The following is a 68,747-nucleotide window of genomic DNA, read 5'->3' on the forward strand; positions in this document are numbered from 1 at the left end:
GAATTTTCTTTTACTTTTAAATTCACCTTCAATTCAGTTTTAATCAATTTGTTCATTCCAATGACCTTCCAATTCATTTAAACATCATTTTTGTTAATTTTTTACCTTTTAATTACGTTTTGTGTGTACAATCAATCATTCAATCATTCAAAACCACTATTAAAATTGATTCCATGTTTACATGAGAGGCCATTTGATTACTATTCAATAACTGGATTAACTTAATCTCTCGCTCATCATTATTAACAAGTGGTTGCAAACTCAGTCTGTGGCTGTATTAGTGTTTCCGTTGTGTCCGTTTCCGTCCGATTTTTTTTAACTCAATTTTTTTCTTCGACTTTGATTCTCTTTAGTATCTTCCTTCGGAATTGTTCGAATTGCCGAATAATTTGTGCCAGTCAACAATTTCGTGCTCGAGATTGTAAAAATCTTCATCTCTTTTTACACTGTCTTACCAAACCAACAATTGAAGCCTGTGAAAGTATCTTAGTTGCCTGTTATTCATTTTTCTACTCACAACTTTCAGGTAAGATCAAGATTCTCATCATCTAAATACATACATGTATGATAACTACTTGTTGCTCTCCTTTAGATCAATTCAAATTAGCAGGATTGACGGTCTTCAACAATTCCTGGAGCCAAGTTTATGATTTCGGTGGAGATGAGGGTGTTGAGAGTTGGTCTCTCCTTGACCATGTAAGTAACGACCACCTGTTAGATAGTCCAGAGAGAAATTGATAATAATAATAAGATAACATATTCTTTTATGAAGGATGTCCAACCTGAGGATGTATTTGAATGTTTACTCAACATCAAGGAACCAGAGATTTCACTGGACACCGTGTTAAGTGTCGTACCTCGAACTTTGGGAGTTCGAACAGATCCTTCGATTGAAACTGGTTTGGTTATATTTTTCCCTGATGGTAATCGAGAGAAAAGAGCAAAAGCATTTATTCGTGAAATGGCAGAAAAATCGGTAAGTCGAAATCGTAAGATGATCGTAAGAAATAACGATCAACAAGTGGTTGATGTTGAAAAGAACGATGGATTTTAATTCTTAAAATAAATTCTTTGTTCATTTAAAGTGTTCGCTGGTTGCAACCAAAGAATTTATGATGAAAGAAGTCGAAGCATCTCAAGTATTTCGAACTGATTCTTATAATTCAGTCGTTGGTCGTGGTCCAGTTATAGCGATCCAACATTTTGGACCTGATTGTATAAGGAAATCTCACCAGGCCGCTAAAACAATCGCTCTCGAAACGGGATCAACTGGACTTGTCTACGTTTCATCTAATCCTGAATCAGCTTTTGAACAGATCAGCCTAATATTCAACTCGACTGATCTTCCACAGGAAAAGTTTACCACACCAACCAAAGCACCTGATGAACAATCAAGTTAAATCAATTATCGTCTCTGTTTAATCATATGAATCAATAAATCGTCAACGTTATAACATCAAAAAGTTATTAAATCTCAAAATCTTATGACGATAAAAACTAAATTTGACTTTTTGTCCTTTTTACCATCAATCGATTATTTGTCAAACGAATTACGTTAATTTGGTTAGTCTTTGAGGAGAAACTGAGATTTAATTAAGAAAAATTGACTGTTCTGATTATGTCAAGGACTTTATATCGAAAATATAATGAAATAATTACTATTAACGATTTATAATTAATAGAAATTGGATAATTAAGCTCAATTAATGAACGGAAAGGAATCACTGAAAGTTAATCATTTGCGTGGTTGTGAAACTCATCGATTTAAAATCAATATCGTTTCCAATTAAAACCAACAAAGAATTGATATCAAGTCATATTAAGACCAATTTAAGATATTCACCGAAATGGTTCAGATGAGATTATGAACATTGTATTATCAACAATTAAAAGTATTATTAATAAAATGTTACCAATAATCAAAATGATCTACGAAAATATTACGACGAAAAGATCACTTGTTAAAAAGTGTCAACCTCAAGATTTAATTGTCGCTTTTGAGAAACTTAAATCAATCGAAAGATCAAAGTTTATCATCAACAAATCGACGACTTCTAAATTTCAACGATTCATGTGCTACTTTATACTAATTATGAATAATATTTTTCTCTCTCGGTGGTTGATTCTAAGCCTGACGAACAATAAAACTTTACAATTTATTCTCGGCGATAATTACACTAACCTGAGAGAACGAGCATTCATCAATGTGATGATTTACATCGCGAGTTATCAAGGAATGATAATGAGTTTTTACGTCATTTGGCTCAACAATTTCGTCGACAAGCCTTTCATCAGCGTACTAAAAGACTATGTCGAAGGAGTTAAAAGTTCGAGAAAAGTTTTCCACCTTTCAGACGATCATGATTATCTCTTTCGCAAATGGTACACCAATGGAATCAGAATTTATCTCATCTATTCATATGGATTCATGTTCTACGATTGTTTCCTTGATATCATGATAATCGTGACAGAGCAGAAGGATTTTGCAGCCATGTTCGTTCAGATAATGTTATTGTGTATGATTACTTTTAGTATGCACTTCTCTTCATTCAGTAATAATTGGTTCATGTTTCATTGGTTGATAACTGTGCTATTTACTTATTGTCGGGTGGCTTCATTCACGACCGAGTTTACCAAGCGGTTGTTATGTTTACAAGATCAGAAAATATTCATTCTCGAACTGCAAAAGTTCAGCAATTGGTTGGATTCATTTAATCGGCAAATCAATCCACCGACTTTATTCAACTTCTCTTATACATCTTTTTTTACCGTTGTTATTGTTTATTATGGTTCGCAACACAATTTCTCAAATGCTGGAGTAAATATGATGTTTCGAGGAGCGAGTATTATATGTATAACATTTTTCTCGACCTTTTGTTTTTTAGCTTCGTTCATCCCTCGAAAAGTTTGTATCATTTTCATCATAATGACTCAATCAATGAATTATCTTCGTTTCATTTTCATTCACAGGGGAAAAGAATCCATATCATGACCTACAACCTGTGTAAATGTAAAACTAAAGACGTGCCATTCATGTTAAAGGTAAAAATCGTCATTAATTCTGATCTAAATTTCTATTTTTCTAATCAAAGACAATCTCAATTCAGAGACTTGAAATTCTGGATCGATTTTCATATCGAAACATTGGTTTATATTTAAACGAAGGTACCTTGATATGTAACCATTTCTCTATTATCGTGAGTATTATAATCGAGAGAAATGTTCAATTCTAAATTTTGATATTCTATTTTTCATTTCAGTTCTTAATGGAATGTGTTACTTTGTATCTACTAATGTATGCGAATTTAAATAGATGAACAATTAAAAGATTGTGTGTGACCTTTGGCCGTTAACTGTTGACGATTGTTCATCAATAATCATCAATAATGATGGAAAACACGATTATTATCAATTAACATTGATGATGAACATTGAAAGAACGAAGAATAAAAATTTCCATTTACGTTGTTTAAAAGATTAATTGATTAACATTAGTTAATTCTAATTTGTTGAATGTATATTTACAGTAACGTTACATGTTTTAACAATTCAGATCAAAAGAAGAGGAAAACAAAAAGATCCGCTTTGAATTAATCGTTATTCATTAGTTTTCTTGTCATTTATGGCAAAATCTTGGTTGTGGTGAGAAGGTTAGTTAATTAGACCGATTCTCCGTTTTTTTTGATTAATTGGGTTCATCATCTCTCTTGGATTTTGTTGCTTCATAATTGAGATCATGTCAAGTGTCAAAAATACTGTTATTTGTTTTAAATTATATTTCTAGAACCATATCAAACATCTAGAGGTAATAATTGAGTCCATACAATTATTAAGTAGTTATTGTTTGATTATCCAATTACTTGATGGTTTAATTGTTCAGGGAGATTTCAATTCAATCCATGACACTGATTAATCAATTATTCATCTTCTCGTATGAAATTAAGATTTTGCCTGTTGATCCTTCTATTGACTAGGAACACACACAAAATTAATCAAGTTTATCAGATGATTGGAATCAAACTGAATATTGAAATCAGCTGAGAACTGAATCATCGCAGCTCAGGTGGCAAAGAAAAATGGTGAAGATGATGAAGATGGATAATTAAAGGGCTTTCGGTCCATTTCTTGGTATTCAGATCAACAAATTCCATTTCAATCTATTGTATGAGATGATGAATCTTTTTTTATGGCAATTTTGGTTTCAATGTGTCTCGAAAAAAACAGCAAGACGGAAAAGGGAGAAGAGAAAAAGTAACAGAAATAAAATCGATCGAAAAGAATTGAAATTCAATCTCAATAAATGATCAGCTCTTAGTCTGAAAACCAAGAATTAAATTCAGACTTGAATGCCACGAATGGTAACAATTATGTTATCACCAGCAGCGGTTGGAGTTGATTGTTGCTTTTCAATGGGTTTCGTTGTATCAGGAGCAATAATTACATCACTAATTGTTCTTGAACCAGAAGTGGTTGATGAAGATTCAGTTGATTCTGTCAATGGACAATTGGCAAATGGTGTTGGAGGTTTAATCTTGGTTGCACTAATATCATAATAATGTGGAGTAATTGATTGTTCACTTTGATCATTTATATTTGGATTAAGAATTAAATTCTGTGTTCCATCATAGGGTAAATCAGGTAGAAAGCACAATGGTTCCTCATCCAATTCCAACTCTAGATCAGCAATATCTTGGGAGGTTGATGTATTACCCGAAGAGGGATGTTGATAACCAATTTTAGATCCATGTTGAGGTGTAACCTGGCAAGATGAGGATGTGCTTGACATTTCATGCGATGGACTAGTCATTGTCTTATATGGAACCACAACCGCTGCTGCATAACTTAAATTGGGTAGAGATTGGGTTTGCATATATTGAATTTCTTGAATCTCTTTCTCATCACAACCAACTGCTTTACCTTGATGACTACCTGTTTCTGGACAATTAGTTTCCTTATTGTTAAATGTTGACAATGAATTAGTTGTTGTTGTTGGTGATGATAAACATTTTGACGATTGATCATTATTACTGGAACTTGGTTGATTAGATAAATCGCCAGAATCATCATCATTATCTACATCATCATCGTTAATGGTAACCATATAGTTTTTTGTTATTGAATTTGACCTTCCGCTCCTACTAATTTCACCATTAGTGCCAACGGTATAAGAAGTTACTTTTGGGTTAACTTTACTATTATCGTTAACCTCAAGGTCAATGGTCTCATTTGTCCTATTATCGGCAATCATAGTTGTACGTTCGTAGGTCAGTTTGATATTTTCGTTCAAACTTTGATCAATTGGTTGACTGATTGACTGAGAATCATTTGATAATGATGAAGATGAATATAAATTATGTGAACCAGAACTTGATGATGTTGAGGATGTTAAATTACATGAAGTTGAATCAGTTGATGTTGATGATAAATCAACATTAGGAATAACAATTGATGAGGATATTGTTTTCATTACTTGGGGAACACAAATTAAATCAGTTGATTGTAAACAATCAGTAGGCGATCCTGTATCAAATAAATCTGTTCTTCCTGTTGATTTACAATCAATATTGGTTAACATTGTTTCATCAACTTTACCAAGATAATTTTCATTAATAACACAATTAAAATTATCGTTTTCATTTGATTCATTTTGTTGCTCATAGATAATTGTATCTATTGATCTTGTCAATTCTTGTTGATGTGATGAAAATTGCTTGTTAGATAAATTAATTGGTATACTTGAAAGTGATTTATATGATTGGTGATTTTGTTGATTGTTATGTTGATGATAAGATGTTAATTCATCTTCTTTAGTATTAAAGGTCATAGTCTTTGATTCTGAGGTGACATCATCATGGTTTAGGTGATGATCATCTTGAACATGGACTTCAACAATACATGAACTTTTGGAAGGAGTTGTAGCTCCAACTGGTCCACCAATGGTCAGTGTGATACCATCAGAGGAAAAAGCATTACAGAGCATTCGTCTCTCAGAAATTGGTGTTGATAATTTAGATGAATTGTCATAATTATCTGATCCACTGAGACCGTTTGAAACAGAATTAATTTGATTATTTCTACGATGACCACCATGATTACCACTGGAACCATTAACTCGATGGGAAGAGTTACTTTCAGAGTTATTTCCATGGCTACTGTTTCCATTATTTGACTCGTTGTTATTGGCGCCAATATTGTTTGGGTCATTGTTTTGTCCAGTTGCAAGGTTTTCCAATGATGATGGCTGTGAATAAGGTGGTGGTGGTCCCCAGGAAGCAAAAAGTGACTGTGGTGATCCCAAAAGTGGTGGACCATTGAAGAAAGGTGGAGGTGGAGGGTGTGCATATGCCATACTATGAAGATGGTGGAAAATGGCATCGTTTGAACGAGTTCGTCGGTTTAATCGAGCTAATGATCTATTCCTAATTACGGAACGATAAGAAGGATGTATTGGTACAAGTAGCGGAGAAAAGTGTCCCACTGGTAGGAGTGGATGATGTGGAGGTGGTAAAGTTGGTGACAATGGTGGAGGTGGAGGTGAGTGTGGTGGAGGTAAAGGTCCATAACGATTAGGTGATCGATGGTTGTAACGATTTTCGGTGACCATTGCACCGGTACAATCAGCAGAACCAATAGAATGACCATTACGATCTCTCGAAAGTAAACGCCGTGAAGTGTTTCGCTGTTGACGTCGAGGTCGACGATTACGATTGAATAACCAACTGAAAAGAGTCCTCTGAGAACTGGTTTCCGGACTAGTGGTACTTTCATTGTTACGTCCGGTGTCAGAAAATAAACCTGACCGATGACCAGTTATTGTTTCACCAAGTGGACCCACTTCACCTGGGGAACTTGAACATGGACCCGGTGCCGTTTGACTTTCATAACTGGGTGTACAATAGCTACGATAATCAATCAAATCCCAAGGAGGCGGTGGTGGTGGTGGCCATATCCAACCTCCTCCTCGTCCACTAGAACTACCGCCATTCATTACACCACCAGGATAGAAAATATCATCCATAAACGCTGAACATCCTTGAGCTGCAAGTGTGTGTGGCGGTGGATAAGAGAGGATGGGAAAAGGCGGAGGTGAAAGTGGATCGTGATTGCGACGATTGTTAAATGCATGTTGATGGAAACGCCGACGTGATTCCAATTGTTCAAGGTATTTCTTTTTCTTCTCATGGCTCATTAATTGATAGACTAGCATAGAAGTAAAAATTGAAATTAATATTCCAAAAACAGAGACACCAAAAAGTGCCCGAAGACAAGTATTCAGGGTTCCATGAACAGCATCACAATTTGGTATATTTTGAAAAGCATAATGACTTGAATGTCCAGTAACTGTAGGTGGTGGTCAAGGTAAAAGAAGAAGAAAAAGAAAAATTACAATCGAGTAAGTATTGATTAAGAATTAAATGATTGACATTGGATAAAGAAATTTTCATGATTCCATGTGTAAACTCAGTTGGAAATTGAATTGATCCATGAAATAAACAAACTCATAAAAAAAACAATATTATCAAATGGGAACAATTTCTTTGACTATTATTTACACAATTGAAATTAATTGTGTGATGATTAACTAACCTTGAACCGAGGGATCATTTGAACCTGTTATCCCTGAACCTGTCATGCAAATACAGGTAGATGAAGATGATGTATATTCACATCCTTGGAGGGTTTGTAATCGATTCAAATGGATTACGGTTGTTGTAACCGTGGTAACAACACATATAAGAGCACTGATCAGGCAAAAGGCTCCTGAAATTTTGATCTAATAAGGAAGAAAGAAATAAATTGTTATATAATCATAATTGTCAAAATTATTCGGGTCACATAATTAGTTAATTGTTCAAGAAGATTCAAAGTTAACAGGTAAAGGTAGTTTGTTATTAAATTGTCTTAACCTTTTTCTCCTCTTCTCTTGTGTGTATATAATTGAATATATAAATTTAATAAAGTTGTTGTTGGTTAATGATGATTATGATTATCGTCATGTTGATTGTGCTATTGTATTTTTCTTAAAATCAAGATGATAATCATCATGAGAGATGATGTTGTTAAGTGAAAATACTGTTACTTTGTGTGAGATGTTAACCTTTACAATTTGAATGGAGAAGATTTTTTTTCCAACTGATTGTTATTTAATTATCATCACAACTACTGTTGTAACAATTAACTTTTCCTAACCTAGACTCTTGGATTTGATTAACAATCAAAATGATTAATACATATTTCAAGTCGTAACTTGTGGTCAGCTGATGATGATGATGATGTTAATCAAACAATTAGATAATCATACAAGCCGATTGTGATGAATGCAAAAAAAGGGGGTTAATTGTTTAATTACAAATGACAATCAGCTTAATTGTCAGATAGTATTAATATTTGCAAAAAAAATGGTAGACAATTTGATAACAATTAGAAGGTGAAATGATTAGATTAAATATTTACCAGATTAAAGTATCTTAGATTACGTTTGGCTAAGATACAAACAATTATCCCATTTATGATGAGCTGTTAATGATAATTAACATGATTAATTAGCAAGTGATGAAAAATGATCAGTTGATTAACCAAATCCACCAATGAATATGTTGGAGAAAAATAAGATTAAAAAAGAGTTAGATTATAATTGTAAACAAAGATTAATAGGGTTAGTGTTGTAATGATTAAATTTTACAATTAAACAATTGTTATCTTCAAATTAATTACATTAACATCATTTATCTTGCAGTATATTAAACAGCGGATGATTAAATGTTAATCTAATAGCGATGATGATGGTGATAATTAAGAATTGGGTAAGTAATTATTATTAGTATTACAACAAATACTAATATAATTAACATGACAATTAACAATCTACATTCAGATATTAACTCTCATATATTGTTAATTTAATTGTCTCCACTAATCATAATCTAATTTTCTCAGGTATATTAACTGTTTGTTCACACAAACAAACATTTTCTGATTCCTGATTGTGTCCGGTAGTTATGATACTTATATTGTTAACGACAGAATCAAAGTGTTAATTGTAATACATTTACGATTAACTAAATTGTTTTAGTTTATTGTTTCCCTAAAACAGTTGAAAATTGTTTATATTTCTTGCTGCGGGAATATAATTGCAAAACAAAAATGAAAGTAATACAATCAGTACACAAAGTGAATCAACTAATTGTAAACAAATACAAAGACCCTAAGGGTAAAGTGTTAGCAACAAAAAAAAACAATGTCTGATTGTAAAATCTTAAAAGCTGAACGAGTAAGTTAATTAAGGTAATGTTGATGATTATGATAATTGAGGAAAACCTAATTAGTCACAGTTATTGGTTATTAGATTTTCGTATTATTAATGGAAAATGATACAATTCACAATCAGTGAGAGAACACAAACAATTAGATTTAATTGTTTTCCTCCATCTCATATTTTGGAATATACAAAACGATGTGAGTTTTAAAGGTGAGGTAGAAAAAGATGAGGATGATAATTACCGTAATTGCAGGTATATATGTAGGTATTGTTTCAAAATAATGAAGTGATGAAGTGTAGCTTGATAAGATGAGATAGATTACAATAAATGTGAGACCAAGAATGAGCAATGATCCACCACAAATTAAACACAATATCACATATTTATGGCTAAAGGCATCTTTCCAGGTAATCGGATTAACATTCATCTTTACAATTGTCCACTTAATCTGAGGATGTCAATTAAAGATGATGAAAAATGTTTCATTCACAAAAAAATATATAATCCAGAGAAACAGTTAATTTGATGTCGATAGAGTGAAGTTGGTGAAATGCGAGCCAATGTGTTCAACAGGACAAGTTAATCAAATTGTAATGATTAAAATCCGTTTGATTAAAAGGTTCCGGTGGAAGTTTTATCAACTCTCAAAGGATAATAATTGTTATTAACATGATGGTGATGATGATGATGGAAATACTGATGATAATGGTTAATCTTTCCAACCCAATTGTGATAAAATCGTTGATGTTATGATAAAATAGCAAATGATTCCTGAAGAGAAAAAGAAAAGAAAAAAATTGTTTTAATAAAATGATGATGATGATATAATGGAATTGATAAAATTGTCAAATTTGATTAGCCCATTTGATTAGCACAGAGGAAAAGATTAAATTGAAAAAGATAATCAATGAAAAGTAAATGAAATGATCATAAATGAGAGGAAAAAAAAATGTAAACAAAGTTGGTTGGCATACAGAAAATGATGAAGCCCTGTTGATGAACAATCATGAAAAAAGTAATCATGATGATAAATGATGATGAAAGTTACTCAATTCATTATCTCATCATCATGGTAGTGATGATAATGATAAGATTTTATCCTTTTAATTGGAGGCTTACGAAGTCTAATATAATCTGATGTCCATTCAAAAGCATAAGAATATGTTGAACATCATATGATTGGAAACATTTTTTCTTTTCCTCGAGATGATCAAACAATTCACTCTCTCATTGCCTCATTCGTACTGATCTCACATCATCATCAACATCATCATCATCCAAGAAAATATATTGTTGTTGATGGAGAGTGACAATGTTGAAGACACACAAACGCGCACAAGGAAAATGAAGTTGAATTTTTTACTTGGTTTCACCCAGTTTGTTGGTTGAATACTTGAACATGAAGAGACAACTGATTATGGTTGGTAAATCATCATCATCAACAATTCACTTTGATTAATAAACACACACACTAAAGTTTAACTTGTCACGCAGATCCATTATTCTTGTTGTTCAGTTGACAATTTCATTATTCCACCTCAATTCAGTTCTTGTTTCCTTCTATTATTTTTCTTATACTAATTCGTATTAGTATATATTCTTATGTACAACAAGATAAACAGTTGACTAGAATTGGGAAAAGCAAAAATCTCAATCTAAACAAGAGTAAAAATCACCAACAAATGAATTGAAATAAACACGCGGAAGTGACTGTTTATTTCACTTCTCTTCATCTTTCACTGGCGGCACAATTTTTACCCATCAGCATCGCAAGATTCTGATGGTTGTTGATAAAACTGATTCCTAATCAAAAGTGATCGAAAAGGAGAAGAATAAGAAAAAAAAAATAATCCAAATGATACACTTACAGTTGAAGTAAAGAAGAACAAAAATAAAAATAATAATCCAAGTGAAGGTGAAGAACCAGAATCACAAAATAGTAAAAAATAGTAACCGAAAAGAGAGAATCAACTTATTGGACCTTTGGAGATGAAACAAAATTCAATGTTACCTTAACTCTGACCTGAGGTCAACTGAGGAAAGATTTTTGTACGTGTTTACCAAAAAAAGAAAAAGAAAATTCCAACGAAAACAAAGTGAAAGAAGAAGAGAAGAAGAGAAAATAGACAGAGAAAAGAAAGAGAAAAATAAAAATACGGGTTAACTTATAGAAAGAAAAAAAAGAGAGAAGAACAAAAATAAAAGAGAATAGAAAAAAACGAAGAGCCCAGAAAATAGACTTTACTTTTCTATTGGAGGGAAAATGGAGACAAACAAATTTACAACGTTTTCTCTTTTTCTGGGTTTGGTGAGAGAGAATTTGTAAAAGCCCTGGAATGTTAAGTCATGAGAAAAGGCCTAAGGTCTTTTATCGATAGACAACAAACGACCCAAAGAGAGAGAGAGAGTAAAGAAAAGAGATGATGATGATAAGGAAGAAAATAGGTAAGTTCTTTTACTTAATTCTATGTGTATTTTTCTTTCAGGTTCTTACCTGTTGTGTTTATGTTTTTTTCTTCTTCTTCTAAATTATAAGTTGATTGTTAACTATTAACTTTCTTTCTCTTAATCGTTTATCAACAGATTCTCCGCATGGTTTTTGGCTTTAAAGATTAACCCGGTTAACCTTAGACTGACCATCACCACCATCATCATTATTTTCCATTGATTATGACCATTGATATGGATCTTTTTTCGTTTTCTCTCTCTCTCTCTCTCGTCATGTAATCTATGTAGATGTTTGACCGGTGGACTTGTTCATCTTTTCATTGTACAGGTAAAGTAATTTATAAGATAATTTTTTTATCCTTGTCACATTTTGTTTTATTGGTTTTTTATTTCTACTCAAATGTCCGTTCCTTTTGATTTTTATTTCAACTTCAAGGTGAATTAAAGGGTGAAGGTTGTGGAGAGAAAATTTTTGGCCATCATGGAGAAATTAAGGCGAACATAATTTGTTCTATTCTATTCCATAATTTTTGTCTTCCATCATAATCTTCATCCATGTAATTTCTTTGTTTTCCTTTTTCTCTTCTGGTCTTCCAAGGAGAAGATCTAGATCTTTCTATATTCTATCTTCTGGTTTTCTTGACACTTTCTCTTTCTTTCGTTTCCTTTGTCTGTTTTCTCTCTCATTTGTAATTAGATGATGTGCTTTTGTTCTAAGACTTGGATCATCTTTCATCTTCTACTACCACAGGACATTGAGAATACAAATTCTCGGTCACGGCCATTGGTCGAATTATAACTGTGTGGACTCTTCAAACAATTGGAATAGCAACAAAATCTACTTGAGTTTATTTCTTCGTCTTGGAGCCAAAATAAAACTTAATAGAAAAGAAGGAGAACAAAACGAACAACTTTATAGAGGAAAACAAGGAAACATGAAGGATTTTAAATTGATGGATACCGTTGAGTGATCAATAAGAGAAGAGAAGAGAAAATAGACAGAGAAAAGAAAGAGAAAAATAAAATACGGGTTAACTTATAGAAAGAAAAAAAGAGAGAAGAACAAAAATAAAAGAGAATAGAAAAAAACGAAGAGCCCAGAAAATAGACTTTACTTTTCTATTGGAGGGAAAATGGAGACAAACAAATTTACAACGTTTTCTCTTTTTCTGGGTTTGGTGAGAGAGAATTTGTAAAAGCCCTGGAATGTTAAGTCATGAGAAAAGGCCTAAGGTCTTTTATCGATAGACAACAAACGACCCAAAGAGAGAGAGAGTAAAGAAAAGAGATGATGATGATAAGGAAGAAAATAGGTAAGTTCTTTTACTTAATTCTATGTGTATTTTTCTTTCAGGTTCTTACCTGTTGTGTTTATGTTTTTTTCTTCTTCTTCTAAATTATAAGTTGATTGTTAACTATTAACTTTCTTTCTCTTAATCGTTTATCAACAGATTCTCCGCATGGTTTTTGGCTTTAAAGATTAACCCGGTTAACCTTAGACTGACCATCACCACCATCATCATTATTTTCCATTGATTATGACCATTGATATGGATCTTTTTTCGTTTTCTCTCTCTCTCTCTTCTCGTCATGTAATCTATGTAGATGTTTGACCGGTGGACTTGTTCATCTTTTCATTGTACAGGTAAAGTAATTTATAAGAGAATTTTTTTATCCTTGTCACATTTTGTTTTATTGGTTTTTTATTTCTACTCAAATAATCGTTCCTTTTGATTTTTATTTCAACTTCAAGGTGAATTAAAGGGTGAAGGTTGTGGAGAGAAAATTTTTGGCCATCATGGAGAAATTAAGGCGAACATAATTTGTTCTATTCTATTCCATAATTTTTGTCTTCCATCATAATCTTCATCCATGTAATTTCTTTGTTTTCCTTTTTCTCTTCTGGTCTTCCAAGGAGAAGATCTAGATCTTTCTATATTCTATCTTCTGGTTTTCTTGACACTTTCTCTTTCTTTCGTTTCCTTTGTCTGTTTTCTCTCTCATTTGTAATTAGATGATGTGCTTTTGTTCTAAGACTTGGATCATCTTTCATCTTCTACTACCACAGGACATTGAGAATACAAATTCTCGGTCACGGCCATTGGTCGAATTATAACTGTGTGGACTCTTCAAACAATTGGAATAGCAACTAAATCTACTTGAGTTTATTTCTTCGTCTTGGAGCCAAAATAAAACTTAATAGAAAAGAAGGAGAACAAAACGAACAACTTTATAGAGGAAAACAAGGAAACATGAAGGATTTTAAATTGATGGATACCGTTGAGTGATCAATAAGAGAAGAGAAGAGAACAAGAAAAAAAAATTCTATCATAAGTTGAAGGTGTTAAGGATCCTCTTCACAAGGATCAACATGAGTTTTTGTATTTTTTCTCTCTTTGTATTGGATACATGATGGAATCACTCATCACCAACCGTTGTGTTTGTCAATCAAACCAATTATTCAACATGTAAGGATTCTCATCTTGAAACCGATCAAAATTGATCAATCCAAGGGTTTGACTCAAATTAGAAGGAGATTACCGAGTAGACTAATTTTATCTTCGCAAGAACCAGAGATTTGAGTCTCTACCCTTGGATTAACCTTTCAAGAAATGAGATCAATCTCCACTTGAAAAGGATACAACAAAAAAAGGGAAAATAACAGTACATTTAGCTAATTTGTTCCATGTTAACAGAAATACGAATCAATATTAGTATTTCATATAATAAGTTCGAATGTTGATATGTAAACATTTCTTCCATTTTAACGATAAATACATGGAAATTGAAACATAACAAACTTATTAGATATTTCCCATGGTAGAGTTGATTTCATGTAATAGAAGAGAAAAACAAAACAAAAAACAGAAAACAAGATTAGATTCGATTAACAAAAGTAACTATTTTTTTCTATTCTTTTTTTTTGTTTAAAAAAGAAAAGAATGAAAATATTCTGTTCTCATTAACTATTCGAATGAATTGAAACAAATATACACACAGAGATGATGATAGAGATGATAAAGAATAAAATAAAATACAATTGATTCATTAATAGTTGATGAAATATAGAGAGCAGATTATTGATTCAATTGTTATTATGTAAACAAATGAATATGATGCCAAAAGAATGAGATTATCAGTTGAATTCATTAACACACTAACACCAAAGATTTACAATGAGATAGGAAATTGTTTCAAATTGTTTAATTGTTGAAATGTAAAAAATGGATAATTAAACAATTAATACAATTAAATATGAAAAAGAAAACAAAAAATGAAAAAAAAATGTAAACAAAGAGTTGAGGGTTCGTCTTTTAATTACCATTTGATTGATGTTCTTTAATTTTTTTTCTTTGTTTCTTGATTGACAATTAAATTGGATTATTTGTCGACAATTATGTTATCACTTTGATCATCATGTAAACAATTAAGATCAATAATTGTCGAGAAAAATTTTCGCTCCAGAAAAAAGAGACACAATCTAATTAATTGTGATTGTTTCGATCTCTGTTCCAACAATCATAATCATAATTAACTAACGATGATTATAATGATGATCGTTAAGAGACAGATTTAATTGTTACCAATACAATTATCAGTTAACTAACATAATTAACTAATTCATGGATTCATTGAGTTTTCTTAATTGCTGATCAGCTGGAAATTGTAACTAATATAACCAATTATTTTCCTTGGATAATTAATCATGATTAGTTAATCGTTAGATGATTTGATTTCATGATTATGTTTATATTGATAAATTATGTGAACAATTAAATTGTAAAATATTGAAAAGTTTCTGATTTAATTAATTAATGTTAATCACGATAGAGGATGAGCTGATTATTGATTATGTTGTTGCAGTTGATTGTTAACCTTTAAATTATTTAGCAATTTAAGTTTATATTAATTTTTGCAACAAGTTAATAGTTAATCATTTGAAGATGATTAAGATTATGGTTAAAGGAAATACAATCAGCACGCAATTAAATATTAAACATCAGAATATCGTTAGTTAGTGAAAGTGATCAAAGTTTTTATCCTCATCTTAATTTGTCCTCAATTGATAATGATCTTGATTTAATTGATTAACTTGATCATCATCATAATCTTAATCATGATTAAATCAATATCTACACGGAAGAAGGTATCATAATGTTAATTGATTAGGATAAGGATTAAATTGTTAACAATTAGCTATTGAAATATTTTATAACCAACGGGAAGCTTAATTGTGATTAGGTGAAGACAATTGTGATATTTGATTGTGGTTATCAACAACAATTAAGAAAACAAATTGACAATAATAATTATACATTATGTTCAAGGTGATTATCATTTAGATAGTTAAATGTCAAGGTGATCAACTGATTGTAGTAAATGGTCAACCTATTGGTCAGTAATTTATTAACTGTTACGAGACTGAAACAATCAATATGCTAATTGTTATATAATAAGTAAATTGTTGTAACTAAATTAAATATTATTACTGTAAATCCTAAATAAATATTCAAGGTAAAGTTTGTAAAGAAATTAAAAGTTAATTACAATTAACTAATTGGTGATGATAGGGAAAAGAAATGTTCACAATTGTCAAAGTTTTCTATTCACTATTGATTGCAATTAGAGTTAATTGTTGCTCCGTCGCATCTCACAATCAAAAAAGTGAATTAACAAATTGTTAACCTTGTTGTGATTCAATTTTTCCATACACTAAATCAGCTTAATTGTAATGATGATTAAAGTTAATTACCAAAAAACTTTTTTTTCCTTTTTTTCTTGTACAATTTAATCAACTGTTAGCCAATGACAAGGTCATTTGACCATCGCCGAGCCTATCAAACAATTAACAATCAAATCTAATAATAAAATTATAATTGTTGATGATTAAAAGTGATTAGATTGATGATTAAGATGAAGGTTGTATCGTGATTGTTTTACTGGTCAATTGGTATTGATAATGTTACTTTTGTTTTATGAGCGATATGTTTAATTGTTGTGATTAACTGTAAAGTTTTTTTTTCTCACTCCAATCGAAAACAAAATCAACGGAAATTTGATCACAATCAAGGTGAAAATGATGATTAACTTGATGATGATGATTCAATAAAGTTCTTGAAACAATTAACCAGCAAAAAAGTCCATTAATAGGAAGATGATGATGAGAAAAGTTTGTTAAAGTTTCTCAGCAATATAAGTTAACTATTTGGTTGATTGTTCAACGATTGATTGTTGAATCCATTTAATTGTTGTTAGTTTCAGGGTAACATTATTTAAGGGAATATATTTATTATCACTCCAGTAGTTTAATTATCTTGATCATCTTTAATTGTTCCATTATTTTGTATCTAGAATATTTTTCGAAAGGTGAAAAAAAAGTTCTAACTCGATAATTGATTGATCGAAATGTTCAATTCGTTGGCATTTGATTGTAAACAATTAGAATTGATTTTTATCAGTGATTTATTGATAATCATTGTTTTCACTTTCTACTATTTCCTCATCATTATTTTGATTAGATGATTAATAGTTATCTTAATTATCTTGCTTGAGATCGTAACATTAAAGCTCAATAATTAAATAGGTAAAGATGATTAAGATTGGTGAACAATTAGTTTAATTGTAAAATGAAAGTCTAATTGTTTACCATTTAGAGTTGACCAGGTTGATTGTTGAACTTTTAGAAAGATTCAAATTATTATTATTATTCATTATACTTTTCAGTTAATCATTGGCACAATTAAGTAATTGTTGATTTGTTAACAATAAGCGGTTAGTATATTGATCAATGGTTAATCATAATCTTAATCACTTTCTTAGGTTAATTAAATTTTGAATTTATGAGAGTTAAACCAATGATAATCAATCAATTCACAAAAAGCGCAATAAAAATTCATCAATTAAATGAAACCAAATCAATCAATTGGATTATCGTCAAAGCAATTAAATAATATTTAGCTATTTAATTGAATTAAACATGATCATTAATTGATGTAATTAACTAATCAAACACGAAAATCTTGTGTTTAATTAGCCATAAATAACTTTCAATTGTAAATCCTTTTCTTTAGAATAACTTTTTCAACAAGAAAACAGGAAACGGAAATGATGCTTTGAATGATTCAAAGAAAATCAATTAATTTGATGAATCTAATCATGTCCATAAGAGATAATAACAATTTATTTTTTTCCAGGAAAAAAAACTTATCACGATTTAACCCAAAATACACACTAATTGTGACAATTGTAACAATTTAACTGTAATTACAATATTAAATTGTTGTTAAAATGGTGAGATATTAATTTCGTTGAGATTTTCATTTCTTCCTGTAGTAATAGTTAATCAAATTGTAAACAATTAACTTCAATGTAATAGGGAATTAAGTTAATCATGTTTTTCAATTAAACTATTTTTCTTCATCTATTGTAAGTTTACCGTTATAATAATTGTAATGAAAAGTTGATAACAATTTAATCATAATGTTACAACAATTAGACTTTAAAAATAGTAACAAACAATAACATGTGACCTAATATATTGGTAACAATTTAAATTGATTGTTGAAAAAAAAGATTTACAATTAATTTTGATGATCTGTTAACATCATCAATCTAATACTTTGTAAAATATTAGTTAATCAATGAATTAATAAATTGTTACCTGGAAACAATATTAATTGTGGTCATGTAAACTTTTAATTGTGCAATTAAATTGTAACTGATTTAGTTAATCGATTAAATAAAAAACTATTCAATTGCTTAATGATGGTTACATTTAAATGGAAACAATTAAAGTAAAAAAGTAATCAAAATTAAGTTAATCATGTTCCTGATTATAACCAAAGGGACAACAATTAACCTGAATTGTATTGATAATGGCAATGAGCATAATGATCAACCAATTAATCAGTGAAATCTTAATCATAATAAATCAACCCACTCTATTAATTACTAATTACAATTGATCAAACTAATCTACTATAACCTTTAATTTTACAATTTAAAGAGAAACAATTAAAGATTCATTGAGAAATCAATTAATTGATTAGATATTTAGTCCACCAGAATGATTAATTCATGTATTTATTTAGTGATAATTACAATTAACTTACAGGAGCTTCTTCCGGTTACAATTAATCAAAAGAAAGAGTAAAAAAATAAAAATATTTAATCAATTCAAAAGATAATTAACAATTTAAATTATAATTTATAAGGTGTGGTAATTTAATATCCAAATCACAATGATTAAGATGTTGATCATGGTGATGATGATGATTAAAAGTAAATTGTAACAATATTCAGATAATCAACTACAATTAATCAGATCAATTTGAACCTTAATCTTTATATTATATATAAAAATAATATGATACAATAATTGTAATAGTTAATCATGGTAATCAAGCAAGTTTGCATCTTTGATTGTGAATTACTATTAAACAATTCATTCAAACAATTTAAATCCAATCAATTGTTTAGGGTTGATTGTTTTGCCTTTTAAATTGTTGATCGTTCATTTTGTTTCTGGTTTCATCTAAATTGTAAACCGATAATCAAGTTGATTATGAATCAATCTCAAAAGTAAATCATCAAAACAATAATGTGTCTTATTTGTTTGTAATACTTAATTTCTGGATTTAATTTAATTGTTGGTATTAGTTTATTTTCACCACTAATTTGTTAACTACAATTTATTGTTATTATTATTTTGATCACTTGGTCAGTTTACACCTTTGGGCACACCCAATGATAATCATAACAATCTGATAACATTAATTGTAATAATAATATTAATCAATGGATCACAATCAAGATGATCACCTTAATCATAATCTCAATCATAATTTGACCTCAATATGACACAAGATACAGAGATTAATTTAATTTGATTGGCCAGAAAAAAAATTCAACATCAAATCAGCAACAACATTAAGGTTTCAGATTATCAGGATCAAGATGATTAAATTGATCAACCATTAAGTTGATTCATTCAATGAGCAATTTAAATGATTGTAAACTAGAAAAACATTAATAAATTGTTAGCAATTTAACTTGAACACTGATTTCCATGTAATTGTTAGAGTGCTTGTTTATGTAGATGATGTCGATGGATGATCTTCCTATGTAAATGGTAAGAAATTGAATCTTTTATTACATGAGATTAATAGGAATCGATAATCATGATTAAATAATTCATTTTGATTCTGATTATCTGAACACTGAACTTTTAACTGAATTTGTAACAACAGTAAAAAAAAAGTTAAACTGTGAGATTTATGAAATTAAATCAATTGAGTGTAACTAAATCAAATTGCTAACGAATCAACGACCAATCCAAACAATCAAATATTAATCTAATTGCTATTGACAATTTAAACTTAATTGTGTCCTTTTTTCTGGTGTTTTGTTGATTCTCACATTATTGATTGGTTGGTTGATTGATTGTGAGATTTTTTCTTTTACTAATTTTTAACAATCAAGGTTATCGAATTGATATATTTACATTAATCATTGTTGATTAATTGTCGAGTTTTAATTAAATGAAAAGGAGGAAAACTGTAGTTCAAAAGTGATCACCTCGAATCGATACTCGAAACTAGATCGAAAATCTTTGAAAAGTTATTACAAAATTGACCGAGAAAGTTTTCCATTTATATTAATAGTTGGAAATCATTAATTGAGTCAACAATCAGAAACAATTAACTGTCAATGAGAAAGTTTGATTGATAATCAAATTTGATTGAGAATCAAAATCAAGGTAAAAATTGTTCAATAATTTTAACACTTCTTAATTGTTTACCAGTTACTTGATTGATAGGTAAACAATTGAATATTTAATTGTTGTTTAAAAGTGAAAGTCAATCTCATTTGACTAATAATGTTAAATTAAAGTAAATCATAAATATAAATCCGGTTACTTTGATATTAAACTAAATTAAGTTAATTATAACTTTCTACCTGATTGATTGGATTGGTTGACTGTTGATTAGTTGAATTGATAAAACCAGTGAAAGTGAAATTATAAACAATTATTATGAAAAGTTGATTATACAAGTTAATTGACTTCAATCACGCAAAACAATTAATAATTATTATTAATAATAGGAAATAAAACTTAATTTAATTATATATAAAAAGTTCATCAGTAATCAAATTTGATGATTTCTTAAAACCAATAAATCATTGAACCGATTTAAAAAGTGATCAAGTTGATAATCAACACTCGCAATCAAATGAAATTGAAAGTTGATTGTTTGATACCAAAATTATCAACATAATTAACAACATTGACCTCTCACCGGTTGTTGATTACCTTTAATTGTTAATCGAATGCATCTAATAATTAAGTCAATATCCAGAAACAAAAGTTGATAAGTTATTAACTGAAGGTGTGTGATCATTATGGTTGTTTGTTTATCTTTAGATAAATAAAAAGTAATTGTAAAAAAATTAAGGTTAGGTTATTGTTTACAATTAGTGACACTGTTAATTGTTGATTAATTGTGATTAAGGAAAGATAAACACTTTGATTGTAGCAATAAAGGAAAAATAAATTCTCGTTAATTGGTAATGATTCTGATGGTGGATTAGTTCAAGTGATTAACACGAAAAAATTAGCAAACTTTAAATTTTCACAATTAGTTTGATTGTTTATACGATAAATTTGAAACAATTAACGTTCAATAATCTTTAAGATTAGTTTCAAGATGTTTCTTTGTTAATTATTACAACAATTTAATGATAATCAAGAAAACAAATACCATTTAATTCATGGTAATTATAATTTACTTGAAAAGTTTACAATCATTTTAATTGTTGATTGTTAACATGACAGGTAAATCATTTGTTGCTAATTAATCAATTCCAATTAATCAACTAATGGTAAATAGTACAAAAATTAACTTGGATAATTAAAACACAAGAAATTGGAAGGAAAAATCAGTTAATTGTTTGATTAACCAATACACTAATCAAATCAAAGGCAATTAACTTATAATTGTGAATAGCAAACGATAACAATAGTGGAAACAATTAATTAATTGTTAACGAATCAGTGATTGTGCAAGTGAAAGTATAAAAATAGTGATTGAAGTAAAATTTTACTGATTGTAATTATAAGTAATTAAATTAACCAGATATTGAGACGATAATATTTAACTACAATTAAATAATAACGATGATATAATAATAGTAAACATAATGATGATTAAATTGATTTTTTTCAGTCAACAATCAACAATATTAATTGTATTGTATTGATTTGAACAGATTCTGATGACCAGTTTGAACTATTTTTTTTTGTTTAATTTGATTGATTATCACTGTACATAAGTCGTTAATGATTTAAACAATTTAAACAATTAACCTGATCAACTGAGTGCCTTTAACATTAACTGTTGGCTTGATAATCAAATTGGCAAACAATTTAGCTAATCAAGTTACGGTTAAATAGTTTCCATGAATCAAATACATTCATAAACAAAAAGTAACGGTAAATGTTAATAATACAATCAGGAGATTAAGATGAATGAAAATTTGGTCCAATCCAAAGAGTAAAAACTTTCAATTCATCTTCAAGATAATCTTTATTTATGGATTAGGATAATATTTGTGTTCATTGGTGTTTATTGAAGGTTGTAACTTGGAATCGCCTGTGGGCAGTGATGATTTCAACCCAATGGTTTGTTGTTTAATTAGTTGAAGGTTTTAAATTTCAAGGATCTCAATCAATCTCATCATGATTATTATCATGATGATAAAAGTGATTACAAAAGACTAACCTTGTATTATCTGGTTATCCCTTTTTTTTCATCATCATCCCTGTGAGGATTGAGTGAAAAATGATCAAGATTAAGGTGAGTTTAAACATCACTTTGATCATCACAATCAAGGTTACAAAATGGTGACTTGATTGCTTGTTGTTGATGATGATCAGTTAAAAATATCTTAATCCACCGAGATCACGAGTATCTTGTTAATCTTGGTTAAAGATAATGTATTATAAGAGAAAGCAAATCAATCGGACAATTTAAATTGTTACACTCGTCAAGATCATCTAAAGGATATTGCAATCAACATTGTTAATCCTCAAAAGGTATTGACAGGATAATCAAAGTGATATATTTTTAATCATCAAGATAATGTAAAGGTATTGACATGATTTATAATATTGATTGTTCAACAATTAATCTTAACGTTTAGTTTTCTGTTATCATCAATGGTTTCATTTTGATTAACTAATCAACACTCAAATCTTGAGCTATTGAAAAGTATAATTTAATTATGATCAATTGTAGCTACTGTTTAGATTTTTGTTTAATATATATAAAATTGACAGTTTAATTATTGATTAATTGTTTCAAAGTGAATTAGATGCTTGTAGCGATTGCCAATCAAATTTTCATTTCAATTTTTTTGTTAATTACTGTGATTTTGGCGGTAAATCAAAACTGTTTGTTGATTAATTGAATTGATTTGACTTTTTTTTTCATGTTCACAAATGAAAATTTTCATTAGATTTACAATTATAATGAAAGTTTATTATATATTCCTGATTAGGAAGTGTTGTAAGTTAATTAACTTATTTAAATCTAGATAATTAACTTAAAATTTGAATTGGCTAATTGGGCCACCCGTAAAGTTATAAACAATTTACCTCTAATTGTAATTAAGATTGATATTTGATAAACAATTATCGACAAGTACAAATGAAACCGATCGAAGGCAAAATCAATACACAAAATGAAAGTGATTAAGATTTAATTGTGATAACAATTAAGGGACATTGGGACAGATTTAATGGACAGATAGTAATATTATATTAAATCAGTCGATTTTAATTAAAACCTTCAACACTTTAATGATCAACACAACTAATTTCAATGAAACACCAATTAAGACAAATAATCGAGACCTTAAAGTTTAAAATGAACCAACAAACTTTATGATTAACAAATTGTTGTTATATTGAACGATCATCATTGAGCCTACACAATTAAATTAAACAATTTAATCGAAAATCAAATAATCAATTCAAGGTTGTAATTAAGGTGAACAATTTGTTGATTGTCATCAATAAGAAAAATTTTCACAGAATATAATAATCAATTGATTCTCATTGAAAAAAAAGAAACCGAAAACTTTTAATTAACTTAATTGTATCATTCAAAGATCATTGAATTTTAATTATACAGATTAATGGATTGTCAGGGACAACAATTAACGATTAGAATTGATTGTTAATTGTTTTTTCACCCAAAAAGGTGACATCAAATGAGACAAAATGTAAAGTTGATTAATGATTTAGGAATAACAATTGTAATGATTAGCCGATTATTAAAGCAATTGATACGAAAATCAATCGTAATCATTATCAACAATTAATGTTTAACTTTCTCCCGAAAGTGAAATTATCTTAATTGCTTGAGGCTTTTCCGAATCATAATCTTTGTTGGTTCATTGATGAAACTGAAATTGAGGTTTCATTTCATACTAACCTAATATTACAATTCATTATATTAGAAATGAAAACTATCAATCGCCCGAGGGCATATTACAAGTTACAAACAATTTCAACCTTCCTAAACTATTGTAATAGATTTGATCTGATGATTAGTAGGATTAGCTGGGCCTACAATTGATCAGTAATCAGTTTAATTATCCGAAAACAATTAGCCACACACATCATATATGTAAATAATAATTAATCTCAAATTAAAAGTCAAAGAAATCATTGAATTTATGTTAATTTACCTCAATTATCATAATCCCAAGGATTAAATTGATCATCTTTATGTTAATTGCCAAGAAAAATTCAATTCAAATTAACTTCTTACCTTGACCAATCTACAATCTGTAATAATATTTAATTGTGAATCGTGTTTACTTGGATCTAATTAAATCAAATTGTTACGATTTGCAAGCTACTCTTTTTTTGTAACCATTGTGACTTATTGACCAACTAATTGTCATTGAACAATTTAGTTAAATTTGATGTCATAAACTGATTGTTGTTGTTTTTGATTTCCTCAAACTTTACCCAAACAATTAAAAAACTAAATAAGTTAATCATCACTTTTCATCAGTTAATTATCAACATCTCACGATCTGTATTATAATTGAACATCAAGCAAACAAATACACTCACTCACACACAAGATTATCATCTAACTGTTAATCATTTTAATCATTACGATTAATAAAACTCAATGATTAACAGAATCTTGATTCAAGGTGTTGATAACAATACAAAATTAACGATTATCATAAAGACTAAATTTAGATGATAATAATTATCTTAACACGATTAGAAAACATAAAATCATCATCATGATTCAGATTAGTAGGAAATGTATGTTAACAGTTATAAATATTATTCGTGAAGATTTTTTTTATCAGAAAATGAAAGTTCTGAATAAATCTGAATATTATTTCCTATTATTATTGGAAAACATTGAATGGTGAATGAAGATTTGCACGAGAATAGTAATTAGAGATGAACAATCGGTGATAGTTTTGCTAATTGTTTCCATTTAATTGATTGAGCAATTGATCAAAAAGTTCATTAACTTTAATTGTTTTAAGTTGATTTCCTCACAGAGGTAAAACTTTTTTCTCAATCCGTTTGGCTGATTAGTAGATAATTGAAAACCTTTAACATTTAAAAGGAAACAATTAAAAACTTTGGTACAATAATCATGATAAATGTGAGATATGGTTAATGACGTTTACTGTTGAGATAACGGTAAATATATCATCCAACTTATCATCATCATCGTCATCATCATAACCTTTATGTATGATGAAAATAATGATACATCATTTGAGAGAGAAAAAAATTTCTAATCATAAGGATATGAAATTTTCCCTGGTTTTCATGGTGATTTTGAAAGTATTCTCATGTTCCTGTCAATTTCAGTTCTGTGAAAATCATTTCCATGATAATGTAAAGACGATTAACCTGAGGATTTAAATTGTTATTCTTGAAAAGAGAAGAAAATTTTTTTTCCTCTTCTTCCAAAGTAACAGTTTTTATTTATTCCTCTTCATCTTAATTCATCTCAATGAAAATTACATGATAACATTTCATTGTAATTCCTAAATATATATTACTATCATTACCATGAAGATGTGATGATGATGATAATGGTAGACACATTTAGATGGTAATGATTATAAAAGATGAGATGATGAGATTATATGGTTTAAACATATTAGATTAACATTTGATGGTTCCATTGACATTCAGTAGACATCATGATAGAAATGTAGATAATAAATTCAATTGAAATGTTCATCTTGATGATAACATGTTAAACAGTAGCTGAAAGATATTGGTGAGATTGGTGATGATTAATAATCAGAAAATTCTTGTTGATTGTAATTACTGTTGATCAACAACAGAAAAGATTAACAATTAGATTTGTACAGAAAAGGATTCACATTATTTCACAATTTATGTTAATCTTTTTGCTAAAATCCTTTTCCATCAGAACTGGACATCATTTGGTCAGTATCTTTTCCCTTGTTCAACCGCCCAACAATCAATTATCATGATAATTTAGCTTTCTTTAATTTAATTGATTACTGATAGTGTATAAATCACTGTACATAAATATAAGTAAATTAACTTTACCACTGATTATTAATTAAAAACAAATCAATTTTGTTGAGGGACTCATCGGATTGACAATTTAACTAATTAAACTTTTTATCTCTCTCTCTCTCTCTCTCTCTCTCTCTGCGCTGATTTGTTTCAAATAGAAACCGTTAATTAATCTTGTTATTAATAAATTGCTTTTATGTGTATATGAGTTAAATTAATGTTCTGGGTGTTAATCATTGAGATGGATCATCAAACTAACGGTTAACAATCAAAAAGGTAATGGGATAACTATTCAGGCCAACGATAATCATCATGTTATATAAGTGTATGGATATTATTAGTTTCAGGAATCAGTTGGATAAGAAAAAAACAAGTTCAATTCATTGAATTAACCATTATAATGGTATGTAATTAACTGATCAACTCGAAAATATCGGTTTTGAAATTGAATCAGAAAGATTATCAAGTGAAAGTTGGAGATCACAGTTATATGAAAAAAAAAGTTTTCCATGATAACTTCCGATAGAAATGTGAAATTTTTGAATCATTGCCAATCAAAGTTGATTAGATTTAAATGATTAAATCTAATAATCATCATCAAAGTGAAAGTTTTCATAATCGTAATGATTAAAAATAAGAAGAAGAGTGAAAAGTTAATCAATGGATTGAATTGTTCATGTTATTTATTATCATGTTCAGTAATCAATATGATGAAGATTATATTTCATAAGAGATTAACTGATTTTCACTATTAAAGTTGGATTAATATGATAACAAATTGATCATAATCAGTCAATCCTAAAATTAATACAATTAAACAAAGTTAATCATGATTAATATACAAAATTTTTGGTCTCTTTGATTCCAATATATTTGTTAATCATTTAACTATTTCAACACAATACAAAATGGGATTAAATTGTTATCAACTCTATTTACTTATTAATCTTACCTGGCGGCGATTCAAATCAAAATGATATCATGTTGATAATGATGATTAATAATAATGATAGTTAATAGATAATTATCTTGAATGGAAATCATATCAATTAGAAATCTTCCTTTTCCGGTTTCCGATTGGACGTTTTGAAGTAAATAATAAAAAAAAACAAATTCGATAAAAAAAAGTTCTAATCACTTTTTTCCTAACCATTTCAAGTACAAAACTAATTATACAATTAAAGTAAATTCTGCTAATCAATTAATGTTAATTGTCTACATTGTAAATAGGAAATCAGTTTGAAATTGAATGATTATTCAGACAACTGATTAGCTTTTATATCCTCACCTTTAATTAGTTATTAATTATGATGATGGTGATGATGATTAGGCTAATAATTAGTTTAAATTAATGTTAATTACTTTTGAAAGTTGAAAATAAGTTCAACAATTGTGTTATTAAAATGTTCCGATGGGAAATTGATTGTTTGTTGCAAGAAAAATTTAAAATCAATCGTTAACCAACAATCAATTCATTCAACTATGTAACTCAATCAGTTTAATTGGATTTCAATCACTTGGTGAGACCAATTAACAATTTAGACAACAATCAGCAAACAATAAGAAACAAACAGTAAAAACAAAATGGTAACTAATTTAAACAATTTACGGAAGTTAATAATCAATTTAACAATTAACGCTTTGAGAAAAGCTTCCTTAATCATTTAGAAAAAGTTACAATTGAATTAACAATTATGAAATTGTTTAAACAATCAATTCAATCAAGTGAGATAATCAATTGGATAAACTTAATTGTCAACCAGTTTAAACTTTTATATAATAAGTTATCATTTTCAATCTTAATTGTTAACCTAATGTCAACTGGGCGTTTAGTTATTATTACAATTTAGTGTCATTATCAATTGAAAATTTAAACAATTAGTTAATTGTTGGTCAAGCCCTTTGATAGGGATGACATGGACTTAGAAATTAAAAATTGGGCTAAATTGTAGGTCGCACGATATAAGAGATGTTAATTGTCATCGATGAGGTTTAAATAATAGCTAAAGTGTCTGGGTGATAATGACAATTAACTGTGTTAATGATTAACTAAATTTAAATCAAGTATTTGGTGTGTAAGAAGATTAAGATTGATTGTATACAATTAAGATAATACGGTTAAATTGTGAATTGAACAATAGGTTAAACATGTAGGGAGAGAGACAGTTATTAACTTTTCTCAATGATTTACATTAACTATCTCTCCATGAAGATGATAATCATTAACCATGGTTGATTTAGATTTACCTGATTAGTATTGTTCACAATCAACTAATTGTTGGTTAACAATCAGAGTCTTGTATCGATGGGTCAATCTTTTTTTTTCACCATTCACAGTGTGTGTATATTAACACTTGAAACGTATTGTTAAGGAGCAAATAAATTACCACCTGATTTACTTGATTACTGGTCAAACTTGACCAATAAACAATTGAAAATAAATATTGGATCAATTGAGAAATCATATCGGTCATCGTGATAATTATTATTATTATAATCATTGCATCAATGAGCTTCATTCATCATCTTAAGCTTGATACAAATTTTAGTGGGAAAAAAAGTAAACAAAATTTTACTATGATTGAGAAAACAATTAACCATTACAATCAATTAATCCATTTGTAGTTATCAACATTATCATCAATCTCATGATGATCATGATGATGATGAATAATGATGATCCTCATTAACCATCAACATAATATTTAAAGGGCAATCCAATTGGAGTCTTATTGTAATCAAGTTGATTTACTCAATTGAGAAACAAAAAAAAATGAGAGAAATTTTTTTTTTCAATCAATCAAAAACAATTAAATCATCATTTGCGTGTAACATTGATGATCAGGATAAAGATTAAGGGATAAAGATGATGCTCGCATCATCTTATATTAGTTACACCTTTAATTTTCGCAACGATTATATCGGTGTCTTAAATTGTTGGCCTAGAAAAAAAAACGAATTAGAAAACCAAAGCAAATCGAGATGAAGATGAAAGAGAGTAAAAAAAGAAACTGGTTTCATTATATTAATAGTCTCTTCCCTTTATCTTTCTTTCTTTCTTTCTTTTCATCTTCATCCTCTTTCTTTCCTCTCTCATCTTCATCGCATTCTAAAAGCACTTTGTTTCTTAGCATCTTCATCTCTTTCTTTCCTCTCTCATCTTCATCGCATTCTAAAAGCACTTTGTTTCTTAGCATCTTCATCTCTCTTCCTTTGTGTCTCTCTATCCAGGTAAACTCAATACTCTCCACACTCAATGTGATTTGTATGATTTTCAGGTAGACGGATAACCTTTATCCATCAATGACCACAATAAACATTAATTCATTCAACTTGCAATTTGAATTGTTGTAACAATCAGCCATTTAAAGTGTGAACACAATCATTCATTGAATTTGCATTCTAATTTACCTGAAAAAAAGGACAATAAATATAAAAAAAAATTTCAAATGAGTCCAAAAATACTGTTGCTTTCAATGGTTTTTGTAACAAAAAGTTTCAAATTTTTATCAATACAAATGATTGAAAATCTGAAAATATCTTCTCAACTTAATGATTTGCAATTGAAATCTAAACTATTGATTAAATTGTTAATGTTTCTTGTTCTGATTGTTGAGATTTACATTAACAGTGGTAGAAACATTATCAATGAGTTGATTCCATGTTACATCGTAACTAAATTAACCCATTAAATTAGCAATTAACGTTAATCAACACAATCTAATTGCAAAAGTTTCGCAAGAAAATAGTCATTTAAACTTGTAATCAGTTGGCAATTTGAATTCAATCAAGTTGATGATGATGATGAAGATAATGATGATAATATTGGATCGATAACAAAAAGTATTCGCGAAAAATTTAATTAAGATTGGCAATAGGAAAGAGGAAATTAATTTCTATCGCTGACAAAGTTCAAATAGACAAGTTGAAAGGTTAAATTGAATTTCTTTATATCTTAAAAGTTTAGGTTTCCAATGGTGGATAACAATAAACATAGGAAATTGTATTCGATAATAAGACTATTTGAATTCTAAGAATTTTTTTATATTCTTTTTCTATGAAATGAGAACATTTCTTCTAGATCTTTTTAGATCTTCTTCTCTTTTTTATCCCTCGAAATTGTAAAAGTCTTAAATTTCCATAGGAATTTATTTCTTTGTTTACTTTTACCTTTGTTGATCTTTTTCTTCCCATAAATGGACTATAACATGTATTAGTGGATTCGTTGGGTCAGTTTAGTAAAAATGACCAGAAGGATAAGTTTACAATGGACTAGAAGGAGGAGAGGGAGGAGGAAGAAGAGGTAAGATGAATACACAATTTTACCATCGAAAGGTAAATGTAGCAAAGAGATTGAGAGATATTCTAGATCAATGTTGAATCTAAGCTTATCGAATTGTTAGAGAGAGAAAAAAGATTCGAAAAAGAAAAAAAAAGTTTGGAAAAAGTTTTTTTTTATTCTTATTCTGATATTTCAATATGATTGAAGAGATTGTAGCTGTTTTTCATGATTAAAGTGATAGTTGGAATCATGAATTTGAAATTAATCTGAAAACAGAAACAAAAAAAAAGTTCTGTTGATTATCATGAGAGTTTTTTTTTATATTTTCTAAGCCAAATTAAGCTAATCATCATCATCAATTGTTAGTATTGTGATTAAGTTTGATGATGATAATGAACATGATTTTGATGAGAGAGGTTAAAAAACAAAGCTCGAGATGAGATTGGATCAACATGGTAATTGGATTTCTCAGATTATAATAATAGTAGATTAGGTTGGGTCAGTTTAGAGATTGGAATCAATGGTCAATCAAGTTTAGTCCCAACAAGAACATGAGTAACTTTTTTTTTGTTTCTGTTTAAAACTGACCACTTAATCCAGGACATGATTAGTTTGGTCAATCTCATTGATATGGAAACTTTCAACATGTGATGGGTTAAAATTAGTAACAATTAAAAGGTTGATTGTTTAAGATATTAAATCAGTGACCATGAAATCCGGTAAAGTAGTAAAATCTAATCACATCCGAAGCGGAAACTGTTAGCAATTAAATAAAATTAATCTTTCTTGAAATTAACAATCAGCTCATCGTTATCATGATGATTTTAATTGATTACAATCTTATGGTGAGGCTCTTGTCTTTTCACAACATTGACCCAAATATGGACACATAGATATACAAGGTAATGATTTCCGGTCAGTAAGAGGTTACTAATTAGTGACTTAATTTGTATTCCAATGTATAGTCATCACCCTTAGTTAGTAATTAACTTTAATTACAATACAAGGTTATTTGCCGATACAAAGTTTGTATTATCATATTGCAATAAAAAATGGTTACTTTTGGAAAGTTAGTTAACTAATTGTGATTATTTAACAGTTAATTGCTGCCAGGTAACTATGAATACATTAGTTTCTTTAAAAATATAATAATAATTATGCAAATTGTGACAATTAGTTTGTCTCTTCCTCATGCAATTAATGAAGGAAATTAAGTGAAAACTTTACATAATCAGACCAAGGTCCATTTTCGGGTGAAAATAATGTAACAATTAACTTTTAATTAGTCCAAATAATCAGCTAATTCTTGTAATCAATATAACTGCCAATTTGTAAGTATAAGTTTAGGTTTATTGACCATTAAGCTTAATTGTTGTTAACCCAAACCATTGATTAATTGTAGACAATAATGAATTTGAAAACATCAATTGAAGCTAATCAAAGGTAATTGTATACGTTTTGTTGGTGTGCAACATGATTTAATTGTGATCAACAATTGATTTAAATACAATTTAGATAAATTGTGATCAGTAATCGATAGTTGATTTTATCCTTATTGAACTTAACACAATTTAATTGTTAAGATTAACTGTTAATGATGATAATACCAATTGAAATAACGGTTATTTCTTGTTGAGTAATTTAAAATAATCAACTAACCTTTAATTGTTGTTAATCAACACATTCAAATACAAAAGGTTATTAATAAATTTTGAATGTAACAATTTTTGATTGTTACTTTGTCATCAATTCAAATAAATAATAAGGTTAAACATTAGTTTTAAAACCTTTAATTGTTACAATTATCATGTTGATAATGAAAACAATCAACGAATACAAATAAATGATTGTCAAGATTAACAATCTTTACCAAACCGTTTTCAGGACAATTAAAGGTTACATGATCATAATTAACACAGAGATGCTCATTTGATTGATTAAATTGTTCACCATTCTAATCACTAATCATAATAATAATCATCAATCATTTATTAATAATAAAAATAAGAAAAGTATTGCATTCAAATTATGATGATAACCACAACTTAATCATTGATAAACTACCCAATGGATTAAATTGATTAACTAGAAAGTACAATTTAATCAAGATTCAGATTAATTGATTACTTATGAGGAAGATGTAAAAACAAAAGACATTCAATTACAATTAACTATCAGATGGAAAAGAAAACTTTGATTGAAAGTTGATTAGATTATAATAAGATGTTGTATTATTTGGAAAGCAAATTGATTGGCACAGTTAATTGTAAGGTTGTTAATTTCATGTTGATGGTAAAACCTATTATCATTAACTAACTAATTTAAGTATAAGAAAACTGGATTAAGGTGAAAACAACAATCAAAGTAAAAGGGCTAAGCCCAAAAATCCCTATTGTTCATCATCATTATCATCACAATGTTAAATTCATATATACCTCAGGTAGTCAATTGTATATTATTATCATGATGATTAACTGATTGTGTTACAAATGAATGAATGAAAATTAATCAATATGAAAAGCATTAATATTACAAGAATAGATTCATCAATACAATTGATTTACAATCTATTGTTGATTAAAAGGGATATTTAATCATAACCATGATCAATTCAAAGCCAAGCCTATGGATAGTAAATATTTTAATTGTCTAATCAAATTGTAAGTAAATTAATTCGTTGATTTTTTTTTTTGGTTTATTTACCAGATTAAAGTTGATCAAATCATTGGAATCAATTTATAATTGTAACATGACCTAAATTGTGATTAAACTTTCATGTTAATTATGATGATAGACTTTAAATTTGTGAAAGGTGTGATAATTAATAAGTTAATTGTAATAGATTTGCTTCTCATTGATTGTAATCAAGACAAAATTGGTTGATTACAATTTTGAATTTAATATCATCTGATTAATCAACAATATTCTGATATTATCATTTGAAAACAAATGATTGAGTTGATGAATGAAATGATTTGCTGTTAACAATGAGCTAAATTTTTTTCATCATCATTATCATCAACATCATCATTTACAATTAACTTTAATCATAATGATGACCATTAAAATATATATATTAATAATAAAATACAATTGATAACTATTAATAGTATCCTCATTATGATAATATTGACTCACCAATTGTTACCTTATTCATTCATCAATTTAATTGTGAATGATAAAGTTTATTGATTAATAACAGTTAGTTAAGTAGCATGATGATTATCATGATGACAGGTTAATTGGTTACCTGGTGACATAAGACATTCAACTTGATATTATTATTATTATCATACATCAATGAGCAAGAAGTAAAAGTTCAATGAAAAGATAACAAATTGGATAATATTAGATCATAAAATTCTGAATCATGATTAGCGAAACAGAATGCGAATCAAGAAAAACAGAGTTTCGATTCGAGGATAATAATTCGTAAACATGAAGATAATTCCCTTGGTAATTTGATCTGAAAGATAAAATGGAAACCAAATTCTGAGTCTCTCCTGTGGATATATCATATTATTCACGATCAAACTTGAGAGATGAGGAAGAGAAAAAAAAAGTTCGAAAGGTTGAGAAGAAAAAATAAGAATTCGATTCGTTTGAAATCTTCTGAATGATTATTGTATACATGATGATGCGAAACTTTAAAGATGAGGTCAGAAAAATATGACAGTTTGACAGTTGAACATGTAAAGTAGTTGATTCCATCAAGATGATTCTGAAACTCAGAATTACTCAATTTCCGTTTTTTCTTCATCATTTCAGTTTTTTTCTCACAACAATATTTATTATCTTATCATCTTCATCATCATCATCAACACCCTCAAGACATTTATATGCATGTAATCATTTGGGTCTTTTTATTATTTCTCTTGTTTTCTCAATCTTATTTTGCTCTCTCTCAACTTTTCAGAATCGGAACATTATTTTGATTCATTTTTTATTCTGTTTACTTTTTATTTCATGATAAATATAAAATGGATTATGAAAATAAACTGTTGGATAACATTATCACTTCATATTAATATGTTGGGTGAAAAACTCATATGAGAATCGAGGTGAAAAAAAGAAACAGGAAGTAAGAATTTCATTTCCAGGATAACAAAGGTAATTTATCTAAGACTTGAATTGATTATTGGTGATCATCATCATCATTAATATCAAGAGATTATCATAATAATAATAATATAAATCTGCTTTGGGATCATCTTTGACTATCAATTGTTTACCTTAATTATCATTGAACACATTAGGTGAATTATGGGAAATCTTTTATCAGTAGGAAGAGGAAGTGATCAGAGGAAAGTTGAGATTCTCTTGGAATAATCAATGATAATTAATCTAATAAAAACAAAAACGATTCCAAAATTATGCTACCCGATATTCAACCAAAACTAACGGTAAAATGTGTATCTAGATATTCAACTGTTGATACGATTAAACAAATGGACATTGAATCAATTGAAGAAATTGATAATTGAGGTGAGTTTAAATTTAGAAGTAAGAAAAAAGTTTCATCATGATGATGGTTAATTGGGAGGAAGGTGATTTATGATTCGTTCATGATGATTATGCTTCTGATAAAAGAGAGAGATAAAGATGATGATGATGATGATGGACACTACATCAAGGTGAGCTCAGGTGAATTCATTCAAATCAAATTCTAAATCATAACAGTAACACTACTCAGGTGGACACATGAAACGATTTCCCGAAAACATGAAAACACGTTCGCCAGTTTAATCGCTTCTTGTAATCATCTTCGACGATCATTAATATTATCATACTTTTCGTCTTGTCTTTTTTTCTTTCTTTGCTAAGGCGTTAACATCTTTTTCTTTCTCTCTCTCATCATCATATTTATCTTCATCTTCATCTTTTCTTCCTTTGGGTTTGTGGGACAAGTAAAGAAGGTTTTAAAGATGGAGAGCAAAAAAAAGAAAAAGTTGTGATGTCAAATGTATACAAATAATTCTGATTCTGAATTCGGATGCATGATGATGATGATGATGATCGCATCATCATGATGAAAGATGGTAGCGATGATGAAGATGCGAAAATTGAGAACAGAAAAAGAACAAGTAAAAAAAATTGGAAGAAAATAAGTTAACTTTTTTTTTTCGAAAACATTAATTTCTAATGATGATTAAAATAATGACGAAATAATCAAGTAAAGATCCTTAATTTAATTGCGATGATTAACATTCAATTTGAATGATCGTTTGTTGAGATTAAATTGTTTTCCATCATAACAAATATAACATTGAACGAGAAAAGTAATATTTCAATTAACTTAAATTGGAAACAAAAAACTTAATTTTAATTATAACCTTTTCATTTACAATTAACTTGATTTCAACTGATTGGGCTAATCAATTAGCTAAATATTTAATTGATTGTTGCAGGTTTTCACAGTTAAGGTTGATAAATTAACTTTAACTTACCTTGAATTAATTGAGAGGTTTAAATTGTTGAATCTTTTGCAATGATGACAATTTTTGATTATTGCAATTAAATTGATAAGATTTAAATTTGATGATTTAAATTGTCTAATTTTTTAGGTTGTTGTTGATTGAAACACTTAATTAAAGTGTTGTAATTGTAAACACACACAAAGACAAGAAAATTTAATTAAATCCAGGTAATGTTAAGGTAACGATAATTGTAATCATTATTGGTTTTAAATTGATCAGATTTAATCACAATTAAAATGACACAAAAATTGTTGAGTGATTAACATGATTAACACAATTTAATATCCAACTTTGTAAATGGCAAAATCCAAACAATTATTAAAGCACAATTGATAATGATAATTATCCTTTTTGTATGTTGATTGTTTAAAGATTTTAATTGGTATCCTAATGATTGAGATTTAATTACAACAATTAACTTTGAATCGATGTTACCAAGTAGGAAGGTCAATGATGGTAAACAATTATTTTGGTCAAGACTTAATGGTCAAGATGTCAGGTGAAAATTGTCCTTTGATTGTCCTTTACACTTTGGTAAACAAGGAAACTGAATTAAGTTTGTTAATGTATATGAATGAAAACACAACCAATTGTAATTACAATTAGAACATAGATTTAGACTTGATGATGATTTATATCAACTGATTAATTATAGTTGATTTTTACTATCGACCATCAACTGATTGATGAATTACCGAATTCAGGTGAACATTGAATCCGGTGAAAAAAAGGTTTGTTGTTGTTTTTGATTTCTAATGTTTATGATACACTTTTGGTTATCATTGAAGCTTTTCCAGAACAAGTTGAAAGGAAAGAAAGAGGATGAATAGAGAGTTGAAGCAGAATTTCATCTGGATAAAATTGAGAGTTTCAATTGTATGAGAAAGAAGATGATGAAAAAGTAGGAGGAGGATGAAGATGAAGACGAGAGAGCGAGAGAGTAGAACAGGGGAAATGTTTCAAGTATAAGGAAAAGTAAGACAAAAATCCTGAACTGGTTCTGATAAGCTGAACATTTCGAATTGGAATAATTTATCGTTTTGAGAGAAGTTTATGCTTCCCTCTGATGGATTAGAATTGTAACTTATTCTAACGAACCAAAGTGGCGCGAATTGGTAGTTTCTTCTAAAGTTTTCTAACGAAAGATTAAAGAGTAGAGAAGATGAAATGATCAACGAAATGACCTAAATACATGAATTTTAATTCGATGAGCGAATCAATTTGCTATGAATTCGATTTCATGAAACATTGTTTTTACGAATCTGCCAACTGTCTTCCAGTTCTCATTGATGAATAAAACTGAGACAAACTTTAATGATTGTCTGTCATGTTTCGAGGTGAAAGAAGAAAGTTCAGTTTGTGTCCAATTTTCTGTACGAATTGATCATTGCGAAAACTCATCATGTGAATATTTCGAGCAACTTATATTCTTCATGAAGGTAAATAAGTAAAGCTCAAGATGAGTCCGTAAGCTCAACTTTTCTGTGCTTTAACGTAATTAGTGCTTTAACATTTCTTAAGGTTTTTGAGTTATTTATTAGTGAAATCATAATTATGACATTGATTTACCTGATAATTGTCTTTGGAAAATCTTCGAAAATGTTCATGAGGCCAAAGATTTGCTTCGATTGTCTAAAGGTAAGATTAAAATTCCGTTTAGATGGTGAAATTTTAAAACTTATTTACTTTCCCTTGATTCTTAAGTTTGTCCGATTTAATTAGGCCGAGATTTAATCGAGTAAAATATCTTCATTTGATGGATATTGATAGTAGTAAGTTAATTTCTCATTGATCGGTTCATTGGTAGGGCTCAAGATATGTCATTAACCTCAATTTTTCTGCTTTCAGTTGCCTTATTTTCGGCTTACGATTCTAGGATTTTTAGGAAAATGACCCAATTTAATTGATTTCGAACAGTTGATCCGATTGTCCAATTGATCGAGATTTTAACTTGAACTTATTCTATTTAAATTTTCTATTAATTGATCTCAAGTGAATTATGTCAATTAACAAACTACCAAACGAGTGTCTCTACAGTCAGACCTGTCATATTTGAACACTTTCATATTTGAACAAAATCCTGCCATCTACTGGATTTTAGTTTCGGACTCTATCCTTTTCCATGCACGTGTACATTAATAACTGAACATTTATAACTGAACATTAACAAATGAAAATTATTGTTTATGAATATACAAAGAACGAAAAGAAAAGAAAAAAAATTAATTAATAGCAACGGAAACAATAAAAAAATTACATATATAATATGTTTATATTTACTCTATACGGTCTACAACCATGACCGTTCGAAGGCACCACAAGAGGGCGCTTAGTCATGAAGACGACCGTTAGGGTCTGAAAAACTAAATATGACAGGTCTGACTGTATATGATATTGGAACATTGCGATGGATTCGAAGATTTGATCCGATTATCCAAAGGTAACATCGAGATTAAGTTTAAATTTTAAATTTCTGAAATTCAATTTCTATTGATTTTTCAGTCTCTCCAAGATGGTTCCTGGTCATTTCGCTGAAGTTAAGCAAAGTTAAATATCTTCAATTGATGGATAGTAAGTAAACTCCACCTGATTGATTATTGATTCTGATTGACTCTTAATTTGATTGTTTCTAATTTCAGGATACAAAAGAGCTCAGGACTACATTGAGCATAACAAACTTTGGAAAAACACTACAGAAACTTTGAAAAGTCACAATTTAAGTGATTTGTTTCCGAATCTGAAGGTAATTGATAAATTGCGTTTTTCCACCAGAAAAATACTTAGTTTCTATCGATTGCATTTTTTTATATAGATTGTGGAAGTTCCGTTGCATTTTTTTGTTTCTCTTGAATCGTATACTTTTAGAAGGTTGATAAACGAACATCCAAAAATCAAAGGATTGATTGGACTTGATGAACCTGTTGAGAACAGATATAACTTGGAAAATATCGAAATGATTTCATCAGATTTCAAATTTGAATTCGAGGTCCAAATTTGTCCATTTTAAAAATCCTTGAAATTCCACCTGGTAATCTTGGCTTTATTACTATTACTATGGCTTTAATACTTTCAGGCTAATTACATTGACGATACAATAAAAAATTTCAATCTAAGAGATTTGGTTATCGAACATGTAAGTGACAATGAAAAATTCTCATTTGATTCACTTTTTCGTTTTGATTCTTTCCACCTCAAGCCTTATACATGTGAGTTTACCTTGGAACTTTTACGGATAATCTGCACAAAATTCCCGAATTTACATCATCTTGGAATCAGAGGCTACGAAGTTGACGATAGTCATGTAGAAGTAATGGTTAAACTATTACCAGAATTAAAACTGATCGACTTGAGAAAATGTAAGAAAGTGACCCAAAAATCAGCTCATTTCATTTCCAAATTTTGTGAAAAATCCAATCGATCGATTAAAATCTTTTATGATTGTGAAAAGGAACCAACTGAATGGCCTAAATTGGATACTCCTCCCGAATTAATTGTCTACGGATTCGATTTCATGAAACATTGTTTCTATAAAACTTGGAACTCACTTCCAGATTTGATTGATGAAGACAAATAAAATTGCTAACTAAATTGATGGCCAATTTATCAGAAAAAATACAAATTCGAATAAGATCCGATATTCAATTTCTATTCATCCGAAAAAAGCGCTTTGTCTCAGAAACTAAAGGGTGTGTAGTTTTAAACTACTGTAATATTACAGTACAGTAGTGTTCACACTTAGAGCAAGAAACATAACTAAAAGGGTTAATCTCTTAGTGAACTAACCTCGTACGCTAATTCAATACTAATCTCATTAATCCGCTAGGGGGGGCTGTGAAAACATAGTTGCTCTAAGTTTCTGGCCGAGAGGTTAGTGTCGTGGATTCTAGTCCACGATGACACAGGTTCAATCCTGGCTTGGGTACCCATCTGAAAAACTGTAAACCCTCAAAAATAATGAAAATGTAACAAAAATTGTAAAGGTTCAAGAGAGGCGCCTTATAAGCCTCTCTAATCGCCTATAGGGCAAAAACAATAATAAAAACTCTAAGTGTGAACACTACTGTAGTTTAAAACTACAATATATAGCTGATATCAGCTGTTCTTCACGAGAGAAAGTTTTTCTGAGAAAGAAGTTTACAAATCAATTATAAGTGAATTGTGATTTTCAATCATGTCATTGAACGATTTACCTGATAATTGTATTTGGAAGATCTTCGAAAATGTCAATGGGGCCAAAGATTTGATTCAATTGTCTAAAGGTAAGATTGAGATTCCTTTTAGATGATGAAATTTTAAAACTTCTTTACTTTTCCTTGGTCCTATAGTTTGTTCGAGATGGGCCGATTTAATTACGTTGAGATTTAATCGAGTAAAATATCTTCAAATGATGGACGTTAATAGTAGTAAGTTAATTCCTCATTAATCTGTTCATTATTTTTTAATACTTGTTTCCAATTTTTTTTAGTCGAAGGTAAAGTTGATTATATTGATGCGAACAGTTTGTGGATCAATCATCATACGAATTGGAATGATTACAATTTATTCGCATTGTTTCCGAATCTTAAAGTAATTGATAAATTTTTAAAATCCAAATTGTGTTTTCTAATTGTTTTTTAATTTGACGTTAGATTATAGATACTGAGGCCTTATCAAGAAGTGCATCTCCCAATTTGGCAAAAATTGTCAAAAATAATCCAAAAATAAGAGGGTTAATCGTACTTTTTGATTACATCGGAAACCGTTGTGACGGTACAAATATCGAAATGTGCGCTTCAGAATTTAATTTCGATTATAAAAAAGTTTTTCGACCTGATCAGTTAAAACAAGTTCTTTGCTTACAATTTAACATGGATGATCTTCCTTCATTCATTGAATATTTTCCGAATTTGAAGCGACTCAACTTAGAACTCATTAATGGTGAGATTCAATTTTAATTAATCTTCTAATTGTTCAATATGATTAGTATCTTTTTACAATTTATATTAGTGAACGGCGTTTTTTACAATGGACCGACTTTGTCTTCGTTAAAGATTCTTGAACTAAGTACAACCAATTTTTTTGAACAATTCACTGGATTTCATTTGATGGATTTTTGTCCATCTTTGGAAAGTGCTTTCTTTCGTTGTTGGGCAGAGGATGTTTATGTAGATGAATCGGTAAAGAATTACAAGCTAAGAGATTTGGTTATCGAATGTCATGTAAGTCAGTGGTTGAAAAATTTTACTAGACTATTATATTGTATTAACTTTTTCTTTAGATGCGCCGCGGTTGTTTTTCGCTGCCACGACTTAAAAAACTCTTGTCTAAATTTCCTAATTTACATCATCTAGCGGTGAGACATTTTGATAAGCTCGATGATAGAAATTTAAGAGAATTGATAAATTTATTACCTGAGTTGAAGATATTGGACTTGAGAAGATTTAAGAAAGTGCCGCAAAAATCAGTTGATTTTCTGTCCAAATATTGTGTCAAAGAGAATCGATCAATTGTAATATATTACGATTGTGAAAACGAACCTACCGAATGGCCTAAATTGGTAAATACTCGCGAACCAATTTGCTATGGATTAGATTTCATGAAACATTGTTTCTACAAAAAATTCAGATGTCTTCCAGATCTCATTGATGAATAAAAATCAACTGACTTGAATGGTTTAAAATGTTAACTAAATCACAATGTTGATTATTCACTACAAGTCTTGTTGGATATCTGCATCGTATTTAAAATAAATCATATCACAACATTAATATAAATATTTTCTTGTTTCATTTCTCACCAATTGATGAAGTTTCTTTTTATTATTTGGTAACATAAATAAAATAAATCGAGATTGAAACAGATTCGCTTCAGACGATCAGCAAGTCGTTGTGCTTAGTCCTTTAGTCAAATGCTACATTCATAAGACTAATACTCATTAAATCTATCAAATTACATTGTAATTATTTAAAGTAAACTCGACATGGGAACTTTTAAAAAAAGCCCTTCTTTTCAGCTGTTCTTTTAGAGGGAAATTAATGATAAGCTACCGACATTTCTTGAAGTTTCCAAATCAATTATAAGTGAATTGTGATTTTTAATTATGTCATTTAACGATTTACCTGATAACTGTCTTAGTAAGATCTTAGAAAATGTCCGTGAGGTTGGTAAATACTCGCAAACGAATTTGCTATGGATTTGATTTCATGAAACATTGTTTCTACAAAAAATACAAGTTTCTTCCAGATCTCGTTGATGAATAAAACGATTGATTTGAATCAATCGCAAATCCAAATATCATAAGGTTGATTATTCACTATGAATTTAATTAAATCCAGGTAATGTTAAGGTAACGATAATTGTGATCATTATTGGTTTTGAATTTATCAAATTTAATCACAATTAAAATAACACAAAAATTGTTGATTGATTAACACAATTTAATATCCAACATTGTAAATGGCAAAATCCAAACAATAATTAAAGCACAATTGAAAATGATAAATTATCAATCGTAAAGACAAATAACAAGATTCTAATCACTATCAACAAAATAATCATTAGAATTACATGTAAATTGATGGTTAAAACTCTAGACAGTTATAGTTGATCAATAAAATACAGTCACACCTCTCTAATCGCCCCCTCTATTATGTCACAAATTCTTTAATTTCACAATTTAATTTTCCGATTAAGGAGATAGAGAATATAGTCATAATATGTCTCAATCTCACAATCACACTATTTCAGGGCAATTGTGAGATTCACCATAGTAATGTGTTTTGTCCAATGAAAATGAGCTAATTTGGCTTAAATTATGGAATCAACCAGTAAATTGCATCATTTTTTGAGAGATCCAAAGATTATTATTACAGAAGAAAAAAAAGTTACTCAACAAGATATAATGAAGAGGGTTAAGGATCAATTCGGTGTTGTAAATAAGATTCCAATAAGTAAATGCAAAAAAAATTGATTTTCACCTTCATAATTAAGAATTAATAGATTTCCATAAAGTCACAATTTCCCAAATTTCACAAGTTTTTTGGGTCCGGTGGGGGTGAAATTAGAGAGGTGTGACTGTATACGATTGAGCATCCATCATGTTTCGAGGTGAAAGACGAAAGTTCATTTTTAATCCCAATTTTTATGGACGAATAGATCGCTTTGCTTAATTCGAGCTTCGGTTAATGCGAGCAACTTATATTCTGCTTGAAGGTAAATCTATTGGTTATAAAGATTCTGCTCTAATCTAATTAGATCCAATATTCGATTTCTATCCATTCGAAAAAAGCGCTTTGTCGCAATAAATGTATAGATTCTACTGTCTTTGATTATGATTCATCCCGTAATTTAAGTGAAATTGTCAAAAATAATCCACAAATTAAGGGATTTATTGGATTTTTGGATCTCCTCGGAAGCATTTATGACTTGTCAAATATCGAAATACTCGCTTCAGAGTTTTATTTCAATGTTAAAATTGTTTTTCGACCTGATCAGTTGAAACAAGTTTCCAGCCGATTTTTTGTAATGAAAGATCTTCCCTCGTTCATTGGATATTTTCCAAATTTGAAGCGACTTCACTTGAGACTCTATAATGGTGAGATACAACTCGAATTAATCTTCCGATTGTTTCATATGATTAATATCTTTTTACGATTTTTATTATAGCGAACAAAGTTTTTTACAATGGTCCGAATTCGTCTTCGTTAAAGATTCTTGAACTTAGTACAACCAATTTAGTTAGAAAATTCGACGGATTTCCTTTCATGGATTTTTGTCCCTCTTTGGAAAGCGCTTTCATCGATTGTTAGGCAAATGATGTTTATGATGAATCGATAAAGAATTACAATCTAAGAGATTTGAATATCGTTAATGTAAGTCAATCATCCAACCAATAATTAAATACAATTGATAATGACAATTATCCTTTTTGTATGCTGATTGCTTAAAGGTTCTAATTGGTATCTTAATACTGTTTTAATGTGTATGAATGAAAACACAACCAATTATAATGACAATTAGAACATAGATTTAGACTTGATTATGATTTATATCAACTGACTAATTATGGTTCATTTTTTCCCACTTCTATTAATTCTTTTTACATTAACTAACAAAGATAATAACTCGAAATTATTTATATTCTACAGATTTATATTCTCAATTTTGAATATTCCTCATCTTCCATTAAAATCTTTAAAAATCAACATTAATCACAATCAAGATGAGCGCCATTAAAGTTACCCTTTCCTGTCAACGGAGGCATAAAGCACAAGAAACTATCAGCTGGTTTTTAGAGGGAAACAATTAAATTTAAAATTTTGCTTGTCTCTTTAAATTGGAAGAGACTATTCGTACGTAATCCGCGTACGATTAGACTAAAAAAACTATTCGTACGTAAATAATTAGATTTATATTCTAACATTGGATGAAAATTAATAAGTTGAAAATATTAGCTCAGAGGTAAAACGAAGGGTTTGTTGATATAATTTTGCGAGTTCGAATCTTGTATATAAAATTTTTCTTTTCATTTCGATTCTCCAAAATTTCATTTAATTTTTTCTTTTTTCTCTAGTTTAATCTAACTGTGTAGGTCAGATAAATTAAATTTATTTTTAATTGTACCCTAATTAAGTTAATTAAAACTTAGTTACAATTAATAAAAATTAAATTAAATTAGTTAGGAATCGATAGAATCGGATACAAACATCTGATAATATCGATTCCATCTGGCGTATGAATAGACTTTACCCTTTAAATTGATTATCAATTATTGATTTCATGTGAATTATGTCAATTAACAAACTACCAAACGAGTGTCTCTATATGATTTTGGACCATTTCAATGGATTCGAAGAGTTGATCCGATTGTCCAAAGGTAAGATTCGAGATTAAGTTTAAATTTTAAATTTCCTAAATTTAATTTCTCTTGATTTTCTAGTCTCTCCAAAATGGTTCCTGGTCGTTTCACTGAAGTTAAGCAAAGTTAAATATCTTCAATTGATGGATAGTAAGTAAACTCCCACCTGATTGATTCTTGATTCTGACTGACTCTTAATTTGATTGTTTCTAATTTCAGGATACAAAAGAGCTCAGGACTACATTGAGCATAACAAACTTTGGAAAAACACTACAGAAACTTTGAAAAGTCACAATTTAAATGATTTATTTCCGAATCTGAAGGTAATTGATAAATTGCGTTTTTCCACCAGAAAAATAGTTTCTAATTCTATCGATTCATTTTTTATATAGATTGTGGAAGTTCCGTTGCATTTTTTTGTTTCTCTTGAATCATATACTTTTAGAAGGTTGATAAACGAACATCCAAAAATTAAAGGATTGATTGGACTTTATGAACCTGTTGAGAACAAGTATAACTTGGAAAATATCGAAATGATTTCATCAGATTTCAAATTCGAATTCAAAAAAGTCTTTCGACCTGCTCAGTTGAAACAAATTTGCTTCAAAGGAATATTGCTCTTATCTGAATTTTCTCAATGTATCGAGTACTTGAATTTGAAACGACTTCATAAATTCCTTCTATCACGGTATGTTAACACCAACTTAATTTTTAAATGTTCTAATTCTTTCATGTTTTAAATAGACATAAAAAAATATGATGGTCCAAATTTGTCCACTTTAAAGATCCTTGAATTTCCACCTGGTAATCTTGGCACTGGATTTCGTATTATGGATTCCTGTCCGTGTTTAGAAAGCGCATTCATATATTCTGGTTACTTTCAGTCTAATATTATTGACGATTCAATAAAAAATTTCAATCTAAGAGATTTGGTTATCGAACATATAAGTGACAATGAAAAATTCATTTGATTCACTTTCTCGTTTTGATTCTTTCTACCTCAAGCCTTATACATGAGTTTACCTTGGAACTTTTGGAAAATCTACAAAATTGAATTTACATCATCTTGGAATCAGAGGCAAGTTGATGATAGTCATGTAGAACTAATGGTTAAACTATTACCAGAATTAAAACTGATCGACTTGAGGAAATGTAAGCGACCCAAAGACCAGCTCATTTTCTATCTCAATTCTGTGAAAATCCAATCGATCGGTTAAAATCTTTTATGATTGTGAGAAGGAACCACTTGAATGGCCTAAATTGGACACTACTCACGAATTAATTGTCTGGATTCGATTTCATGAAAAATTGTTTCTATAAAACTTGGAATTCACTTCCAGATTTGATTGATGAAGACAAATAAAATTCCTAATTAAATTGATGTCGAATTTATCAGAAAAACAAAATTGTAATAACAAGTTTCAAAGACAATCAACAAAATAATCATTCGAATTGCATACAAATTGATGGTTAAAACTCTAGACAATTATAGTTGATTAATAAAATATACGATTGAGCATCATGTTTCGAGGTGAAAGACGAAGTTCATTTTTAATCTCAATATTTTCTGTACGAATTGATTATTGCGAAAACTCATCATGTTAATATTTGAAATATTATATTTCTATTTATCATATTCTTCATGAAGCTAAATCTATTGGTTATAAAGATTCTGCTCTAATCTAATTAGATCCAATATTCGATTTCTATCCATTCGAAAAAAGCGCTTTATCTCAATAGTTAATCAGCTGTTCTTCACGAGGGAAACTAATTTTGCTGATTAATCATTAATGTACTACATTAAATGTAGTGAATTTCAATAAATTAAAATCATTGATTTTAAATCAATCCTAATTGAATTATAACCATGTCATTAAACGATTTACCTGATATTTGTCTTTGGAAGATCTTTGAAAATGTCCATGAGGCCAAAGAATTGATTCGATTGTCTAAAGGTAAGATTAAGATTCCGTTTAGATAATGAAACTCTAATGCTTATTTACTTTCCCTTGATTCTAAAGTTTGTTCGAGATGGTCCGATTTAATTACGCCGAGATTTAATCAGTGAAATATCTTCAAATGATATATATTACAAAAATAAATATGGTTGTAAGTTAATTTCTCATTAATCGTTTCATTATTTTATTAATACTTGTTTCCAATTTTTTACAAAAGAAAGTTGATTATATTGATGCGACAGTTTGTGGATGAATGAGTCTACGAATTGGATGATTACAATTTATTCCAATTGTTTCCAAATCTTAAGGTAATTAATGAATTTTATCAAATCAAAATTATGTTGCTTTCTATTTTTTTAATTCGATGTTAGATTATAGATGCTTTTATTGGGAAGTTCATCTTACAATTCACGAAATTGTCAAAATAATCCACAAATAAAGGGATTAGTAATTTGGGATGACTTCGAAAACAGTTATGACTTTGCAAATATCGAAATGTTCGCTGCTGTTTTTGATTTCGATTATAAAAAAGTTTTTCGACCTGATCAGTTGAAACAAGTTTACTGCGACTTTCTTGATATGAATGATGTTCCTTCATTTATTGAATATTTTCCGAATTTAAAGCGACTCCACATAAAACCCGATAAAGGTGAGATTGAACTTGAAATAATCTTACGATTGTTACATATGATAAATATTAATATCTTTTTACGATTTATAATAGCGAATGGCGTTTTTTACAATGGACCGAATTTGTCTTCGTTAAAGATTCTTGAATTTGTTGTAGGCCAGTTTGTTGAACAATTCACCGGATTTCATTTCATGGATTTTTGTCCATCTTTGGAAAGCGTTTTCTTCACTTGTTGGGCAAAGGATCTTTATGTAAATGAATCGATAAAGAATTACAATCTAAGAGATTTGGTTGTCGGTAGTGTAGTCAATCATCTAGCGATGAATGTTTATAAGATTTTATTTTACTTCTTTTCTTTCAGATTCCTTCTCGTAGTTATCCGTGGCCACTATTTAAAAACTGTTGTCTAAATTTCCTAATTTACATCATCTAGCAATCAGACATTTTTTAGTTTGATGAGCAGTTTAAGAGAATTGATAAATTTATTACCTGAGTTGAAGATATTGGACTTGAGTATTTAGTAGAAGGTGTATAAAAAGCTGAAAACTTTTCTTTCCAAATATTGTGTCAAAGAGAATCGATCAATTGTAATTTATTACAATTGTGAAAACGAACCTACCGAATGGCCTAAATTGGTGGATACTTACGAACCAATTTGCTATGGATTCGATTTCATGAAACATTGTTTCTACAAACAATTCAGTTACCTTCCAAATCTCATTGATGAATAAAAATCAACTGACTTGAATGTATCAAAATGTTAACTAAATTACAATGTTGATTATTCACTATAAGTCTTGTTAAATATCTGCATTGTATTTAAAATAAATCACATCACAACATTAATATAAATATTTTCTTGTTTCATTTCTCACCAATTGATGAAGTTTCTTTTTATTATTTGGGAACATAAAATAAATCTATTAGATTGAAACAGATTCGCTTCAGACGATCAGAAAGTCGTTCTAATTAGTCCTTTAGTCAAATGCGACATTCATAATACTCATTAAATCTATTAAATTACATAATATTTATTTAAAGTAAACTCGCCATGAAACTTTAAAAAAAAAAGCGCTTCTTAGCAGTTTTTCAGCTGTTCTTTTAGTAGAGTGGTACACAAAATTGTGTTATTATTGATTCATTTGTAAGGTTCCAAATCAATCATAAATTAATTCTCTTCAATCAATTCTCTCCCTATATAATCGCTCAAAATATCTGATCTGATAAGGCCGTTTGTGGATTAACTTTATTTACGACCATAAGTAGTTACAATTTGATGAATTTTTTTCCAAATCTAAAGGTAATCAATGAATTTTTTAGATTAAAATGATGTTACTAATTGTCTTTTAATTTAATGTTAGATTATTGAGGTTTCGCCTTTTGCCTGTCTTAGTCTTCGATCTTATAATTTGACAAAAATGATCAACAATAGTTCAAAAATAAAAGGATTGATTGGACTTTATGAGCCGTTTGGGAAAAGATTTAACTTGGAAAATATCGAATTGGTTTCGTCGGATTTCCAGTTCCAATTTAAAAGAATCTTTCGACCTGATCAGTTGAAACAGATTCGCTTTAGACGAATACGCTTGTCAAGACTTTCTCAAATTATCGAATACTTTCCGAATTTGAAGCGAATCAGCTTGACACTTCGTAATGGTACGTTCACATCGAATTAATGTTTGAAATGTTCTAATTTCTTTTTTTTTTGTAAAGACACACAAACAAATTACGATGGTGCAAATTTGGTTGGTTTGAAGATACTCGAACTAAAGTTTCCTGACTCGTTTGGGTTTCATCTTATTGATTCTTGTCCATTTCTAGAAAGTTTATTCTTCTATTATAATGGAAGTGATCTTTATGTAGACGAATCGATGAAGAATTTCAATCTAAGAGATTTGGTTATCGATCATGTAAGTGACTGAGTGAAAAATTTGCATTTGATTAATAATTTTTCTCTAATTATTTCTATCCAAAGGCTCTTTTTTTTACCTGGCCATTAATGCGAAGAGTTTTGTCCAAATTCCCGAATTTACATCATCTTTCAATTAGAAACAGTAAACAGATTGACGATAGTCATGTGAAAGAATTGGTGAAAATTTTACCAGAAATAAAATTGTTGGACTTGAGAAGATCAAAAGGAGTAACTTCACAATCAGCTGATTATTTGAACGAATTCTGTCTCAAATCTCGTCGATCCATTGAAATCTATTATGATTGTGAAGAGGAACCAACTGAATGGCCTAAATTAGGAATACCCAGAGAACCAATTGCTTACGGATTCGATTTCATGAAGCATTGTTTTTATAAGAATTTTTCCTCCCTTCCGTATCTGATTGATGAATGAAAATCTCACAATCCTTGAAATCTTGCGAGAACTTTTCAGCCGATGAGACCAAGTGAAACAAGAAAAATGGATAAATTTTCGTTAATAATTAGTATTCATACTATATCGACTCAAGCTGATAACTCAGTCACTTCAACAATCGACTGACTTTAATCAATCAAAATGTCAACCAAATCATGATGTTGATTATTTACTACAATGTAATATTCCCACTTGAGTTGTATTTTTTACTTTTTTACATACATTATACATATTTACATGTATGTCTACTTGGCAATTAAAATCATCTCAAATTACTCAAATTATTTTCTCTATTTCATCATACGAACTGATAGAGTTACTATTATTGTTTGGCGCATTTGAGCATTTGAAACACAACGTCACTAAAAATGATGAGGGGGAAAAGGAAGTGAAAATAATGCTACCATGAAATTCAATAGATTCATGGAGGAAAAATTTTAACATTTTTCTTCTTTTCAATTCATTCTTAAGATAAATAATTCTTGTTGGATATTAATGATAATAGAATACAATGAGTGTCAGTGTCACCATCGTAATAGAAGATCATTTAAACATAATCTTTTCGAATGAGTCTTCAACTTTACAGGAATCGAAACTCTTCCCACCTTTAGAATAAATTGATTTCAAGTGAATTATATTATAATATAAATTAATAATCTACCAAACGAGTGTCTTTATATGATTTTAATGGATTAGAAGAAAATTTGTGAAAGGAACCAAATGAATGGTCTAAATTGGACACTATTCAGTAATTAATTAACTACGATTTCGATTTCATGAAACATTGTTTTTATAAAACCTGAAATTACTCCCAGATTTGCTCGATGAAGATAAATAAATTTCTAATTAAGCTGAAAGTTAATTAATCCAACATAATAACAATTGAAATTGAAAAATTGAGAGTTTCAATTGTATGAGAAAGAAGATGAAAAAGTAGGAGGAGGATGAAGATGAAGACAAGAGAGCGAGAGAGTAGAACAGGGAAAATGTTTCAAGTTTAAGGAAAAGTAAGACAAAAATCCTGAACTGGCTCTGATAAGCTGAACATTTCGAATTGGAATAATTTATCGTTTTGAGAGAAGTTTATGCGTCCCTCTGATGGATTAGAATTGTAAATTATTCTAACGAACCAAAGTGGCGCGAATTGGTAGTTTCTTCTAAAGTTTTCTAACGGAAGATTAAAGAGTAGAGAAGATGAAATAATCAACGAAATGACCTAAATTGATAGATATTAATTCGATGATCGAATCAATTTGTTATGAATTTGATTTCATGCAGCATTGTTTTTACGAATCTGCCAACTGTCTTCCAGTTCTAATTAACGAATAAAAACTGAATTAAACTTCAATAATTGTCGAAGTTTGATATCACTTATGTTAAATATTTCATTTTTCGTCCGCTCTCATGTCAAGGAAACCAAAGATCACGAATCGATAATTAAGAGATGACCGGTTTTCATATGAGAGCGCATCGAGCTTCGATGTCCACTTCTATTCATTCTTTCTACATTAACTAACAAAGATAATAACTCGAAATTATTAATATCAAACAGATTTATATTCTCAATTCGGAATATTCCTCAACCAATCTTCAACTGAAATCTTTAAAATCAACAATAATCACAATCAAGATGAGCGCCATTGAAGTTACCCTTTCCTGTCAACGGAGGCATAGAGCAAAGGAACTATCAGCTGATTTTTAGAAGGAACCGATTAAATTTAAAATTTTTGTTCATCTCTTTAAATTGAAATTTTCAAGTGAATTATGTCAATTAACAAACTACCCAACGAGTGTCTCTATATGATTTTGGATTATTTCAATGGATTCGAAGAGTTGATCCAATTGTCCAAAGGTAAGATTAAGATTAAGCTTGGATGATGAAATTTAAAACTTCTTTACTTTTCCTTGATTCTAAAGTTTGTTCGAGATGGTCCGATTTAATTACGCTGAGATTTAATCAAGTAAAATATCTTCAAATGATGTCTGGTAGTAAGTTAATTTCGTATTGATTTGTTTATTATTTTATTACAGTCAACTGCCAGATAATGAGACTCTCTTAAAATAACGTTTCTATTGTAACCAAGACAACCGAGCTGTGTTTTTAATTGTTTACTTTTGTTAATTAATCATTTTTAAGAAATTTGATCGAAATTTTCTTAATTAAAAATGATTAAAATTAGTAGTCATTCAAAGGGGTAAATTGATAGGAAAATCAAAAAGCATTAAGTGTTTCAGTAATTAATTAATAGAAATTAAATTTTCTGTGTTAATAGTGATTTTAAGCTATTTTCAGAGAGAGTCTCATTATCTGGCAGTTGACTGTAATACTTTTATTCAACTTTTTTAGGAAAAGTTAAAGTTGATTATGGTAGGTACAGTTTGTTCATGCCCGAGGATACGTATATGATTATGTATGGTAAGTTAATTTCTCATTGATCGGTTCATTATTTTATTATTAATAATACTTGTTTCCAATTTTTGCAATCGAAGATGAAGTTGATTATATAAATGCGAACAGTTTGTGGATTAATCCTAATACGAATTGGAATGATTATAATTTATTCGAATTGTTTCCGAATATTAAGGTAATTAATGAATTGTTTTGAATCAAAATTGTGTTGCTTTCTAATCGTTTTTTAATTTGATGTTAGATTATAAACACTGCGTCCTTGCGTCCTTATGAATCTTACAATTTACCAGAAATTGTCAAAAATAATCCACAAATAAAGGGATTAATCGGTATGGATCACTTACATAAAGATGGTTACTTGGAAAATATCGAAATGTGCGCTGCAGAATTTAATTTCGATTATAAAAAAGTTTTTCGACCTGATCAGTTGAAACAAGTTAGCTGCTACGATTTTCATATGAAAGATCTTCCTTCGTTCATTGAATATTTTCCAAATTTGAAGCGACTCAACTTGCGACTCTATAAAGGTGAGATTCAACTTCAATTAATCTTCCGATTATTTCATATGATTAATATCTTTTAGGGTCAGGGAAATGGTGGAAGTCTAATGTACCGGACGGTGTTTTTTACAATGGACCGAATTTGTCTTGTTTAAAGATTCTTGAATTCATTACAGGTGATTTGGTTGGAAAATTCACCGGATTTCATTTCATGGATTTTTGTCCCTCTTTGGAAAGCGCTTCTATCTATTGTTGGGCAAAGGATGTTTATGTAGATGAATCGATAAAGAATTACAATCTAAGAGATTTGAATATCGTTAATGTAAGTCAATCATCGAGTTTATAAGATTACATTGTATCATTAATTGTTTTCTTTAGTTTCAGTTCGATAGTTTTTCATGGCCACTACTTAAAAAACTGGTGTCTAAATTTCCTAATTTGCAAAATCTAGCAATCAGATATATTGCTGAGCTTGTTGTTAGTAAATTTCATTTAGATGAATTGATAAAATTATTACCAAAGTTGAAGTTATTGGACTTACGGGTATCTAATACATTCAAATCGGATGATTTTCTGTACAAATATTGTGTCAAAGAGAATCGACCAATTGAACTTTATCACAGTCGCACAAATGAACCCACCGAATGGCCTAAATTGGTGTTTACTCTCGAGCCCATTTGCTATGAATTCGATTTCATGAAACATTGTTTCTACAAAAACTACGACTGTCTTCCAGATCTCATTGATGAATAAAAATGTTAACTAAATCACAAGGTTGATTTTTCACTACAGTAGTGATTTCACTAAGAGCAACAACGAATTCATAGTCTCCCCCTATCGGGTTAGTGTCATTATGCTTAGAAAAGGTAAAAGGTTAGCTCACCTTTTTTATAATAAATTAACCTTTTTGGTTATGTAGAAGGCGCTGATATTTGCTCTAAGTGAGATCACTACTGTATAAGTTTTGTTAAGTATCCATATGGTAATTAAAATAAATTGGTTAATCATATCACAATATTTTCTGCATTCTTTTTCTTACCAATTGATATTGAGTTGATTAATAAAATATACGATTGTGCATCTATCATGTTTCGAGGTGAAAGTTGAAAGTTAATTTTTTATCGTCTTATGGACGAATAGATCGCTTTCGTTAATTATTTTTGGTTAATTCGAGCAACTTAAAGTGTTTCCCGATTGAAGAAACCAAAACGACTTTTAATTATGATTAAGTAATCCTAAGTCTAAATTAAATTTAAATCACATGTATGATGATTTTGAATATGAAACTTCATTTCTAAATCGATTTTCGCTCTAAAATTAATCAAAAAATGAAGGTCCGAAGTCTCGTATCATTGATTTCGATTGGTATACGAGTAAAACCATTGGGGTTTCTTCAAATGAAAACTTGGTTTCTTCAATCGGGAAACACTGTATATTCTTCATGAAGGTAAATCAATTGGTCATGAAGATTCTGCTCTGCTCTAATTAGATCCAATATTCGATTTCTGTTCATTCGAAAAAAGCGCTTTGTCTCAATAATTAATCAGCTGTTCTTTCTAGGGAAACTAATTTAAAATTTGAAATTTTGCTGATTAATCATTAATGTTGTTCAATTTCAATGATAAAATTTCGTCATTTCTTCAAGTTTACAGATCAATTATACGTGAATTGTGATTTTAAATTATGTCACTAAACGATTTACCTGATATTTGTCTTTGGAAGATCTTCAAAAATGTCAATGAAGCCGAAGATTTGATTCGATTGTCTAAAGGTAAGATTAAAATTCCGTTTAGATGATTAAATTTTAAAACTTCTTTACTTTTCCTTGATTCTAAAGTTTGTTCGAGATGGTCCGATTTAATTACGTTGAGATTTAGGCGTGTGAAATATCTTCAAAAGATGGAGATTTATAGTAGTAAGTTAATTCCTCATTGATCGATTCATTATTTTATTAATACTTGTTTCCAATTTTTTTAGGAGAAGTTAAAGCTGATTATATTGATACGAACAGTTTGTGGATTAATCGCAATACGAATTGGAGTTATTACAATTTATTACAATTTTTTCCGAACTTTAAGGTAATTAATGAATTTTTGCAAATCAAAATTATGTTGTTTTCTGATTGTTTTTTAATTTGACTTTAGATTATAGATACTGCGACCTATAGTTACAATTCATCTTTAAATTTACCAGAAATTGTCAAAAACAATCCACAAATAAAGGGATTGATTGGATATTTTAATTCATTAATAAAAAGAGAAGATTATGACTTGTCAAATATCGAAATGTTCGCTTCAGAATTTAATTTCGATTATAAAAAAGTTTTTCGACCTGATCAGTTGAAACAAGTTTTCGGCAGCTTTATAAATAAGATTGATCTTCCTTCATTCATTGAATATTTTCCAAACTTGAAGCGACTCCACATGCAATTCTATAGAAGTAGGATACAACTTCAATTAATCTTTCGATTGTTTCTTATGATTAATATCTTCTTACGTTTTTTATTTTAGAGGACCAAGTTTTTTACAATGGCCCGAATTTGTCCGCGTTAAAGATTCTTGAATTTGGTAGAATCGATATGGTTGGAAAATTCACCGGATTTCATTTCATAGATTTTTGTCCATCTTTGGAAAGTGCTTTCATCGGTTACTGGGCAGAGGATATTTATGTAAAAGAATCGATAAAGAATTACAATCTAAGAGATCTGGTTATCGAGAATGTAAGCTAAATCATTGAGTTATAAATGTTTATAAAATTTTATTTGATTTCTTTTTAAATGTTTATAAGATTATCATTAATTTTTTTTCTTTAGATTCGCTTTGGTTGTTTTCTGTGGCTACCTCTTAAAAAACTGGTGTCTAAATTTCCTAATTTACAACATTTAGCAATCAGAAAGTTTGATAAGCTTGATGTTAGCCATTTTGATTTAGAAGAATTGATACAATTAATACCTAAGTTGAAGATATTGGACTTGAGAGGATGTAAGAAAGTGACGCATAAATCGGCTGATTTTCTGTCCAAATATTGTGCCAAAAAGAATCGATCAATTGTAATATATTACGATTGTGAAAACGAAACCCACCGATGGCCTAAATTGGTAAATACTATAAACGAACTTGCTATGGATTTGATTTCATGAAACATTGTTTTTATAAGAATTTTTTCTCCCTTCCGTATCTGATTGATGAATGAAAATCTCACAATCCTTGAAATCTTGCGAGAACTTTTCAGCCGATCAAACCAAGTGAAACAAGAACAACGGATAAGTTTTTGTTAATACTTAATATTCATACTATATCGGCTCAAGCTGATGACTCAGTCACTTCAACAATCGACTGACCGAAATGCCAACAAATCATGATGTTGATTATTTACTACAGTAATACATTTTATCCACTGGCTACACTGATATCTCCAGACAAAGTCATATGATGAGACTTGACCAGAGGCTAAACAATTCGCTCGATACGATTTTAAGGTCATTGGTCATTTAACGAAGTCATTAAAGGTCATTTTAAGGTCGTCGTGAAAGAGCACAAAGTTACACTCAAACCTAAGGTTTGATGATATTCCGTCAAAGGCAGCTGAGATACAGCCTTTCTTATAAACTTTTTGAAGTGTTTTCAGATTGAAACATACTATCTTCCAATCCGTTCATCACAGACAGTTCAAAATAAAATCTGAGGTGTGATTTGATTTGTTCTTTCACGACGACCTTAAATGACCTTTAAATGCTACCTTCGTTAAATGACCTCAATGACCTTGAAAATCGTAGAGCGCAATTTTGTTTAGTCCTCTGATCAAGTCTCAATTCATATGACTTTAGTTCTGAGATATTCAGTGTAATCTTGATAAACACCCTGTATTCCATTTGTTGTATTTTTACTTTTACATCTCATAATTAAAGGTATCAAATCACATTTAATTGTATTATAATTATTTTCTGTAATTATTTCATTTCTTATTATTTTTTGATGAAACAAAAGCATATGACACATAAAAACGTCGAAAGAGACGATCGAAAAACGGTGAAAAACACTCATTTTGTCTTATCCAAAAAAAGCGCTTGTTCTTAGTAATTAATCAGTTGTTTTCGGTGACTTCACTCCTTTCAAATTACTACCTCAACATTTCTACAATTTTAATTAAAGTGTTTCACTAGAGCAACAACGAATTCAGTCTCCTCCTATCAGGTTAGTGTCATTAGGCGGAAAGGTAAAGGTTAGTTCACCTTTTTTATAAAATTTAACCTTTTGGTTATATAGAGGCACTGAAATTTGCTCTAAGTGAGATCACAACTGTATTAATTAGTGAAATTATACAATTATAATTATGTCATTTAACGATTTACCTGATATTTGTCTTTGGAAGATCTTTGGAAATGTCCATGAGGCCAAAGAATTGATTCGATTGTCTAAAGGTAAGATTCCATTAAGATAGTTAAATTTTAAAACTTCTTTACTTTTCCTTGATTGTTAAGTTTGTTCAAGATGGTCCGATTTAATTACGTTGAGATTCAATCGAGTAAAATATCTTCAAATGGTGGACGTTAATAGTAGTAAGTTAATTTCTCATTGATCTGTTCATTATTTTATTAATACTTGTTTCCAATTTTTGTTGTCGAAGATAAAGTTGATTATATTGATGCGAACAGTTTGTGGATGAATGAGTATACGAATTGGAATGATTACAATTTATTCAAATTGTTTCCAAATCTTAAGGTAATTAACGAATTTTATTAAATCAAAATTATGTTGCTTTCTAATTGTTTTTTAATCCGACGTTAGATTATAGATACTGTGGCCTTTGATTATCATGCATCTTTTAATTTACCAGAAATTGTCAAAAATAATCCACAAATCAAGGGATTGATCGGTATGGATAAATTACGTAAAGATGGTTACTTGGAAAATATCGAAATGTTCGCTTCAGAATTTAATTTCGATTATAAAAAAGTTTTTCGACCTGATCAGTTGAAACAAGTTTGCTGCTTCCGTTTTCACACGAATGATCTTCCTTCATTCATTGAATATTTTCCAAATTTGAAACGACTTAACATCGAACCCCGTGAAGGTGAGATTCAACTTCTTTTAATCTTGTTAACCGATTGTTTAATGTGATTAATATCTGTTTAGAGTCAATTGTATCGGACGGGGTGTTTTACAATGGACCGAATTTGTCTTCGTTAAAGATTCTTGAACTTGGTACAAACAATTTTTTTGAACAATTCACTGGATTTCATTTAATGGGGTTTTGTCCCTCTTTGGAAAGCGCTTTCTTCCACTGTTGGACACAGTATATTTATGTAGATGAATCGATAAAGAATAACAATCTAAGAGATCTGGTCATCGAGAATGTACGTCAATCATCGAGTGATAAATGTTTTTAAGATTATTGTTGATCTTTTCTTTTCTTTCGATTCAGACTGGGCTTTCGTGGTCATTACTACAAAGTACTTTCCAAATTTCCTAATTTACATCATCTTGGGATCAGAGGTATTCGTAAAATTAAATACAGTAATTTAGAAGAATTGGTAAAATTATTACCTGAGTTGAAGATATTGGACTTACGGAAATGTAAGAATGTGAACCACAAATCAGCTGATTTTCTGTCCAAATATTGTATCAAAGAATCGATCAATTGTAATTTATTACAATTGTGAACCATCAGAATGGCCTAAATTGGTGAATACTCATGAACAAATTGTCTACGGATTCGATTTTATGAAACATTGTTTTTATAAAACTTTCAATTCTCTTCCAGTTCTCATTGATGAATAAAGATCGACTGACTTGAATGAACAAAAAAGTCCAAATAAATCACGAGGCTGATTATTCATTATATGTTTATTAAATATCTGCTCAGCAATTAAATTCATCGTAGTACATTGTATTATAATTATTTTCTTTATTTCATTTCTTACGAACTGATATAGTTACTATTATTGTTTGGCGATAACAAAAGCATTTGACACATAGAAACGTCACCAAAAATGATGAGGGGAAAAAGAAAGTGAAAGTATCGTTACCATGAAATTCAATAGATTCATGAAGGAAACATGTTAACATTTTTTCTTCTTCTTTCTAATTCATTCTTAAGATAAATAATTCTTTTGGATAATATCATCTAAGGTTCAATAATACTTGTAGAATACAATGAGTGTCAGTCTCACCATCGTAATAGAAGATCATTCAAACATCATCTTTTCGAATGAGTCTTGAACTTTACAGGAATCGAAACTCTTCCCACCTTTAGAATAAATTGATTTCAAGTGAATTATTAAAATTAATAATCTACCAAACGAGTGTCTTTATATGATTTTGGACCATTTCAATGGATTAGAAGAAAATTTGTGAAAGGAACCAAATGAATGGTCTAAACTGGACACTATTCAGTAATTAATTGTCTACTGATTCGATTTCATGAAACATTATTTTTATAAAACCTAAAATTACTTACGGATTTGCTTGATGAAGATAAATAAATTTCTAATTAAGCTGAAAGTTAATTAATCCAACATAATAACAATTGAAATAACGAGTTTCCAAAGCGAGTCAAGAAATTAAAACACGATTGAGCATCTATCATGTTTCGAGGTGAAAGATGAAAGATGAAAGTTCATTTTTGATCCAATTTTACGGATTGGTCATTGCGATAACTCACCATGTTAATATTTCGAGATACTTTTAATGAGGGTAAATCAATTGATAAAAAGATTCTGCTCTAATCTAATTAAGATCCGATATTCGATTTCTATTCATCCGAAAAAAGCGCTTTGTCTTAACAATTAATCAGCTGTTCTTTACGAGGGAAACCAATTTTGCTGATTAAATTAATCATTAATGTTATTCAATTTTAATGATAAGACTCATCAGATAAGTTATCGTCATTTCTTTAAGTTTACAAATCAATAATGTCATTTAACGATTTACCTGATAATTGTCTTTGGAAGATCTTCGAAAATGCCAATGGGGTCATAGATTTGATTCGATGGTCTAAAGGTAAGATTGAGATTCCGTTTAGACGATGAAATTCTAATGTTTATTTATTAATAATTTCACTTGATTCTAAAGTTTGTTCGAGATGGTCCAATTTAATTACGCCTAAATTAAATCGAGTAAAATATCTTCAATTGATACATAGTTGTAAGTTAATTTCTCATTGATTTGTTCATTATTTTTTTAATACTTGTTTCCAATTTTTGCAATTGAAGATGAAGTTGATTATATTGATGCGAATAGTTTGTGGATCAATCATGTTACGAATTGGAATGATTACAATTTAATCGAATCGTTCCCGAATATTAAGGTAATTAATGAATTTTCAAAACCAAAATTATGTTGCTTTCTAATTGTTTTTCAATTTGAATTATTGTTTTAGATTATAAAGACCGCGTCCTTGCTTCCTTATAAATCTTACAATTTACCAGAAATCGTCAAAAACAATCCACAAATCAAAGGATTAATCGGTATGGATAAATTACGTAAAGATGGTTACTTGGAAAATATCGAGATGTGCGCTGCAAATTTAATTTCGATTATAAAAAGTTTTCGACCTGATCAGTTGAAACAAGTTCGCTGCTTTTATTTGCATCCGAATGATCTTCCTTCATTCATTGAATATTTTCCAAATTTGAAGCGACTTAACATAGAACTCAATAAAGGTAAGATTCAACTTGCGATAATCTGCCGATAATTTCATATGATTAATATCTTTTAGGGTCTTATGTAGCGGACGGCGTTTTTTACAATGGACCGAATTTATCTTCGTTAAAGATTCTGGAAGTAGGTACAACCAATTTTTTTGACCAATTCACTGGATTTCATTTTATGGATTTTTGTCCATCACTGGAAAGCGCTTTCTTCCGTTGTTGGGCAGAGGATATTTATGTAGATGAATCGGTAAAGAATTACAATCTAAGAGATTTGGTTATCGAATGTCATGTAAGTCAGTAGTTGAAAAATCTTACCAGATTATTATATTGTATTAACTTTTTCTTTCTATTCAGTCTAATTGTTTTTCGTGGGCAACACTACAAAGACTACTTTCCAAATTTCCTAATTTACATCATCTTAGGATCAGAGGTATCGGTGTAATTAAAGACAGTAAATTAGAAGAATTGGTAAAATTATTACCTGAGTTGAAGATATTGGACTTACGGAAATATAAGAATGTGAACCACAAATCAGCTGATTTTCTGTCCAAATATTGTATCAAAGAGAATCGATCAATTGTAATTTATCACAACTGCAAAAATGAACCCACTGAATGGCCTAAATTGGTGAATACTCATGAACAAATTGTCTACGGATTCGATTTCATGAAACATTGTTTCTACAAAAATTCAGTTGCCTTCAGATCTCATTGATGAATAAAACGACTGACTTGAAATAATTTCTCAGCCACCAATTTACCACTGATTGTAACAATTGACTCCTTGAAATTCAATAACTCAAATATCGAACAGCTTCATGACCACTATAACAAAATTACAGTTAAACAGAATCCAAACGTAAATAGAAAATTTCAGGTCAATGTAACAGAAGCTTTTGGAATAAGATTACCACGTTCTCACCACAAGCAAGACGAAACTTCTCATTATAAGATAGGTAAACAGTTACCTGAACACCAACATTGACAATTTTTTATTTGATAGCATAACCAACAATCTTTATTGAATTGTAACTCTATTGAGTCTAATTGTCATCAAGAAAAAAGTTTCAATCTCAAAGTTAAGACAATTATTCAATAATATTATATAAGTGCTAATTGGTTAACTATTAAAATGTCTAATTAATGGAACGAATCAATTAAAGTTTAATGTTAATAGAGAACTAAAATCTTTAATTATAAAGCTTTCAGATTTGATTCAAATTTGAATCTTTGAAACTCAATAACGGTAAAAGATTAACATAAAATCATCAATTCCATGAAATCAATGTTCCGCTACTTTTATCCCGGTGGATATTTCCTACTCATCCTCATTATCATCATCATTATCATGGCCAATCTTTAATGACTTTTAATCATCTTAATAATTTTCCATCATTCCGTCTGTCACCATCATCATCATTATCGTCAACCATTCAACTGTCAACCTTAAATTAAGATCACTAATCACGTCAAACGTTTTCAGTTAACTTTCTGGACATAGTTCACTGATTAATTTATCTCTCTCTCTCTCTCTTTTTCTCTCTTTCTCTCTCTCATTCCGTTTTTGTCATCTTTTTGTTCATCCTTCATCTTCATCTTTTTTTCTGCTATGAAAATTTCAATAAAAATCCTTTCAAATCTTTCTCATGCTAACAGTTCATTGTCTCTCCTTTTCATATTATCTTCAGCCTTCAACCTTAACCTCTCTTTCTCTCTCTCACTCACTCATTCATTCATTCATTCATTCATGTCATCATTTCCCATCGTCCAATTTTAGCACTAGTATCATCGTCATCACTGTTTCTACATCAGTCTCATCTAAATCCACCATCATGATAATAAACTTTTACATTGTCTTGGTTCTTGTAACTTTCATCTCGGTGGTTAATTCATTCCCAGGTAAAGTTTAACGGCTATTCTTAAATGTTCAGTGTCAATTTTTCTATGTGATCTTTTAACTTTTTCTTGTTCACGTTCTTGTTTACTAGAATCGAGTAAATTGTCGACCACCAAAAAAAGTCAATCAAAATCAATCAGTGGTCGATCTGGTGGAAGTTTTGAAAATTGTTATTCCAAGGGAATTGTTCATCAACATGGTTCTAATTTAACTCGATCAGATGATCCGTGTGAAAGGTGCTTCTGCTACAAAGGAACAATTCTCTGTTGGAATATCAATTGTCCACAATCATTGGATCGAAAAGGATGTAAAGAGATCAAAGTTAAAGATCTTTGCTGTCCAATATTAGAATGCCGTAAGTATTGATATTAGATAAGTAAAACTTTTCGATTTCATCGAACTATCAAATTTATATAATTCTAAAGCCTTAGAAGGGAAAGATGCCGTTTTCAAGGATATTACTGGACGTCAACCACGAACTACACCAGACGAAACTTCCGAACCCTCGATTACACCTAAAGAGATCACCTGTAAATATGGACGAGAAAAATACAAACCTGGCCAGAGAGTGACCATTAACCCATTGAAACCATGTCAACGGTGTATGTGTAGTAATGAAGGTAAAGTTAAATGTGAACTTGCATCTACATGTAAAGATGAAAGTCTAATCAAAGAATTGAAAAAACAATCAAATCTAATTAGCAAAGATTCTGATCATAAAAAGGAATCAGAAAATGTTTCAAGTTTCAGCACCCGAACGATTCCCGATGCAATATTGAAAAGAGTACAAAATTTACTTCACAAAGTTTCAACTCACAATTTAACTTCAATTAATCCAAACGATTTAAACTAAAATCTAAATCAATGATCATCAAACAATCACTTTAATATAATTTACCAACAAATTAATCACAAACCTCATTTACTCAATCAAACTATCAACACTATTGTATATTTATAATCATTTTATTGGAAAACTTTTCTTCACAATCTAAATTACTGTTACAATTTTTTGACATCAACGTTAATTGTTTGATAGTAATAGATTGACACAATCAGATTGATTGAACTTCATCTCATCTAATTAATAATAAAGGTTGAAAATGACACAATCCATTATATTGAAAGTTCTAATTCGGCTAATTAAATGTCAACTTTAAATTGGTGATCATTAACTTTCATCGTACATACAAAAACCCAATGTTGACACATTTGTACTTCATGATTCTGGCCAATGGTCAGCAACGGTTAACATTTGAAATACATAACAATAATAATACACTAGACTCCATGATGACCTAATTGTCGGTGAGAAAATTAAACTTAATTAGTGAATAGTTTGAAATTTTTCTGAGAATATAATTGTTACCAGAATTAAGTTTTTAGTTGTATATCTTAATGAGCCCAGGATTGTAAAAAAGTTTCTATCAACTAAATGGTCAATGAAAAGAAGGACAATTAATTTTGATTCAACTGATGATTTAGTATAAAGTATTTTCCTTATACAATTTGAGGTTTTAATTATCTGTTAGAAATGAGAACAACAATTAGAGTTAAGCAAAAGACACTGATTGTTTCGTTCCAATTTCATTGAATCATACCTGAGATTGACCGTATATACCGATGAGAAATTGAATATAATGACCGAAAAAGGAACCGGAAATCCCACAGCAAATCATGGCCACTTTGATTGACGAAGGTATCGAGGTGAAAAAGATCAAAAATACGATGATAATATAAGCGATAAAAGTAACCAGAAAATTGAGTGAATTTTTAATACCATGGAAAAGATCACTGAATATAAATTCTTGAAATGTTCAGTAAAATGAGTTACAATGAATCGAATCCTTTTACCGGGAATGAAATCGTCGTTCTCAATGGTCAAGGGTTCACCTTCATTCGGATGGACATTGATTGTGAGAGTTGTCACCGTGAGAAACTTGAGATACTCAATCCAAACATAAGCATAAAGGACATAAATGAAGACAAAATTTATCGAAAGTGTCATAATGTAATAACAACACCATGTATTGAGAAATAGATTAACGCTCATGGGAAAGATGAACTGCCTGGGGGCTTTGAATACGGGTAACAAACTGAGGAAGAAAAAATAAGCTGAAGTAATTAACCAAGTGTTTGCTTTAACCAATCGACGAAACTGTTTGGCCAAATCGTCAAAGTGACCCCACTTCTTGTATTGACCGGTTTCCAGGATTTCACCGATACAAAGCCAAGTTTTCTGGGCTGAACTGACCGGACACATTGTATGTGCTACAAAGTGGACTCCGTGAATACATGCAATCACACACCAGATGAAATTTAAGGTTAACAAATAGAGACGGGATTCACCTAGAAAGTGTGAAGGATCACCGAGGATTAAAATTAGATCACTGGTCGGATTAATCATAATCAATGTGGAAAATTTAATTGTGTTTACAATTAGATTGATAAGTGTTAACATTGGAAACCAATATTGACCAATGTTAGTTTTTAAATCTCCAATTGTCTGTGGTAAATGGAGTGTCTGTGAACGAAGCAGCTCATTGACACTTGACCCGAATTTTGTCACTCGAAGTGACCTTTTAATCCTTGAACTTTGGCTTGACGAAGGCATCACATCAACTAATCTCGAAGACTAATAAACTAATTCAATGTATCTTTTTATTCAACAATTTCCACTAATCAACTGAGATACAATTGACTAACTCATTGGATCAATTGTAAATGTAGCAATAATTTAAATCTCTTGATAATTTGAGTTTGATTGTTTACTTTTGCTGTTTAATTAGATTCATTATTTAATGTTTCAAAAAGTTAATATTTGTCATTGTGATGATAATTTCGATATTGGAAATTGTATAAATTTTGAATAAATGTTTAATTTAATATTTGTGTTGATTTATTATTAAGATAATCATTAGATATTATCAACAAAGTTAGTTAACTTTTTGTTTGATTTAGATCGTTACAAGATTATTATTATCCTTGAATATAATATTGTGATAGACAAATTTATCTTCTTAATTGTAAATGTATGATCTTAACACTAATTAACCAGATTCTAAGTTTGGAAATTAATTAATCACTTTGATCGGTTGATTTCCACTTCTAAATAAAAGATGGCAGCATTGGTTGTTTGATCGTAACTTTAATTGTTTGTAACAATTAACTTGACCTTATGGTGAAAATATGTAATCTAATCATGGTTGATTATTATCATGATTAAATTAATCGAGAACTAATAATATTTTTGATGAAAGACCTTCAATAAGATTGGAAATAAACTTGAAATCAGTAAATTGTTACACCAATCAAATAATAGATTGAATTTATATCTTCAGGATTGATCTAAATAATAAATTAACGACTTGATTACAATTAATGAGCTCATGATTTGTAAACATTGATTAATCAGCTGAAATTAGAATTGATTTAAATCAAGATAACATCGGATGTTTAATGTTAATTGTTTATTGATCTTAATGATAATTTGAGTGATTGGATTGATTTTCCTCTTCCTGATCATAAACTTTACTTAAGTATAAATTTGTTTTTCAATTGTCATGATAATCAATATGTAAATCTAACTGACCATCAAATCAAATTGACCATTTGAACAATAAAGATAATAATATGATCATCATGATGTTTACAATGATTATAGATTGTGAAATATTGATAAAGATCAATCAAAGTTGATTATTGTTACCATAAAATAATCAGGAACCTTCAAGTTTACATGAGAATTGATTAAGAATTAAAATAATTAGGTCAATTGTAAACATATATTATGATAACAATAAAAGCTCATTGAAAATAAGCTATTAACCATTAAGTTATTATCATGATAATGGTAATGAAATGAATTAAGAGTTGTAATTGTAATAAAAGGACAAATTGTGATTGTTAAATTGTGACTGACAATCAAATTAATTGTTGGTACGAAAACAGAATTTCAAATGAAATTAACTCTATGCAAGTTCTGATTCGGTTTGTTGGGTTCCTTTTTTAGTATCTCGATGGTGGAAAATATCATTGAGATGAAGGAAAGGAAAAGGTACAAATAGAAAGAGAAATAGACACAGGATGATGAGAGGAAGGGAGAGAGAGAAAGTGGAAGATGAGGTTGTATGGTTACATGGGGAAGAGTGGGTGGGGTGTATGGAGACTTATTGATTAGGTTGGCAGAAGATGAGGGGAGAGGAGGAAGAGGAAGAGAGTTGAATCAACGATTTCCACAGATAGAGTAAGAATCTCTTCCGGGTTTCCCAAAAAACGGATCGATAAATTTACTTTCATCATGATCACCCATGAAAAGTGAGTTAATGTCACCTCAAAGATGAACATGAAAAGACTTGAGCCAGGGCGATTTAACTTGGAATTAGTGATGTTTACACAAGTAAACCAGTTGATTAACTTAATTGTCGCCGAATATTATTTTCTTAAAATACAATTGTAAATCAACAAGAATTGCTTGTTCATTCATTAATTAATATCAATTCCAGATTAGTAAAAGATTATCCCAGATAAGCAAAGATCAACACATGAACAAATTGTCAACCTATGTAACCATATGATGAATTTTTCACCAGCATAGTTGAGAGACTATTAGATTAACTTTGATATTGTATCAATTAAAATGATTAATTAGAACAGAGAATCAATGAAAGTGATCAAAAACTACGTTGATTAACATAATTAACTTCAGACATTAGACTAAAAAAAAAGGTAAACAAGTTCACTGGGTTAATAGTGATAAATCAATAACATCAATCGTGATCATGGTGATGAATATATTCACATGGAGAAACGGGAAAGATAATTTTATGAATTAAATTCAATTTTCATATCATCATGACTCAAAACTCATTCACCTAAATTTGATTAGAACAAAAAAAAACTGAATCATTTTCCTCTCAATTAACATTCAACAAAATCTTTCACTCAAATGAATTACGTTAGTATCATCTAACTCACTTCATCAAAATCATCATCATCTTTTCCTTGTCATCAGTAGAACCTTAAGTTTACTACTGTTATGTTGTTGTTGTTGTTGTTGTTGACGATGAGATGATGAGAATGAGCATCATGATGATGGAAAAGATGGTTGCTTGGATTGACCCACATTCTGACCTGGTTCTTGTTCTGAACAAAACGAACTTTTTTCTCTCTCTCTCTCTCATCATGAAACTCCTGCTGAATTTTTCTCTCCCTTTACTTACATTCAAACACTTTTCCCTTTTTACACCCCCTTCTCTCTCTCACTATCTTCCACTTCTCCCCTTACCCTCTCTCTCTCTCTTTTTCTTTCTTCCCAATCTCTCTCTCTCTCTCATTCCCTGTCTATCTTCCTCTTCCATTTTATCACTCACTCACTTACTCACTCACTTTAACCCAAAAATCGTCATCACTACAAACCTGCTCACTACGAACCCAAAGTAACATCAACAAAACAAAATAAACAATAACAATCAAACGTTTACGATATTAACTGTTCAAAGAAAAACGGAAATCAAATTAAACGACATTTTCTAGTGACATCAAATCAACGGAATAATAAACAATTAAAACAATTTAACAATCATCGAGTAAATTGATTTCAATTTACTACTACTAAGTGTGTGTGTAGTTTTTACATTGACAATTATCATTAAGTTTGACTTTCCAAACAATTACTACAACTATTCATCATTACAATAATCCTCAAAGGTGAGTCAATGTCAATCAGTTAATCCTAAAATTAACTAATTGTAGTTGTTGATTTTGATTGTAAAAACAAATGATCATCTTGCTTTCACTTTCATTTACGTTTTCCCATTCACATAAATCGTTACCCGATTAACCTTTAAACCTCCCACTCTCTACCTTTTACACCCACACCCACTTGATTCATAGATACCTAATAAACTTTAATCTTCATCAATTGTTAATGTTAATTGTTTGACATTAACACCAACTAATTAACTTGAATCAGTTGAAAATCAACACATATAAAACCTTCATTATCATTTACATTGTAGGTTCACAATCAATCTTGATAACCTTGACAATTAATTTCTTTCTTTCCTTCACTTTTTTTTCATCATAAATTATTTCTCTCTCAGTCTCTCAGTCTCTCCCTCTCTTCATCAACGATTTCATGATAATTACTAAATTGTTCATGATAAAATCATATGATTATCGGTCAGTCTTGACCTGTAAACGTCCTTGACAGTTGTAACAATTCAGGTTCACTTGGTTTTTGTGTGTTGATTGTTTGTAAATTTTACCGTTATTTCAACTCAGGTAGACACAAAATTGAATCAAAACAAAAAGGTAAAAGTTGATTAACTGATTTGTTTTAATTGTAAACTCATTTAACTGTCAATTAACTTTAACCTTTTGTGAATTTTGTGTTAATTGCTATAACTTTTTTCCAACTTTGA

General features: G+C 29.4%; 14 protein-coding genes and 3 long non-coding RNA genes across 21 annotated transcripts in view; 15 read left to right on the forward strand and 2 right to left on the reverse strand.

The window, feature by feature from the left end:
* Window positions 1–246: 246 nt before the first annotated feature.
* Window positions 247–1,502, forward strand: LOC128397662 (protein XRP2-like; the record flags this gene model as incomplete). Its single annotated transcript, XM_053358408.1, has 4 exons — window positions 247–526; window positions 593–696; window positions 773–976; window positions 1,086–1,502. Coding segments are annotated over 4 exons (903 nt in total), but the record flags the coding sequence as incomplete, so codon positions are not given.
* A 135-nt stretch (window positions 1,503–1,637) lies between these two features.
* On the forward strand, window positions 1,638–3,402 carry LOC128397651 (uncharacterized). Its single transcript, XM_053358395.1, has 4 exons — window positions 1,638–2,905; window positions 2,971–3,042; window positions 3,108–3,197; window positions 3,261–3,402. The coding sequence occupies exons 1-4, from the start codon at window positions 1,865–1,867 to the stop codon at window positions 3,315–3,317; spliced, it is 1,260 nt and encodes a 419-aa protein (XP_053214370.1). The 5' UTR covers window positions 1,638–1,864; the 3' UTR covers window positions 3,318–3,402.
* Window positions 3,403–3,459: 57 nt separating this feature from the next.
* LOC128397650 (myb-like protein A) lies at window positions 3,460–11,541 on the reverse strand. Its single transcript, XM_053358394.1, has 5 exons — window positions 11,129–11,541; window positions 9,502–10,031; window positions 8,455–8,517; window positions 7,588–7,774; window positions 3,460–7,341 (listed from the first exon to the last, which is right to left on the reverse strand). The coding sequence occupies exons 2-5, from the start codon at window positions 9,685–9,687 to the stop codon at window positions 4,337–4,339; spliced, it is 3,441 nt and encodes a 1,146-aa protein (XP_053214369.1). The 5' UTR covers window positions 9,688–10,031; window positions 11,129–11,541; the 3' UTR covers window positions 3,460–4,336.
* Window positions 11,542–11,543: 2 nt separating this feature from the next.
* LOC128397652 (uncharacterized) lies at window positions 11,544–12,545 on the forward strand. Of its 2 annotated transcripts, XR_008326987.1 has the most exons (4): window positions 11,548–11,705; window positions 11,844–12,036; window positions 12,145–12,265; window positions 12,406–12,545. It is a non-coding gene; the product is annotated as an uncharacterized LOC128397652 (long non-coding RNA). The 2 variants fall into 2 exon arrangements; XR_008326988.1 differs by having other exon boundaries at window positions 11,544–11,705; window positions 12,145–12,545.
* Window positions 12,546–12,781: 236 nt separating this feature from the next.
* Window positions 12,782–14,081, forward strand: LOC128397653 (uncharacterized). 2 transcript variants are annotated; one of them, XR_008326990.1, is made up of 3 exons: window positions 12,782–13,021; window positions 13,160–13,353; window positions 13,462–14,081. It is a non-coding gene; the product is annotated as an uncharacterized LOC128397653 (long non-coding RNA). The 2 variants fall into 2 exon arrangements; XR_008326989.1 differs by lacking the exon at window positions 12,782–13,021 and having other exon boundaries at window positions 13,044–13,353; window positions 13,462–13,582; window positions 13,723–14,081.
* Window positions 14,082–38,580: 24,499 nt separating this feature from the next.
* Window positions 38,581–39,402, forward strand: LOC128397663 (uncharacterized). The gene is made up of 3 exons (XR_008326991.1): window positions 38,581–38,643; window positions 38,712–38,815; window positions 38,885–39,402. It is a non-coding gene; the product is annotated as an uncharacterized LOC128397663 (long non-coding RNA).
* A 517-nt stretch (window positions 39,403–39,919) lies between these two features.
* On the forward strand, window positions 39,920–41,808 carry LOC128397660 (uncharacterized). The gene is made up of 6 exons (XM_053358406.1): window positions 39,920–40,331; window positions 40,398–40,475; window positions 40,538–40,638; window positions 40,701–40,989; window positions 41,059–41,270; window positions 41,330–41,808. The coding sequence occupies exons 1-6, from the start codon at window positions 40,244–40,246 to the stop codon at window positions 41,702–41,704; spliced, it is 1,143 nt and encodes a 380-aa protein (XP_053214381.1). The 5' UTR covers window positions 39,920–40,243; the 3' UTR covers window positions 41,705–41,808.
* A 2,537-nt stretch (window positions 41,809–44,345) lies between these two features.
* LOC128397664 (uncharacterized) lies at window positions 44,346–45,879 on the forward strand. The gene is made up of 5 exons (XM_053358409.1): window positions 44,346–44,926; window positions 44,990–45,058; window positions 45,128–45,231; window positions 45,301–45,547; window positions 45,653–45,879. Exons 1-5 carry the CDS (start codon window positions 44,839–44,841, stop codon window positions 45,877–45,879), a joined length of 735 nt encoding a protein of 244 aa, XP_053214384.1. The 5' UTR covers window positions 44,346–44,838.
* Window positions 45,880–47,244: 1,365 nt separating this feature from the next.
* Window positions 47,245–47,930, forward strand: LOC128397665 (uncharacterized). The gene is made up of 3 exons (XM_053358410.1): window positions 47,245–47,515; window positions 47,591–47,799; window positions 47,859–47,930. Exons 1-3 carry the CDS (start codon window positions 47,245–47,247, stop codon window positions 47,928–47,930), a joined length of 552 nt encoding a protein of 183 aa, XP_053214385.1.
* An 824-nt stretch (window positions 47,931–48,754) lies between these two features.
* On the forward strand, window positions 48,755–50,131 carry LOC128397661 (uncharacterized). Its single transcript, XM_053358407.1, has 4 exons — window positions 48,755–48,797; window positions 48,859–49,153; window positions 49,211–49,407; window positions 49,473–50,131. Exons 1-4 carry the CDS (start codon window positions 48,774–48,776, stop codon window positions 49,839–49,841), a joined length of 885 nt encoding a protein of 294 aa, XP_053214382.1. The 5' UTR covers window positions 48,755–48,773; the 3' UTR covers window positions 49,842–50,131.
* A 1,427-nt stretch (window positions 50,132–51,558) lies between these two features.
* Window positions 51,559–53,863, forward strand: LOC128397654 (uncharacterized). 2 transcript variants are annotated; one of them, XM_053358397.1, is made up of 7 exons: window positions 51,559–51,714; window positions 51,780–51,851; window positions 52,210–52,278; window positions 52,353–52,447; window positions 52,514–52,799; window positions 52,949–53,094; window positions 53,151–53,863. In XM_053358397.1, exons 1-7 carry the CDS (start codon window positions 51,627–51,629, stop codon window positions 53,523–53,525), a joined length of 1,131 nt encoding a protein of 376 aa, XP_053214372.1. In that variant the 5' UTR covers window positions 51,559–51,626; the 3' UTR covers window positions 53,526–53,863. The 2 variants fall into 2 exon arrangements, with proteins under 2 accessions (XP_053214372.1, XP_053214371.1); XM_053358396.1 differs by having other exon boundaries at window positions 52,856–53,094; window positions 53,151–53,860.
* A 461-nt stretch (window positions 53,864–54,324) lies between these two features.
* On the forward strand, window positions 54,325–55,911 carry LOC128397666 (uncharacterized). The gene is made up of 6 exons (XM_053358412.1): window positions 54,325–54,543; window positions 54,610–54,687; window positions 54,750–54,850; window positions 54,917–55,211; window positions 55,283–55,491; window positions 55,585–55,911. Exons 1-6 carry the CDS (start codon window positions 54,456–54,458, stop codon window positions 55,909–55,911), a joined length of 1,098 nt encoding a protein of 365 aa, XP_053214387.1. The 5' UTR covers window positions 54,325–54,455.
* Window positions 55,912–57,048: 1,137 nt separating this feature from the next.
* LOC128397667 (uncharacterized) lies at window positions 57,049–58,244 on the forward strand. Its single transcript, XM_053358413.1, has 6 exons — window positions 57,049–57,192; window positions 57,253–57,330; window positions 57,399–57,493; window positions 57,560–57,845; window positions 57,908–58,128; window positions 58,197–58,244. The coding sequence occupies exons 1-6, from the start codon at window positions 57,105–57,107 to the stop codon at window positions 58,242–58,244; spliced, it is 816 nt and encodes a 271-aa protein (XP_053214388.1). The 5' UTR covers window positions 57,049–57,104.
* Window positions 58,245–59,586: 1,342 nt separating this feature from the next.
* LOC128397668 (uncharacterized) lies at window positions 59,587–61,140 on the forward strand. The gene is made up of 6 exons (XM_053358414.1): window positions 59,587–59,773; window positions 59,846–59,917; window positions 59,986–60,080; window positions 60,153–60,435; window positions 60,504–60,715; window positions 60,781–61,140. Exons 1-6 carry the CDS (start codon window positions 59,686–59,688, stop codon window positions 61,138–61,140), a joined length of 1,110 nt encoding a protein of 369 aa, XP_053214389.1. The 5' UTR covers window positions 59,587–59,685.
* Window positions 61,141–61,335: 195 nt separating this feature from the next.
* On the forward strand, window positions 61,336–63,497 carry LOC128397658 (uncharacterized). Its single transcript, XM_053358403.1, has 3 exons — window positions 61,336–62,324; window positions 62,414–62,677; window positions 62,748–63,497. Exons 1-3 carry the CDS (start codon window positions 62,072–62,074, stop codon window positions 63,173–63,175), a joined length of 945 nt encoding a protein of 314 aa, XP_053214378.1. The 5' UTR covers window positions 61,336–62,071; the 3' UTR covers window positions 63,176–63,497.
* Window positions 63,494–67,622, reverse strand: LOC128397659 (uncharacterized). Its single transcript, XM_053358405.1, is given in 4 exon segments — window positions 63,494–63,620; window positions 63,692–63,847; window positions 63,924–64,135; window positions 64,138–67,622. Coding segments are annotated over 4 exon segments (1,227 nt in total). The 5' UTR covers window positions 64,937–67,622; the 3' UTR covers window positions 63,494–63,560.
* Window positions 67,623–67,759: 137 nt separating this feature from the next.
* The window catches only part of LOC128397657 (SIN3-HDAC complex-associated factor-like), a 12,318-nt gene continuing 11,330 nt past the window's right edge, over window positions 67,760–68,747 (forward strand). For both annotated transcript variants that reach the window (XM_053358402.1, XM_053358401.1), the window contains exon 1: window positions 67,760–68,031. The gene's annotated coding sequence lies outside the window, so the exon portion shown is untranslated. The remainder of the gene's footprint in view (window positions 68,032–68,747) is intronic.

The sequence above is a fragment of the Panonychus citri genome, unplaced genomic scaffold, assembly GCF_014898815.1.
Source record: "Panonychus citri isolate SS breed McGregor unplaced genomic scaffold, ASM1489881v1 Contig00036, whole genome shotgun sequence".
NCBI lineage: Eukaryota > Metazoa > Arthropoda > Arachnida > Trombidiformes > Tetranychidae > Panonychus > Panonychus citri.

Bases quoted from the DNA above. Each gene is read 5' to 3' on its own strand.
- LOC128397668 (XM_053358414.1), top strand. From the start codon at position 59,686: ATGTCATTTAACGATTTACCTGATAATTGTCTTTGGAAGATCTTCGAA. The intron at 60,081-60,152 runs GTAATTAATGAA...TTATTGTTTTAG, and splicing joins AATCGTTCCCGAATATTAAG to ATTATAAAGACCGCGTCCTT. The intron at 60,436-60,503 runs GTAAGATTCAAC...GGTCTTATGTAG, and splicing joins TAACATAGAACTCAATAAAG to CGGACGGCGTTTTTTACAAT.
- LOC128397654 (XM_053358396.1), top strand. From the start codon at position 51,627: ATGTCAATTAACAAACTACCCAACGAGTGTCTCTATATGATTTTGGAT. The intron at 51,715-51,779 runs GTAAGATTAAGA...TTGATTCTAAAG, and splicing joins GTTGATCCAATTGTCCAAAG to TTTGTTCGAGATGGTCCGAT. The intron at 53,095-53,150 runs GTAAGTCAATCA...TGTTTTCTTTAG, and splicing joins GAGATTTGAATATCGTTAAT to TTTCAGTTCGATAGTTTTTC.
- LOC128397661 (XM_053358407.1), top strand. From the start codon at position 48,774: ATGAATTTTTTTCCAAATCTAAAG. The intron at 48,798-48,858 runs GTAATCAATGAA...ATTTAATGTTAG, and splicing joins ATTTTTTTCCAAATCTAAAG to ATTATTGAGGTTTCGCCTTT. The intron at 49,154-49,210 runs GTACGTTCACAT...TTTTTTGTAAAG, and splicing joins CAGCTTGACACTTCGTAATG to ACACACAAACAAATTACGAT.
- LOC128397650 (XM_053358394.1), bottom strand. From the start codon at position 9,687: ATGAATGTTAATCCGATTACCTGGAAAGATGCCTTTAGCCATAAATAT. The intron at 8,518-9,501 runs GTAATTATCATC...TATCATTAACAG, and splicing joins CATATATACCTGCAATTACG to CTCATCATAAATGGGATAAT. The intron at 7,775-8,454 runs GTAAATATTTAA...CTTCCTTATTAG, and splicing joins ATCTAAGATACTTTAATCTG to ATCAAAATTTCAGGAGCCTT.
- LOC128397667 (XM_053358413.1), top strand. From the start codon at position 57,105: ATGTCATTTAACGATTTACCTGATATTTGTCTTTGGAAGATCTTTGGA. The intron at 57,494-57,559 runs GTAATTAACGAA...ATCCGACGTTAG, and splicing joins AATTGTTTCCAAATCTTAAG to ATTATAGATACTGTGGCCTT. The intron at 57,846-57,907 runs GTGAGATTCAAC...ATATCTGTTTAG, and splicing joins TAACATCGAACCCCGTGAAG to AGTCAATTGTATCGGACGGG.
- LOC128397664 (XM_053358409.1), top strand. From the start codon at position 44,839: ATGTCAATTAACAAACTACCAAACGAGTGTCTCTATATGATTTTGGAC. The intron at 44,927-44,989 runs GTAAGATTCGAG...TTGATTTTCTAG, and splicing joins GTTGATCCGATTGTCCAAAG to TCTCTCCAAAATGGTTCCTG. The intron at 45,232-45,300 runs GTAATTGATAAA...TTTTTTATATAG, and splicing joins ATTTATTTCCGAATCTGAAG to ATTGTGGAAGTTCCGTTGCA.
- LOC128397658 (XM_053358403.1), top strand. From the start codon at position 62,072: ATGCTAACAGTTCATTGTCTCTCCTTTTCATATTATCTTCAGCCTTCA. The intron at 62,325-62,413 runs GTAAAGTTTAAC...CTTGTTTACTAG, and splicing joins GGTGGTTAATTCATTCCCAG to AATCGAGTAAATTGTCGACC. The intron at 62,678-62,747 runs GTAAGTATTGAT...ATAATTCTAAAG, and splicing joins CTGTCCAATATTAGAATGCC to CCTTAGAAGGGAAAGATGCC.
- LOC128397660 (XM_053358406.1), top strand. From the start codon at position 40,244: ATGTCATTGAACGATTTACCTGATAATTGTATTTGGAAGATCTTCGAA. The intron at 40,332-40,397 runs GTAAGATTGAGA...TTGGTCCTATAG, and splicing joins TTTGATTCAATTGTCTAAAG to TTTGTTCGAGATGGGCCGAT. The intron at 40,476-40,537 runs GTAAGTTAATTC...AATTTTTTTTAG, and splicing joins AATGATGGACGTTAATAGTA to TCGAAGGTAAAGTTGATTAT.
- LOC128397666 (XM_053358412.1), top strand. From the start codon at position 54,456: ATGTCACTAAACGATTTACCTGATATTTGTCTTTGGAAGATCTTCAAA. The intron at 54,544-54,609 runs GTAAGATTAAAA...TTGATTCTAAAG, and splicing joins TTTGATTCGATTGTCTAAAG to TTTGTTCGAGATGGTCCGAT. The intron at 55,212-55,282 runs GTAGGATACAAC...TTTTTATTTTAG, and splicing joins CCACATGCAATTCTATAGAA to AGGACCAAGTTTTTTACAAT.
- LOC128397665 (XM_053358410.1), top strand. From the start codon at position 47,245: ATGCTTTTATTGGGAAGTTCATCTTACAATTCACGAAATTGTCAAAAT. The intron at 47,516-47,590 runs GTGAGATTGAAC...GATTTATAATAG, and splicing joins CCACATAAAACCCGATAAAG to CGAATGGCGTTTTTTACAAT. The intron at 47,800-47,858 runs GTAGTCAATCAT...CTTTTCTTTCAG, and splicing joins GAGATTTGGTTGTCGGTAGT to ATTCCTTCTCGTAGTTATCC.
- LOC128397651 (XM_053358395.1), top strand. From the start codon at position 1,865: ATGAACATTGTATTATCAACAATTAAAAGTATTATTAATAAAATGTTA. The intron at 2,906-2,970 runs GTTTGTATCATT...TTTCATTCACAG, and splicing joins CTTCGTTCATCCCTCGAAAA to GGGAAAAGAATCCATATCAT. The intron at 3,198-3,260 runs GTGAGTATTATA...TTTTCATTTCAG, and splicing joins GTAACCATTTCTCTATTATC to TTCTTAATGGAATGTGTTAC.